This window comes from Watersipora subatra, chromosome 7 (assembly GCF_963576615.1).
Source record: "Watersipora subatra chromosome 7, tzWatSuba1.1, whole genome shotgun sequence".
In the NCBI taxonomy this organism is placed as follows: domain Eukaryota; kingdom Metazoa; phylum Bryozoa; class Gymnolaemata; order Cheilostomatida; family Watersiporidae; genus Watersipora; species Watersipora subatra.
This window is the reverse complement of record NC_088714.1, coordinates 28820303-28892391: the sequence shown is the minus strand read 5'-3', so window position 1 is coordinate 28892391 and position 72089 is coordinate 28820303. Positions and strand designations below refer to the sequence as shown.

The 72089-nt window shown below is 38.6% G+C and overlaps 1 protein-coding gene across 1 annotated transcript; it reads left to right on the top strand.

Moving 5' to 3' along the window:
- The first annotated feature begins 14759 nt into the window (after positions 1–14759).
- LOC137400634 (guanylate-binding protein 4-like) lies at positions 14760–70424 on the top strand. Its single transcript, XM_068086965.1, has 12 exons — positions 14760–14865; positions 15140–15387; positions 23794–23985; positions 24329–24454; positions 26093–26251; positions 28240–28350; positions 45530–45671; positions 45959–46068; positions 46382–46498; positions 46676–46827; positions 48873–49031; positions 70084–70424. Exons 1-12 carry the CDS (start codon positions 14760–14762, stop codon positions 70379–70381), a joined length of 1920 nt encoding a protein of 639 aa, XP_067943066.1. The 3' UTR covers positions 70382–70424.
- The last annotated feature ends 1665 nt before the right edge of the window (positions 70425–72089 follow it).

Below are 72089 nucleotides of genomic sequence, written 5' to 3'. Positions count from 1 at the left end.
ACACGGGTAATATATACTAAGGTGTATCAATAGATCAGTATATCAATAATAAATATGTATTTTATTGAAGCTCACACAGGTATTATATACTAAGGTGTAAAAATAGATCAGTAGATCAATAATAAATATGTATTTTATTAAAGCTTACACAGGTATGATATACTAAGGTGTATCAATAGATCAGTATATCAATAATAAATATGTATTTCATTAAAGCTTACACTTGTATTATATACTAAGGTGTATCAATAGATCAATAATAAATATGTATTTTATTAATGCTTACACAGGTAATATATACTAAGGTGTATCAATAGATCAGTATATCAATAATAAATATGTATTTTATTAAAGCTTACACAGGTAATATATACTAAGGTGTATCAATAGATCAGTAGATCAATAATAAATATGTACTTTATTAAAGCTTACACGAGTATTATATACTAAGGTGTATTAATAGATCAGTAGATCAATAATAAATATGTATTTTATTAAAGCTTACACAGGTATGATATACTAAGGTGTATTAATAGATCAATAATAACTATGTATTTCATTAAAGCTTACACAGGTATTATATACTAAGGTGTATCAATAGATCAGTAGATCAATAATAAATATGTATTTTATTAAAGCTCACACAGGTATTATATCCTAAGGTATATCAATAGATCAATAATAAAAATGTATTTTATCAAAGCTCACACAGGTATTATATACTAATAGGTATCAATAGAGTAGTAGATCTGTTGTGTTCTCACTGTGATGCTCTTTATTTCAATATTGAATTTACGATGAATTGGTAAAAGACATCTAGATATATATATATGTATATATATATATATATATATATATATATATGTATATATATATATATTTATATATATATATATATATACATGTATATATAAATAAATATATATATATATATATTCATGCTGCAGACAGTACTCTTTCGGCTATTGAAGCCTCATCAGTGCCGCTCGGAGCTTAGGCAAGGGACACAAATCCCATTACCAATGAGACTTGACTTCCTGCCATGAAACAACTAAGTTGTCTCACAGACTTTAAGAAAGTCAATATGCTGGCACCACAGTGCTCAAATCACAAAAGTGATGAGCTTTGCACAAAGGCCAATAGTGCCACACCTCTCACAGAGTGCTCAACCAAACTGAAATGAGGGAGCATAATACTCATGCTATACAGACAGTACAGTTTCAGCTATTTTCCAACAAGATCAATAGCAAATGTAAACAGACTTCAACTAAGTTTAAGTCCAGCTCTGAATTATCAAGTGGGTTATGAACAGTTTTCTCATATATATATATATATATATATATATATATATATATATATATATATATATATATATATATATATATATATATATATATATAACACCCGAGTAGCCAAACATCAGTTACTGGTGGATCGGACGGTCTGTCAAGACAGCAGGAGAAGGCAAACCAATCTTGCCATGATTTGGATTGACTACAAAAAGGCCTATGACTCAATTCCACATAGTTGGATACTTGAGTGCCTCAGTATGTACAATGTTCACCTTGCTCATGTGGCATTTATCAAGATTTCAATGACCAAATGGAAGACGGAACTGGAGGCTAATGGCAACAAGCTGGCGAGTGTAAAAATTAAGCGAGGCATCTATCAAAGTGACTCCTTATCACCGCTGCTCTTCTGCATATGCCTAAACCCTCTAAGCAATATGCTGGAGGAGATTCAATATGGGTGCAAGTTTAAGAGTGGTACCAAGATAAACCACCTCTTCTACATGGATGACATCAAGCTGTACGCTAACAAAGAAAGGGACATTGATTCGCTAATACACCTCGCGCAGGTGTACAGCAAGGACATTAAAATGACCTTCGGTATTGAGAAATGTGGAAGGCTGAATCTTAAGAATGACCATTCTATGCTCACAGATGGCCTAAGAATGCCAAATGGTACCATCAAAGATATAGAATAAGGGTACAAGTACTTTTGAATTATGCAAAGCAACATCAACCACGGAGCAGAGGTACGTCACAAAGCCATTGCCGAAAACAAGAAACGCCTTCAGCAGGTCCTACGGAGCCAGCTAAATGCCAAGAACCAAGTCATGGCAATAAATACCTATGCAATGCCAGTAATATGATATCCAGCAGGCATAATGAAGTAGACTGAGGAAGCCATCAAGGAAACAGATATAGCAACTCGTAAACTGCTGACCATGCATGGAGCACTCTGCTCAAAATCTGATAATACTAGATTGTATCTTGATAGGAAAAATGGCGGTAGGGGACTCAAAAGTGTACAGCAGACCGTGAAAGCGGAGGAGCAAAGACTCAAAGCATATGAAGCCTCCATGGCTACTTCAAATAAATTGATAGCTGCATTTCAATCGGCTGCTCTTACAATTGGCCTACGCCCTGATGATGAAGAAATTGACTGGCACACGAAACCTCTTCATGGTGCTTACCACCAACAAAAATCTAAGGCTGGCAATCTTTACCAGACATATGTGGCTGAACAAAGGAAACCTAATGGCTAATACTGAGTTGCTAATCATGGCAGCCTAGGAGCAAGTGCTCCCAACAAGGCAACTCCAAACAAAAATCTATCACACTAGAGACGATCCTATATGCAGACTGTGCAAATATGCACCTGAGACCATCCAACACATCATCTGTGGATGCAAGCAACTAGCAAGTAACACATACACTGAGCGGCATAATCATGTCGCAGGTATTGTGTATAGAAGTCTATGTGATGAGTATGGCCTTAATAAACCACAACACTGGTGGGAAGCTCCTGGTAATGTCAATGAAAATGACCACGCTAAGATCCTCTGGGACTTCTACAACCGGACTGACAAGCATGTCCTAGCAAACCAACCAGATATAGTGTTGGTCAAGGAGAACAAGAGGGCTGCTGTAATAGATATAACAGCACCCAATGACTACAATATAGCCAGCAAAGAAAAAGAAAAGGTAGAGAAATATCTCCCTTTTGGTGAAGAGATTGAAAAATGCTAGAATGTAAGAACAACTGTAATTCCAGTAGTCATTGGGCCACTGAGCGCAATAACACCAGCGCATAAAATGTGGCTTGCCCAAATACCAGCAGCAATCAACTCAGATAAGCTGGAGAAAAGTGCGCTATCAGGAACAGCTAAGATCTTGAGGCAAGTGCTCAAACTTTCAGGTCTCTGGTAGGAGACACGAGTTAGAACAGAAATTACCATTCGGGGTATCTGGGTAAGGAAACAATTTTATATATATTTGTATATATATGTTTAGAGAGCTGTTATAGCAAAAGTATTATCGTGGAATTATATACTAAGCAAGTAAAAGTAATATGTAATTATTCCATATATAACCGGCTATGTATAATACTATAATAACGGTCAATTTCATTTACAAGGTAATGCATTGATTGTTCATTGTAATGTCCCAACAAGATCAATAGCAGATGTAAACAGACTTCAACTAAGTTTAAGTCCAGCTCTGAATTATCACTCCATGGCAAGTGGGTAATGAACAGTTTTCTCATTATTTAATAGGTCATGCCAATGAGGTCCTTGTTATTGTCACAGGTAAATATTATCTGTGATATCATCTGTAGTTTCTCATTGGATATGGATTAGATTTACATATACATATCACTAGCATGTCTAGCCTTATCATTGGCATGCCTAGCATTAACTTGAAGTGTTTATCCGCATCTGTTTATTTTAAAGAGTTAATACCAACACTTTCCTACTTCCATGCATAAAGCCATCTGTGCGTGTCATTATTTAGGCTTGAAAGTTTGGGTTGGCTTGATGTTCCTGGTGAGAGTTCTTTAAGGTGAGAGAAGATTTTAAAAAAGCCAAGTGTATTATTTAGCAATCAGTGTAGTAGACTCTAATAATTTGTATTTGAAGGTAGAAGCAGATTCCTAGTAAATGTGCCATGAGATAACCTTATAATAGAAACTGCTCTTTTGTTTCTAGTTGCTGAAAGATTGTCCTACTTTAATTCTTGTATTACTTACAAGGTCAAACTGGGATCAAGTCAAGTCAAGCTTTGGCTGTCATTACAGAGTAACCAAAACAAGAGAAACTAAGGTGAGCTTATTACTCGCTATCCAACCTTGCTGACTAAATTTATGTGCAGTCTAGATATATGAAGTACCTTTGCTAAAGATTGTTTTATTCACCAACACGAAGATGTCAACAGACTTGTTATGCCTATTTATTTATACAAAGATTTCTCATGCTCATTGCTAAGCATTGCTGCTGGTAATTATACTCATAGTAACTTGTCACCTGAAGGTGGTGTAGGATCGCTTGTTAATATAGAAGTATTGAACAGGAAACTATCAGTTCCTTTTACCTTTCACAATACTGTCAGATAACAATGTCCCATGGTAAGTCACAATGATACTTATATAGAAAAAATAAAACTGTATAGATGCATGAAAAACAAGGAGCATACATGAAGGTATTGCTCACGGTATTACAACGACGATTGACCAACTTTGAGAAATATATATATATATATATATATATACCCATAACTTGCCTTTAGTGGGGATTTTGCCAAAATACCTTTTATTGGGACTTTGTTAAGGGCTATTAAATTACAATTGATATACATGTATGGGATACTATCCAATAGTCAAAGTTCTTTAAACATACTTACATTGTATATATACATAGGTAAACAATATATATATTGGTAATTAACATTGACTATTTGGTATTTAATATACTTATACATGTATGTATCCATTGTAATTTACTTAACTTTCAAAAAGTCCCAAAAAAATCACTTTTAAAATCCTTAAAATAGGCAGATTTTTAGTGTATATTTATATATGATCCTTTTATCATATATTACTATATTATGATTTTGATACTTTTTACTGCAGTTCAGTCCGATAGCTTTTTCTTACTTTTTACTCATGTACCTAGTCTGTGGATGTTTGTGCTTGTTCCAACACCATCACAACACACACTAAACATTATACTTACATGTTCATTGTCACATGTTCCTTTTTCTAAAATAATTCTATGCATAGTTCAAGGGCTGGCAAAAGTAATGTCACACATGCAGTTTCTTGTCAAATCACAAGCAATGTCATTTTTACAAATGGGTTCTAAGAATAGAGTTCAGAAATTGTTGAAGTTCTCAATCTGTGGAAGAGCTCTAGATAAGTCACTACTGACCTTCTTAATTACTGCCAAGTCAACGAGTCTGGGTCACAATGACGTTCCAGTATCGCGGCTACTGCTTGTAATTTTGGGGATTTGCGGAAAAGTTATTTGAAGGTGGTTGAATGGGCATTTTTCAATAAAATTACAGATGAGTTGCACCATCACAATGCTGAATATGGTTTAATGCAATAGAAAACCTTAAGAGCTACAATGCAAAGCAAGAAACCTATATTGATAATTAATTAAGGCATGCCAGTATAACAGAGCTTTAATGTAATTTCTAATTAGATGGTCAGTTTGAGACTGTTATATGTAGAACAGAAAGGGTCCTGCTAATTATTATGCAACATCAAAGAGTTACAAGTTTAACAAAATAAATTATGCAAAGCAGAGGTTTGTCTGCAATAATCGGATTATATTATCTGAAGAAAATAAAATAGCAAACTAAACCTGGTATCATAAAATTTTTTAATTGCATCACAATCAATTTGATACATACAATGCATGCATGGAATGCATGCATTGTATGTATCAAGTTTTGCCATGCAGCATATAATGGCAAAACTTGATATATACAATGCAGGTGTGGAATGCACGCATTGTATATATCAGGTTTTGCCATGCAGCGTATGGTGGCAAAACTTGATATATACAATGCATGCATTGTATATATCAAGTTTACCATTGTAACTTCAATAGCTTGATATATACAATGCATGCATTGTATATATCAAGTTTTGCCATGCAGCGTATAGGGACAAAATTTGATATATACAATGCATGCATGCATGCATATACCAAATTGATTGCGATGCAATTGAAAAAATTTATGATACCAGCTACATGTATTTTTTGCTATTTTATTTTGACTCAAGAAACGATGATGAACGTATGTTTGCCTAAATTGACCAATTGCCAAATCGACAATTAACATACATGTACATTGGCATTGACAGCCAGGGTTCAAAGGTTTAAGAACAAGATATCAGTGTGCCTATGAACCTTTAATTTATACAGCCAGCACTAATCTCTGCAAGCGTCTAGTCTTCCTTATTTGAAATTACTTTCCTACAACTTCATAGGTAACTGATTAATTAAGTTCAAGTTTTTTCAGCCAATGGCAGTTATTCAATCACCTAATTCAGCCAATTAAAAAAAATCAGTTCAGAGAAACCTCCCAACAAATGTGATTCCTTATAGATGGCCCCACTCCTTAGTCATAAAAACCCACATATTTGGAAGGAAAACGCCAAAATATTTCAAAATTTTCTTTTGTAGTCCCACTGATAACAACCATGGCTAAAAGTATGTATTCCAGATACCATTTTCAATGATTTTATAGTAAAATTGCTTGGTGGGATTATATACGTTCTACTAATTTCTTCAGTCCCACTAAATGTGGATGCATAGTTATATACGCCCAACAAAAGAACATTATGGATATATATATAAATATATATATATACAAATATATATATATACATATATATAATATATATACATATATATATTTATGGTCAATGTATATATATATATATATATATATATATATATATAGATATATATATATATATATATATATATATATATGTATATAAAGTCGATGGGCTGACACTCTGGTGTCAGCCCATCGACTTTATATACATGTATATATATATATATATATATATATATATGTATATATATATATATAGATATATATATATATATATATACATGTATATAAAGTCGATGGGCTGACACTCTGGTGTCAGCCCATTGACTTTCTTAAAGTCTGTGAGGCAACTTAGTTGTTTCATAGCAGGAAGTCAACTCTCATTGGTAATGTACTTCAATAGCTGAAACAGTACTGAATGTAGCAGGAGTATATACAGTGTATATATAAAATTGTTTCCTCACGCCGGTTAACAAGAATGGGTGGTAATTTCTGCTCTAACTCGGGTCTCCTACCAGAGACCTGGAAGTTTGAGCACTCGCCACAAGATCTTAGCTGTTCCTAATAGCGCACTTTTCTGCAACTCACCTGAGTTGTTGATTGCTGTCAGTATTTAGGCAAGCCATATTTTATGCACCGGTGTTATTGAGCTCAGTGCCCCAATGACTATTGGGATTACAGTTGTTCTTACATCCCAGCATTTTTCAATCTTTTCTCCAAGAAGGAGATATTTCCCTACTTTTTCTTTTACTTTGCTGGCTATATTGTAGTCATTGGGGACTGCTATATCTATTATAGTAGCCCTTTTGTTCTCCTTATCCACCACTATATCTGGTTAGTTTGCTAAGACATGCTTGTCAGTCCGGATGTAGAAGTCCCAGAGGATCTTAGTGAGGTCATTTTCATTGACCTTACCAGAAGCTTCTCACCAGTGTTGTGGTTCATTAGGGCCATACTCATCACATAGGCTTCTATACACAAGACCTGCGACATGATTATGCTGCTCAGTGTATGCGTTTCTTGATAGCTGCTTGCATCCACTGATGATGTGATGGATGGTCTCATGTGCATTATTGCACAGTCTGCATTTAGGATCGTCTTTAGTGTGATATATTTTTGTTTGGAGTTGCCTTGTTGGGAGCACTTGCTCCTGTGCTGCCATGATTAACGACTTTGTATTAGCTGTTAGGTTTCCTCTGTTCAGCCACATGTATGTCTGGTGAAGATCACCAACTTTCGATATTTGTTGGTGGTAATCACTATGAAGAGGTTTTATGTGCCAGTCAATTTCCTCATCATCAGGGCAAAGCTCCATTGTCAGAGCAGCCGATTGAATCTGAGCTAGCAACTTATTTGAAGTTGCCATTGAGGCTGCATAGGCTTTGATGTTTTGGTCTTCTTGTTTCACTGTCTGCTGTACACTTTTGAGTCTCCAACCGCCATTTTTTCTATCGAGATACAATCGATAGATTGTATCTCGATAGATTGTAAATCGAGATTCTATCGATCAATGTCCCTTTCTTTGTTAGCGTACAGCTTGATGTCATCCATGTAGAAGAAGTGGTTTATCTTGGTGCCGCTCTTAAACTTTTACCCATATTGAGTTTTTTTCCAGCATACTGCTTAGAAGATTTAGGCATGTGTAGGAGAGCAGCGGTGATAAGGAATCACCTTGATAGATGCCTCACTTAGTTTTTACACTCGCCAGCTTTTTGCCATTAGCCTCCAGTTCCGTCTTCCATTTGGTCACTGACATCTTGATGAATGCCACAAGAGCAGGGTAAAAATTGTACATACTGAGGCACTCAAGTATCCAACTATGGGGAATTGAGTCATAGGCCTTTTTGTAGTCAACCCAAGCCATGGCAAGGTTTGTATACCTTCTCATGCTGTCTTGACAGACCGTCCAATCCACCAGTAACTGATGTTTGGCTCCTCGGGGTTAGCGCCCAATTCCTTTCTGAGCACTGGCTATATAGTGACTCATATGCTTTTTGAGTTTGTCTGCAGCTATCCCTGACAGCAATTTCCAGGTGGTTGGCAAGCACGTTGTTGGTCGATAGTTTTTGGGAATCGGCCCCTGCTTTGGATCTTTTATCAGAAGTACAGTTCATCCTTTTGTCAGCCATTCCGGATGGTCACCTTGCTCTATTAAGCATTCTATCTGCTTAGCCATTCTAGTGTGAAGTGATGTCAATTTTTTCAACCAGAAGGCTTAAATCATGTCATGGCCAGGTGCTACCCAGTTCTTCATACGCTGCACTCTGCACTTGATGTCCACTTCGCTCATGGTGAGTCCTTCCTGAGCCACAGTGTGTTGGTGGATTTCTTCAAGCCTCCTAAGCCAATTTGCAGGAGTGTTATGGGTAATCTTTTTCTCCCAGAGTTCCTTCCAGAACCTTGAAGTGCTTGATCGGGGAGGATCTGACATTGGCCTCTGCAGTTCACCTTTGAACTGGGAATACATTCTAAATAGATTATTGATGAACAGTTTGTTAATTTTCTTGTTATCCCGCTCTTTGGTGTACCGCCACGATGGAATGGCTTGAAGCCTTGTTGGCAGTGTCTTAACACCCATCTCCTCTCAGATGATGGTTGCTGTACTGTAGATTAGGGCATTAGTCTCACTGATCGTTCCAGTTGAGATCGACCCCAGTGCCAAGTTAATGTCTTCTAACAGCTTCTTTGGTATGTCCTTGCAAACTCTCTGTAGTGGTACCCTGCTCCCATAATCATTAGCAGCTGGCATCTTGTTGATGATATTTTCCGCAAGCTCCTTCACCCTTAAGTCAAAGTCAAAGTGCGTGTCTTCTTAATCCCGTGAATCAACACAAGATTGTGTATGTGTGACAGTGTGTGTTGATGCGTACTCTTCGTTGGTCAAGGTTACTTGGGTGAACTGTTCCTTAATTTCATATACCTCAAGTTCCGATATGAGGTGCCACTTGATTATGTTACTCATCTGAGCTACAATTTGCTTAGCGGTTAGTGGCAATTCAGGGCCCTTTTCTATCTACAGTTGACGCATCCTTCCCATGTAGCTCCACTTTTGAGGTTCACTTATAAAGTAGCACTGCATGAGGTCCTTGTTATAAGTTCGAGGGCATTTTATCCGTTTTGAACCAGTAGCCCATTTTTCACTGCCTTGTTCTGGTTCAGCTACAGGCAGCACAAACCTTGTTTGGCCGGACGACGTCCGAGCCGGCATGGCTTTGGTTATTGCACTCATCGTAGTTGTAGATGTTATAAAAGCAAGGGTCTGGTCTAAGGATTACCAGAAGGGTGCAGTTATTGGGGGTTGAACCTAGGATCAAATGATCACTTTCCCGATAACTTACCAACTTCGCTATATGTCCTGTATATATACATACATATATATATATATAAAAAAAAAAAAAAAAATTGTTTCCTCACCCCGGATACCCCGTATGGGTGGTAAATTCTGCTCTAACTCGGGTCTCCTACCAGAGACCTGGGAGTTTGAGCACTCGTCTCAAGATCTTAGCTGTTCCCAATAGCGCACTTTTCTGCAACTCACCTGAGTTGATTGTTGTTGGTATTTGGGCAAGCCACATTTTATGCGCCGGTGTTATTGCGCCCAGTGCCCCAATCACTACTGGGATTACGGTTGTTCTTACATTCCAGCATTTTTCAATTTCTTCTCCAAGAGGGAGATATTTTTCTACCTTTTCTTTTTCTTTGCTGGCTATATTGTAGACATTGGGTACTGCTATATCTATTATAGTAGCCCTCTTGTTCTCCTTGTCTACCACCACTATATCTGGTTGGTTTGCTAGGACATGCTTGTCAGTTTGGATGTAGAAGTCCCAGAGGATCTTAGCGCGGTCATTTTCATTCACCTTACCAGGAGCTTCCCACCAGTGTTGTGGTTTATTAAGGCCATACTCATCACATAGACTTCTATACACAATACCTGCGACATGATTATGCCGCTCAGTGTATGCGTTCCCTGCTAGCTGTCTGCATCCACTGATGATGTGTTGGATGGTCTCAGGTGCATCTTTGCACAGTCTGCATCTAAGATCGTCTCTAGTGTGATAGATTTTCGTTTGGAGTTGCCTTGTTGGAAGCACTTGCTCCTGGGCTGCCATGATTAGCGACTCTGTATTGGCCGTTAGGTTTCCTTTGTTCAGCCACATATATGTCTGGTGAAGATCGCCAACCTTAGATATTTGTTGGTGGTAAGCACCATGAAGAGGTTTCGTATGCCAGTCAATTTCCTCATCATCAGGGCATAGGTCCGTTGTGAGAGCAGCCGATTGAAATTCAGCTAGCAAATTATCTGAGATGGCCATGGAGGCTGCATATGCTTTGATGCTTCGCTCCTCCTCCTTCACTGTCTGCTGTACACTTTTGAGTCCCCTACCGCCATCTTTCCTATCAAGATACAATCTAATAGTATCAGATTTTGGGTGGAGTGCTCCATGCATGGTCAGCAGTTTACGAGTTGCTATATCTGTTTCTTTGATGGCTTCCTCAGTCCACTTTATTATGCCTGCTGGATATCTTATTACTGGCAGTGCGTAGGTATTTATTGCCATGATTTGGTTCTTGGCATTGGCATATATATATATATATATATATATATATATATATATACATATATATATATATAAATTGTTTCCTCATCCCGGATACCCCGTATAAGTGGTAAATTCTGCTCTAACTCGGGTCTCCTACCAGAGACCTGGGAGTTTGAGCACTCGCTTCAAGATCTTAGCTGTTCCCAATAGCGCACTTTTCTGCAACTTACGTGAGTTGATTGTTGTTGGTATTTGGGCAAGCCACAATTTATGCGCTGGTGTTATTGCGCCCAGTGCCCCAATGACTACTGGGATTACAGTTATTCTTACATTTCAGCATTTTTCAATCTCTTTTCCAAGAGGGAGATATTTCTCTACCTTTTCTTTTTCTTTGCTGGCTATATTGTAGTCAATGGGTACTGCTATATCTATTATAGTAGCTCTCTTGTTCTCCTTGTCTACCACCACTATATCTGGTTGGTTTGCTAGGACATGCTTGTCAGTTCGGATGTAGAAGTCCCAGATGATCTTAGCGCAGTCATTTTCATTGACCTTACCAGGAGCTTCCCACCAGTGTTGTGGTTTATTAAGACCATACTCATCACATATACTTCTATACACAACACCTGCGACATGATTATGCTGCTCAGTGTATGCGTTTCCAGCTAGCTGTTTGCATCCACTGATGATGTGTTGTATGGTCTCAGGTGCATCTTTGCACAGTCTGCATCTAGGATCGTCTTTAGTGTGATAGATTTTCGTTTGGAGTTGCCTTGTTGAGAGCACTTGCTCCTGGGCTGCCATGATTAGCGACTTTGTATTGGCCGTTAGGTTTCCTTTGTTCAGCAACATATATGTCTGGTGAAGATTGCCAACCTTAAATATTTGTTGGTGGTAAGCACCATGAACAGGTTTCATGTGCGAGTCAATTTCATCATCAAGGCGTAAGTCCGTTGTAAGAGCAGCTGATTGAAATTCAGCTAGCAACTTATCTGAAGTGGCCATTGAGGCCGCATATGCTTTGATGCTTTGCTCCTCCTCTTTCACTGTCTGCTGTACACCTTTGAGCTCCCTACCGCCATTTTTCCTATCAAGTTACAATCTAGTAGTATCAGATTTTGGGCGAAGTGCTCCATGCAAGGTCAGCAGTTTACGAGTTGCTATATCTGTTTCCTTGATGGCTTCCTCAGACCACTTTATTATGCCTGCTGGATATCTTATTACTGGCAGTGCATAGGTATCTATTGCCATGACTTGGTTCTTGGCATTGAGCTGGCTCCGTAAGACCTGCCGAAGGCGTTTCTTGTATTCGGTAATGGCTTTGTGTTGTACCTCGGCTTCGTGGTTGATGTTGCTTCGCATAATATCCAAGTACTTGTACCCTTCTTCTATACCTTTGATGGTACCATTTGGCATTCTTAGGCCATCTGTGAGCATAGAGTGGCCTTTCTTGAAAGTTAGCCTTCCACATTTCTCAATACCGAAGGTCATTCCGATGTCCTTGCTGTATACCTGAGTGAGGTGTATTAGCAAATCAATGTCCCTTTCTTTGTTAGCATACAGCTTGATGTCATCCATGTAGAAGAGGTGGTTAATCTTGGTGCCACTCTTAAACTGGTACCTATATTGAGTCTCCTCCAGCATATTGTTTAGAGGGTTTAGGCATATGCAGAAGAGCAGCGGTGATAAGGAGTGACCTTGATAGATGCCTCGCTTAATTTTTAAGCGAGGCATCTATCAAGGTGGTCTATCAGGTGGTATATATATATATATATATATATATATATATATATATATATATATATATATATATATATATACATTGAAACATGGATAACTCGCCCTCGGATTTAGCGAACACATGGTTAACTCGACTGGATTTGCTTGGTCCGTTCCCACGCAATGATAAATGGCTCTATATAACTCCAACTCAACACTGTTAATTCGAACTGTTTTTTGACCAACGGCTACCGAAACGGTTGCTATCGCTTTAGAAAATCACTTTATTTCAAGCCATAGAGGTAAACCTCAACTTTTCGTAATTCATAAGTGTCGTTACTACCTCCATCGGCAAAATATTTTTGTCATCGACTGTTCTAAAGGTTTTGTGAAATTTGATTTATACGTACTGCTATACGATTACTAGCTCGGGCTAGCCTGGTCACGGGCACAAGGATTTTTGCCACGCACATACAAAACAAAAACAGCATGTTGTTTTTGTTTTGTATTTGCGTGGCGAAAATCCTTGAGTGCGTGACCTGGCTAGGCTGTGATGAATAGTTTTCCGACGTGGATTCCGAGTTTATTCAACGTCGGAATGTTGAATGTTTAAAACGTCCTAAAGATTGTTGTAATTAAACGTATACATTGTCTTAGCTAAAAAAACTATTCATCGTTTGACTTAAACACAGAATACGTGTGTACATTCAATAAGTATCCATTCAAAAAACGTTAGTGATATACAATGTACCGTTAAACCTCGTAAAACTTTTAATTGAACTGCCTCAGAGTGTTGCTCTTAACGAATGCCAGGTAAAGTAAGGTAATATTTGGATTTACTTCAAGAAAAATCGGCAAAATTGATCTTGGGTAAAACGCTAAAAAGAAAAAGATGTCTTTTCTTTTGAGCATTTCAGCAACGATCAAGTTTTGCCAATGTCAATCTAAAAAACGTCCTGGCAATAGCATCACCTCAAACAACAAACCAATCTCAAGTGATAGAAAAATCTTTATACTTTTTGATAAAACCTTTTAAACTTTACATTAAAAGCATTTAATTTGAAACAAGCCATTTGTTCTTTTGATTTATATTATAGTTTGTATATGTTCATGTATTTACTAATAAATAAGTAAATACATGAACTTGTGACAGTGCTCTGATAACTTGAACACTCTGATAATTCGAACACTTTCGCTCGGTCCCTTGAAGTTTGAGTTAACCGAGTTTCACTGTATATATATATATATATATATATATATATATATATATATAGACCACCTCTTCTACATGGATGACATCAAGCTGTACGCTAACAAAGAAAGAGACATTGATTCGCTAATACACCTCACTCAGGTATACAGCAAGGACATCGGAATGACCTTCGGTATTGAGAAATGTGGAAGGCTAATTCTTAAGAAAGGCCATTCTATGCTCACAGATGGCCTAAGAATGCCAAATGATACCATCAAAGATATAGAAGAAGGGTACAAGTACTTGGGGATTATGCAAAGCAACATCAACCATGAAGCTGAGGTACGTCACAAAGCCATTACCGAATACAAGAAACGCCTTCGGCAGGTCTTAAGGAGCCAGCTCAATGCCAAGAACCAAATCATGGCAATAAATACCTACGCACTGCCAGTAATAAGATATCCAGCAGGCATAATAAAGTGGACTGAGGAAGCCATCAAAGAAACAGATATAGCAACTCGTAAACTGCTGACCATGCATGGAGCACTCCACCCAATATCTGATACTACTAGATTGTATCTTGATAGGAAATATGGCGGTAGGGGACTCAAAAGTGTACAGCAGACAGTGAAAGAGGAGGAGCAAAACATCAAAGCATATGCAGCCTCCATGGCCATCTCAGATAAGTTGCTAGCTGAATTTCAATTATCTGCTCTTACAACGAACCTACGCCCTGATGATGAGGAAATTGACTGCCACACGAAACCTCTTCATGGTGCTTACCACCAACAAATATCTAAGGTTGGCGATCTTCACCAGACATATATGTGGCTGAACAAAGGAAACCTAACGGCCAATACAGAGTCGCTAATCATGGCAGCCCAGGAGCAAGTGCTCTCAACAAGGCAACTCCAAATGAAAATCTATCACACTGGAAACGATCCTAGATGCAGACTGCAAAGATGCACCTGAGTCCATTCAACACATCATTAGCGGATGCAAGCAGCTAGCAGGAAACGCATACACTGAGTGGCATAATCATGTTGCAGGTGTTGTGTATGGAAGTCCATGTGATGAGTATGGCCTTAATAAACCACAACACTGGTGGGAAGCTCCTGGTAAGGTCAATGAAAATGACCGCGCTAAGATCCTCTGGGACTTCTACATCCAAACTGACAAGCATGTCCTAGCCAACCAACCAGACATCGTGGTGGTAGACAAGGAGAACAAGAGGGCTACTGTAATAGATATAGCAGTACCAAATGACTACAATATAGCCAGCAAAGAAAAAGAAAAGGTAGAGAAATATCTTCCTATTGGAAAAGAGATTGAAAAATGCTGGAATGTAAGAACAACTGTAATCCCAGTAGTCATTGGGGCACTGGGCGCAATAACACCGGCGCGTAAAATGTGTCTTGCCCAAATACCAACAGTAATCAACCCAGGTGAGTTGCAGAAAAGTGCGCTATTGGGAGCAGCTAAGATCTTGAGGCGAGTGCTCAAACTCCCATGTCTCTGGTAGGAGACCCGAGTTAGAGCAGAATTTACCACCCATACGGGGTATCCGGGGTGAGGAAACAATTTTTTATATGTAATTATATTATATATACATGCATATATATATATATATACCTGTAGATAAATAGTATTAAAACTATTTTTTTTCTAGTATGATTGTATTATGCTCTCATTAAATGTGTTTTAGCAAATAATGTGTCAGAGGGTGTTTTGGAGTGTGTCAGTTTATATTGTAACTAGCACAGTTATTACATAATACCTATTTATTTCGGACACAGAAAGTGCTGAAATTTTTAGTTTTTATTAGCAAATTACACTAATCATGGATATATACACGTATACCCCATAGACTGTGTTGAATAATTGACTCTGTGTTAATTTACACCTTAAATACTTAACACTAGAGCTGTGAGTCACTATTCTGATTTTCAGTTCACTGCAAATATAGAAGGCTTCACTCAGTATTCACTCAGTAAAACAGTTACTAGTCTCCAATCAATCTTGTTTTTTGTAAAATATTAATGAGCTATAGTCATTGGTGCTACTCCATCTAATTGCTGCATTAGATCTATTGCTCATTTAGTTGCTAAAAAATGTTTGCTAAGACATGCCTTGGGGTGGTTCAAAGCTAGTTTATTGCTAACTTTGTGTCTAACTCAGACAGTGTAGTGAGCTCCTCTGTCAAATAAATTATTCTGGAAAATAATCTTCAATCAATACTTATAAATATGGCTAAACATCAGTATGGTAGTAGCACAAGTATACGGTTTTAAAAGTGCCTGAGTCTTACACTCATCACAGATATAGGGTAATTCTTCATCTACGTATATAGTGAAAGATACTGCTACCAGTGGTTGACACTCAACTGTGTCAGAGTTCATCAAATTGTGGTGGACCTTGGTCATGGCTTTCTTATTCTTATAAATATTCCTATATGTATATATCTTGCATGTTGTGTTTGCTCTTTTTAATGTATCGTTAATAATTTGTTCGTTATATTATATCGCTACTATGTTTTGCCTTTATTTATTTTTTAATGTTATTGTAATGTTAGTGTATTATAACCATGCCAACGCATTAGTGATTTAATTTATTTCCATTGTTAGTCGGTTTTCTTTACTTGGTTCCACTATTCAGAACGAGTAAATAATTTTACGTAAAGGAGCGCTTGATAAGAGAGACGAGCAGAAGTCGTAAGCTCTTTGACTAATGGATTTTCCTCCATAAATAGAACGAATGAAAAGTACATACTTATTTTCTCCTGTTTATCCACCACTCTTGATCGTGCCAAAGTGAAGGTCGGCAAATTCCTTTACAATATGATAAACATTTATTTTCCTAATTAACCTATGTTGGCTTTTAAACTGTAGTTCTTGTTTTTAAAATGGTTGAATGAGATGAAAACAGATTTTCAAAACTGGCAAGCTCGATTGCTAGCAATGCTGCCTGTCTCTATCTTATTTTTTACTCTCTTGCAGAAATTATCTCTTCTCTGTTGCTATATATCTTCAATGGTATTTACTCTCTCCTAGCATCAGAGAAAAATATTTTATATTTATAATGTTCTAACTTTTTGCATTTGCAAGTTCCCGAGTGTTCACACTTTTTCTATTTTCTAATTTTAAACATTGATTGGACATAGTCTAAGTCTTAAAGATATGATGTTACATTTTCCTACTCCCAATAATTATCTACGGAAAATTCAGCACTTCTTTAGTTATTTTACTGTAGCTCTCCACTACCAGGAAGTTGTTAGCTGCAATTAAATAAACATTACTTCTAGCGATATTTGCCTAAATTTATTTAGACAACTTTTATTTAAAAACTTATTTTTATATCTTTAAGTAAATAACATAAAATTACTAAAACATGCGGTTTTTTCAAAAGGTGGTCTATGGAAACAAAAGTTATTTTATAATTGGTCCAGAGTCATTGAGAACCATGAAAAAAACTGCTGGTAGCAGCTTGTATGCAATCATATAAGCATTATTGTTCTAGATTTTAAACTTTTCTGTTATTTTAGCTAATCTTCTACCTCTGATGTGGTGAATCTTATAGTTCTACTACAAGCATTATGGGGAGTGAAGAATCGGTGAGCTGATAACTCCCAGTTTTTATTACTAGCAAAAACAATACTAGCATTATACCTGTTATAGTATATAGACAGTGATAACTTTGGCTGTACTAGAAATAAAAGGAGAAGAGAAAGCATGTTTTTAGCAATAGTAATAACCAGCATTGTTTTACATGTAAACTTCAACATACCAATATAGCAGCTACATGAGTTCAAACTATTGCACGATTTTGAGATTGAACTTCTTTAACTAAAATAAGTTCAATTGTCAATTGCAGTCATTTATCTAAACCTCATTTAATTACAAAAAATTATCACAAGGAAATAGTGTGAAAACAGCGCCTTTGAAAAGTTTTCCTAAATAAGATATATTTTTGGTTTGAAACTGCTTGGAAGAAATAACCTTCATGGCTTAGAGATATTTGCTGTTTCAATAATATGATGGAATAACTTGGCTTGTTTTATAAAAAAACCTAGAATCTACATGTATTTTGTTGATTGCAGATTTATGAGAAAATAGCTATATATATATCTGAACAATTATTTGAAGAGAGGGTTAATACTGGAGGAACTTACACCTAATTACACAGAAACAATACAGCATATTTTCAAATACTCATAAAGCAAATCATTATGATATAAGTTACCTTGCTCGGGCAGTTACACTTCATATGTCTCAGGTTGATCTAAGCTTTAGTGCTTAGCAATTTCTTTCACCATATCTGTTAGATTTTTGTGTGGAAATGTTGATAACTAAAATTATTTTTCATCTTTTGCTTATCATGTAATGAACACTAGCATCTTCAATAAGAACTTCATGATTGCCACAGGTATTTGGTCTGACCCTCGTAGTACCTTATTATTCTATAATCCCCCCTACTACACACAGATTGCCACAGGTATTTGGTCTGACCCTCGTAGTACCTTATTATTCTATAATCTCCCCTACTACACACAGATTGCCACAGGTATTTGGTCTGACCCTCGTAGTACCTTATTATTCTATAATCTCCCCTACTACACACAGATTGCCACAGGTATTTGGTCTGACCCTCGTAGTACCTTATTATTCTATAATCCCCCCTACTACACACAGATTGCCACAGGTATTTGGTCTGACCCTCGTAGTACCTTATTATTCTATAATCCCCCCTACTACACACAGATTGCCACAGGTATTTGGTCTGACCCTCGTAGTACCTTATTATTCTATAATCCCCCCTACTACACACAGATTGCCACAGGTATTTGGTCTGACCCTCGTAGTACCTTATTATTCTATAATCTCCCCTACTACACACAGATTGCCACAGGTATTTGGTCTGACCCTCGTAGTACCTTATTATTCTATAATCTCCCCTACTACACACAGATTGCCACAGGTATTTGGTCTGACCCTCGTAGTACCTTATTATTCTATAATCCCCCCTACTACACACAGATTGCCACAGGTATTTGGTCTGACCCTCGTAGTACCTTATTATTCTATAATCCCCCCTACTACACACAGATTGCCACAGGTATTTGGTCTGACCCTCGTAGTACCTTATTATTCTATAATCCCCCCTACTACACACAGATTGCCACAGGTATTTGGTCTGACCCTCGTAGTACCTTATTATTCTATAATCTCCCCTACTACACACAGATTGCCACAGGTATTTGGTCTGACCCTCGTAGTACCTTATTATTCTATAATCCCCCCTACTACACACAGATTGCCACAGGTATTTGGTCTGACCCTCGTAGTACCTTATTATTCTACAATCTCCCCTACTACACACAGTCAACAAATCATTCGTGTAAGAATTATCTTCATAGATAAATTTCATTCTTTCTATTGATCATTCGTAGGTTTAAAAAATTCATGATATGGCTGCTTTGACATAATACTGTTTCAAGTATAGTAAAAGAGCTCATCTGTAATTTTATATACTTTTTGTAAAAGTACTATAAATACTTCACATTTGAAATTAACCTTTCTGAAGCACCTTTGCTACTTACCTACATTAGACCAGGGGTGTCAAACTCAATTGTACAAGGAACCAAAATTCAAAACACAATCTAGGTCATGGGCCAAACAAGATAAACATTGTTGAGTACTAAAACCAAATGTTTTTGAACCAGAATATGAGTAAAAACAGACAGGAATATCACTCTGAAATAAACTTCAACAATAACTGCCACAATCCTGTAAGTAGAAATTTCAAATAGCAAATCAACTACGCTGATCACTATTGTTACATTATTTTTTTATATTTATTGCCTCAATAAAATATTGCAAACAGTTTTGAGATTAATTAGCATTTTTTCTCCAAAATGATGTCATTTTGAAGGCGTTGGTTATGTAGTGCATAACGTTAATTCTGTGGCGTAACTTAGCTTACAATTGACCCCAATAACAACGCTAGCATGTGATAAAACCCTGTGCTTTTTTTAGCTAATTTTTCTTGGTGTTCAGTCTGTTAAACATCCTGTAACAAGCTACAAGCAATTTTAAGTAGCTTGTCTACCTTTCAGAAAACACAGATTATTTTCATGGCTGAATTTGGAGAATAATGGGTTTTAAGACACTCATCACTATAATTATAGATCGTACTAAACATCCCCAACTTCCATCCCTAAAAAGTTAGGATACGTCACGTGTTTATGGGCGGGGCTTGTTGCGTCGACTACGATACTGATATTGAATCGTTGGTGAACCAATCTTTAATTTGAGTACAAAATCGGAATCGGTGTGTCTGATTTACCGATGAAATAAGCAATGAAAGTTGTTCGTGGCAGTTATTCTTTCAGCTTAAATTGACCTAAGAAGTACACAGCAAGGCAGCTGAAGCGTTGCATTATTGGATCTGCAGTTCTGTGCAGTGTTATGTCATCAGTGTTCCATATCAAAGGGCCACAAATAACAATAATGTAAAATGATCTTGCTGGTCAGGTCTGATTACAAGCAAGGCCGTATTTTCTATACTGCAGCTACCGCCATGACAGTACCATTTTTTGAGGCTCAAAATTCCGGAATTCACATCATTTTTGCTTGATTTTAATAAATCTTTTAAAAGCTGAAGAAACACAAAATTTTCATTTATTGGCGCCGCCATATTGAATCAGTATCTGTGGTAACAACACTAAGTTACGCGCTTTGCGAGAGGTATCATTGATGCCTAAATTATCCTACTCATCACCAAGTGCATTTTTTGCAAATTCAACTGCAACCCTAAGAGATCATTGATGGAGCACACTGTTGGACCACAGTGTTTAAGCTGCATATGGGTATTACTACTACTTGCTCAGTATTATAGACTATGGGTATAAGTGCATAATTTTTAACATGGTGCTCTATTAATTTTACTTTTCAACTCCCCAATATTATTTAATTGAATTATTTCATAAAAGACAACTCGTCCCCCACACCATTCAGCATTGTACCTGTTGATAATTCTACCTCATGCTAGCTGTGGCCAACCCCTTTAGCAGCTTTCATTCACACTATATTTTTAATAAGCGTTGTTAAAGACAATCTCAATAGACAATTTTGTGTTTAGAAAACAGTGGTTTATAATGACAAATTTGCTGTCAGAACATGTGCCCCATCAGGAGCCCAGTTTGCTGATTTGCGCCATTTGAGTAGTTATACTAAAAAATTTCCGGGAGGGGGGGGGAACCCCTGGACCCCCTACCGAGCGGGTGCTCGGCACTCCTCTCAGACTCTCTCCGCAGTACCATTTTCAAACAGATAGACAGCCCTGATTACAAGGTGGGCCAGATGTGGCCCGCGGGCATGAGTTTGACACACATGCATTAGACAATTAGTAATATGGGTAAATTTGTATTTCCTTGCTAACTTTCTGAGTGCTCTTTAGTAACACCTGGTTGTTTGTTTTTTACTAAACAATCCAGCATGCTACGCTTAGAAACCATACTCATTTTTTGATGTGGTATTGTTAAAGTGTCAAGCTACTAAGACATAACTTAAACAATAATTTCACACTATGAAATAATAATTTTCCTATTGCTGAAAGAAGCGGTGCATAACATTGGCCAGATGCAGCAGAAGGCCTGGAAGACTTAAAGACTACTTTTGTGTTGTATTATGCACTATGCGGTTAACTACTTTTTTAATAGCCTTTGTTATAGAAACTCTATGAACTATTCCTAGTTGTTGAATAGCACTTTTTATTGCTTAGAAACCTTTTGCTTATATCTATGAAAACCTGATTAATGCTTAGAAACCTCTTGCTTATATCTATGAAAACCTGATTTTGCTGAAAAAAATGGCTAATAGTATTACAAGCATCAGGAGTCTATTTCAGCAGTTCTTGTTAACATGCGGTTTAAGGAATGAGACAGCTCATCCAATTTTGGCACAATGAGCAGTCTGTGTCCAGCTGTGGTCTTAGTGTTTTTCCTTAAACTATAACTGTCACGTACAACTTTTATCGTATTCACTAGGTAAATCAGACAGGCTGATTCCAATTTTGTACTCAAAATAAAGATTAGTCTACTAACTTTCAAAGTAATGAAGGCTTTTTACAGCGTTTTATTATTGGTCTCAAAAACAACACGACCGGCATAACAAGCTCCGCCCATAAATGCATGACATAACCTAACTTTTAGACTAGGGATGTTTAGACCTATTTAGAATAATAGAGATGGGTGTTTTAAAATTCATTAATATCTAACTTCAGCCTTAAAAATAATCTCAGTCTTTTCTGAAAGGTAGATAAGCTATTTAACATTGTATATTTAAAAAAGCGCGATAACAACGCTAGCTTGTGATAAAACCACGCTTTTTGAGCTCATTTTTCTCGGCGTTCAGCCTATTTTACATGTAACAAGCTGCGAGCAAGTTTAAATAGTTTATATACCCTTTTTAAAAGACTGAGATTATTTTACAGGCAGGATTTAGATAATAATGGGTTTTAAGACACCCATCTCTATTATTCTAAATCAAACTAAACATTCCAAACTTCCGTTCCTGAAAAATCTAGGTTTCGTCACATATTTACGGGCGGAGCTTGTAATGCCGATTGTGTTGTTTTCGAAACGAATATTGAAACGCTTTAAAAAGGCTTAAATGACTTTTAAGGTTAGTGGACCAATCTTTATTTTGAGTACAAAATCGGAATCAGCGTGGCTGATTTACCTAGAAAGTACGATAAAAGTTGTGCGTGACATTTATGGTTTAAATCTATCCAACTTATCTGAGCTGTAATTCAGGGGCTTGCTGTTTTGTGAATAGCACTTGATGGCTTTTACTCATATAATTTTGTTCTCTTTTAACTTAGTAAAATGCATATTTTTTGGCAGAGATCTTAGCGAAAGTGACAGGGTTGATTCATTTCGGCAGCCACATCTATGATACCTACCACATACTGAAAAAGTTTATTCACAGTTTAACAAGGGCCTTCTTTCTTATAGACGCATATTTCTATTCAGTCAAACTAAACATCTAAAATAGCAGCGACTAGTTTGATCATCACTTGAAAATTGCCTGAAAGCACTACTTATTTCATGATTCATTAATTCTATGATGATTAATGTAGGTTTCTACGAGTTTCAAAGCAAGCAGAATTTCAGTAATGAACTTGCTTTTTATATTTTCAATACATCTTTGGCTTATGGCCCTAATCACAATAAAACATTTATTTAATCAGGTAATTTAACCGAGTTTATTGATGCACTTTTGCTTCACAGCTAATAACTGGACTGTTTATTGTGAGTTTTATTTTATCTGCCTACATAAGCTCTCTTTATTTTGTAATAGTTTAGAAGACCAAGTTGTCTTTTTGCTTTTCACTACCGGCATTTTACTATCTATGAATCTAGCTTTTATTGCTGTTGGCTACCAAAACCAACTTATAATTTGCCAGCCATACCTATACCAAACTTATTTTTATTGACATGCTTTAAGTAAACTTTTAATTAGACACTTTCACCTGGTTACTAAATAATTCTACACAATCTGACCCAAAAGATTAATCTATCTCTAATACATAGTTCTCTCAGCCACACATGGCTATAAAGTTTCACCGAATTTTTACATCACTTCATTGGGTTGTCGTTACTTACAAGCAATATGCATTTTATGTACGTTTCTGCACTTCACAGAAGCCTGAAGCAATCATCAAGCTGGCTGAGAAAGTTCCTCATTATGATCTAAGAATGTTAGAACAACTACTGAATCAAGTGCCTGGCAATAAAGACACGAAGGTGTATGTTATAAGTATTTCAGGCAAATACCGATCTGGTAAATCCTTTTTATTCAATCTATTCAAGATTTACCTGGACTACTATAGTCAGGTAAGTAAAAGTATTTTAATCATGAAATATCATTGACATGATTCCTATATAATTTATTAATTTATAAGGCTTCTTTTTAAAGTATTCATGAAAGTTGCCTAGTAGACTTGAGATTAATTTCTCAAACAATAAATTATGAGGTTATGTAAATTGTTGCAATGCTCTATAGTGCATTTTCTATAACAGAAACAGTGAGAACCCTATATTTCCATTATTTATTTCATCTATTTTTGCATCTTTTGAAAGCTTTTCGCTTGTTCCAATCACATTTACAAACATACTTGAACAGAAAACAATCATGGTGTCTATGACTGCGTGTGTTGCATTTATAAACATGTTTTAGTTTCAAACTGATAAAGGATGGAAGGTTGCGAGAGACATGCCAATCAGGGGTTGGGAATGGAGGTGTGGCCAGAAAAGTGTTACTCATGGAATTTGGATGTATGTGTACCCGAAGCTGATTAATAATGTATGTATTCCTTAAGTGAACCAGTAACATGCAGTGTATATACTCAGAGTTTATCGCTGTCAAATATGCCATTGTAAATATTGTGTAGTAAAGACCATTATTGCCGTATGTCTTGTCTTTAAACCTGCATGAGTTATATCATGATAAGCTGGTCACATTTATAAAACGCATAATAGCAAATGACCAATTCATCATGTGATTCCTAATTTTTGCCCACAGATTTATCCACATATTTGTTTTATGCACAAGATTCTTTTAGTGCCTGCACTATTTTTGCACAATAAGTGTGCTCTCATCGCCGAATAATACTGCTCTCCAGTTTTCTGGTGACCAATTCACATGATCTTTGGCCCATTGTAAACGAGCCATTTTTTGTCGAGATGATAACAAAGGTTTTCTATGAGCTTTACAGCCTTGTAAGCCATTATCTCTCAATGATTGGCGAACAGTTGATGGTGCTAACTCTGTACATGTTGATTCTTTTAACTTTTTGGCTAGCAGAGGACTGGCTAAATGTCTATCAACCAAAGAAAGTCTCGCTAGGCGTCTGGTCACTTGATCTGTTGCTAGCTTTTTCCTTCCCCTACCAGCCCTTTCTTCAACTTGACCAGTTTCCTTCCATCTGCAGATTGTTGTAAATACACCTTTCTTAGAGCAATCTACCTCCCTTGCAATTTCCCTCTGCGATTTCCCTTGTTGCTGAAGGTAGATTATTACAGCACGCTTTTCTTTCGTGAGATGTTGAGGTATGATGATGAAGTTATTAGAATGACCTTTACTGAGAGCAGAAGAACTTTTCAGTACTATTTGGGTTATGTTGCATAATGCACAACGTCTCACTCAATGCAATTGGTGTCTTAGATGATTGTTAAACTGGGCAGATCCAAGAATTTGGAAATTCTAGACATCATTCACCAAACTACTGTTTTTTAAAAAAATGACTTGTTATGAGACACCCTGACTAGTTGCACTTTTAACTGCACAAGCGATGGAATTATGTTTGGATGCAGAAAAAAATTAAACAATGTGACAGCTGATAAAATTCCTTTCTAATGATATATAACCTTTCATATCTGGACTGAATATAACTAATATGAGAGCCATTATAGCGCATTATATACTAAAACTCAAAGGCGGTTCCATAATTTGTATCACCACTGTATATACTCACCTCTGCATAACCTAACCTCAATGCCCATAGACTGCACTAGTTTGCGGCAAAATATTTTATGTTTTAATCTCCAAACAATTTTAAATGATCCTATTTTCTAGTTACTGTTATTGAAGTTCAAGGACACTCATACTAGTTGATGCATATATATGTATATGTCATTATAAGCTTAAGCTGATGGCTCAGGAGCATGAAAGGGCAATTCCAAACTATTTGGAATTAAATACAATCACAAAGATGCCACTATGGCATTCCATGATAAGTAACATCAAGTTGTGGTTAAACAGTAGGAATTTATTCTAGTTTGCCTTTAACTGATGTACATGACTACTCTACCAACTTGACAAAATATGCGTCAATAATAGAAGTACTGAGGAAATTTTGATGAATGCACCCTTACCTTCATTTGTTGACTAAATGGAATTCTGGGTGAGTTACAGATTTTGACCAAGAATGTTTTTTTATAGAAAGCAATCATTCTATTGGACTGTCAAGGAACTGCAGATCCTATGAAGAGTGACCCAACCTTGGACAACTTGATTTTGTTCCTCGCATTACAGTTGGGAGATGTGCACATTCTAAATGTGAATCAAAGTTTTGGGTGTGGAGATCTTTCTCACCTCAGTGTAAGTAAAGCTTTATATAAGTTATACAGTAGGAAAATTTACCAATTCGCAAGAATCAAGCAAAGAAAAACTTTTTGAGATTTGCTTTGGAAAGAAGAGTCAAGATTGGACAAGAGAGCAAAGAAAAAAAAGACAAAGAGGGAGAGAGAGAAAGAGAAAAAAAACAGGAAAAAAAGAGAGAGAAAGGGAAGAGGAGAGAGAGAGAGAAAGGGGGAGAGGAAGAGCAGAAGAATGCAAAAAAGAGAGGGAGAGAGAGAGAGCAGGAGAGAGAGGGGAGGAGAAAGAAAGAGAGAGAGAAAGAGTGAAAAAGCACACAAGAGAAAGGACGAGAAGAAGAGAGGGAGGAAGAGAAGGAAAGAAGGGAAAAAGGAAGAGAAAGAGAGTTGCAAGCGAAAATATATTAGAACGGAAAATATGGAAAATTGAAAAAAATGGGAAAGAAAGGAGATCAATAGAAAAAATGAGTGTGGAATGGGAAGGAATAGGGATGAGTAAAAAAGAATAGTTAAGTAAGGAGACAAAAAGAGAAAGGAGAAAATAGAAGGTTAGCGAAACGGGCAAACAAAGAGATAGGAGGAAATAAACAAGGGAGACAAAAAGGTGTGAGAGAGAGAAATGTAAAAGTAGAAAAGAAAAAGATGCAAAAGAGAAACAGAGCAGTATGAAGTGTGAGTAGTAGGAAAAAGAAAAAAAAGAATAATATGGCTGTGGGCAAACAAACACAAAAAAGAATTAATGCTAATTGCTAATTATTTCACGGCTTAACATCTTGACAGTTGTTTAGTTTCTTCTCTCAATTTCTTTAAACTGTACAAAACTTTTATCTTATGATATGAAGTTTAAAAGTTAGAATGGTAACTGTTGTTATATGTTGAATGAAATTAAGTTGTCTTTGCGAAGACTTTTTTATTGTCTGGGCATTCAGCTTGTAGATATATATATATATATATATATATATATATATATATATATATAGACCATTATTAAGTACAAGTACTTGGGGATTATGCAAAGCAACATCAACCACAAAGCCGAGGTACGTCACAAAGCCATTACCGAATACAAGAAACACCTTCGGCAGGTCCTACGGAGCCAACTCAATTCCAAGAAACAAGTCATGGCAATAAATACCTACGCACTTCGAGTAATAAGATATCCAGCAGGCATAACAAAATGGACTGAGGAAGCCATCAAGGAAACAGATATAGCAACTCGTAAACTTCTGACCATGCATGAAGCACCCCACCCAAAATCTGATACTACTGGATTGTATCTCGATAGGAAAGATGCCAGTAGGGGACTTAAAAGTGTACAGCAGACAGTGAAAGAAGAAGAACAAAGCATCAAAGCCTATGCAGCCTCCATGGCTACTTCAGATAAGTTGCTAGCTGAATTTCATTCGGCTGCTCTGACAATAGAGCTTCGTCCTGATGATGAGCAAATTGACTGGCACCTGAAACCTCTTCATGGTGCACACCACCAACAAATATCTAAGGTTGCCAATCTTCACCAGACATATATGTGGCTGAACAAATTAAACCTAACAGCTAATACAGAGTTGTTAATCATGGCAGCACAGGAGCAAGTGCTCCCAACAAGGCATCTCTAAACAAAAATCTATCACACTAGAGACGATCCTAAATGCAGACTGTGAAAAGATGCACTTGAGACCATTCAACACATCATCAGTGGATGCAAGCAGCTACATGTAGCAGGAAATGCATACAATAAGCGGCATAATCATGTCACAGGTGTTGTGTATAGAAGCCCATGTGATGAGTATGGTTTTAATAAACCACAACACTGGTGGAAAGCTCCTGGTAAAGTCAATGAAAATGACCGCGCTAAGATCCTCTGGGACTTCTACATCCAGACTGACAAGCATGTCCTAGCAAACCAACAAGATATAGTGGTGGTAGACAAGGGGAACAAGAGGGCTACTATAATAGATATAGCAGTACCCAAGTACCAATTGTTCTATATTTTAGGTGTGCGCTCTTCACGCTGATGACAATGCAACAGGACATATTTTTCAAGCAAACATTGTTGTGGTGAGAAATTGGAATGCGGATGAGTTGCCGATGCAGCTTGATGATATGGTAAGGGAAAAATGATATGTTGCTGTCCTTAAGTTTTTCTCAATTTTAGGCCTTATCTAGCATGTACAAAAAAAATTGGCAAACATTCAAAGGATGACAGTAAAGTTAAAGCTAAGACTTTCCAAGACGGATCAAGATGTTTCTTATAAAAGATTCTGTCAAGCACAATAAAATCGACAATCGAAATTGGAGCTACCAAAAAACTATTGAAAAGTGTTACTACCAAGTATGTATATATATATATATATATATATATATATATATATATATATACATATATATATACATATTGTTATATAATTGAAAATAGCAAAAAAGCAACTATTCGTTTCAGTCAAAGGCATTACTTCAAAATCCAGAAAATTGTTCTATATAGCTTTTGCTACCAGAAAAGCCAGGTGGCTCCTAATGCCAAATCTTTGGTCCCACCAGGCTACCATAGATTCATCAACATTAAAATATTATAAAATGATCAATTTTATACAAAATATTCCGTACAACTCTGGTATACTTTCAGCAAACTGGCTAATTTAATTCAAAGCAATTATTCAAAGAATCGCACGCACATATACAAAAATAATTTCATGGCCTGCTATGGTCATGAATTGCAAAAACTCTGCTCAATTTACATGCCATTGGCCGTTGGTTTTATGCGCTGAAACCTTATAAAAAGGTCAACAAAATGCATTACTACTGTAATTTAAAAATTATTAATAAGATCATATTATAATATTGTAAAGGTTTTGTGTGTCCTTCACTTTCCTCCACTAGTACAAGACTCGGTGCATGAGTTCATACATATATTTTCTGCTTAGTTCATGAGCTGTATATAAATGCTCAAGTAACAGGCAATGAACAGGCCCAGAATAGCTCTGCTCTTCTACACAAATGTTCGAGCTTATATAACTAGTAAGCTCCGCCTCCGTTCAACTTGGCTGGGCATGGCTCGGCCCGGCTTGGCTTGGTCTTGACTCGGCACGGCTCTGGTTTGGCTTGGCTAAACGTAAGGGGATGCCATCTGCCACACACTTTCCCCTATTGGCGACTAAGGTCTCTAATTTATGTCCTGAGACAGCACCAGTTGGGCCAGAGCCTCATGCTGGCGGGCTCCGTAGCGTATGCGCTCCACCTTCTCCAGCAGTAGCTGGCGCTCTCGGCCCTCCAAGTGTCCCTTGCCATAAGACTGTCGGCAATGTCTCCGCAGCCCTCGTTCACTCCTGAGCGTTTTGTGCTAACAACTGGGTCCGGCTGTGCTGGGTCTGCAGGAGAGTCTTGCTAGCTGGAGTCCGTTCCACTATCTCGGCCAGTGTGCGTGACCCGGCGGGATCCAAGGCCGTTCGGCTCCTCCTGGTCGAGGCCGACGGACCCGGGCTGGGGGGCACAGCTGAGTCCTGGCCTGCTGGACTCCTTTTCGCGGGCTACGGCGCCTCCTTCCTCTAGTAATGGAAGTGCAGCAAGCACTTCCATTGCTCCATCAGAAATCTCCGCCTGCTCTCCTGATGGAACTGCTCCCAAGAGGCCTGGTCGTTCTCCCTGTTGGTGAGTAGCATGGTGTAATAGCATTTAGTCTCTCAACACGTGCTGCCAGTCACAGGGACACACAAACAGGGCATAGTGTTGTAGGACATGGAAATGGATCCGCCAGGTGCTGGTTTTAAACTGGCAGATCTGACAATTCTCATCCTTCATCTGTTCCTCTGCTCATGAGACCGTATGAGAAGACAAGTATTTGATAGTCCTTCCTAAAAGGGAAACTTTGGTTGCGTCCATGAGAACCGTTTTTCAACTTTCCCACGCGACATGCGGACCGTTTTCTGGCAATTCTATAGAATAACATACACCATCTCCGTACCATTCTGGCTTCCTAGTTGTTAGGGCTGGCCTCGGATTGTGCCAGACCGAAGTTGATTATATTGTGAGGTTGATAGGATCTGGTGTTGTGATCCCTTCGGTCTCCACCGGGTTTGCTTCAGGTTCTCCCAGAATTTTTTCCCATGTGGCCAGATTGATTTCCTGGGAGCTCGGAGATCGTCTTTGGCTTTTTCCTTCCTCCGGTTCGGTCGGATTTTCTCTTGGACATCTTCTGCCTTCATTTTTTTGCAGCTTTTAGTAGCAGCTTTTCCCAGCTGGGGGGGTCGCATTATGGGTACAGGGTCTATTCTGACCTCCTCCTGCCTCCTCTCCTGCCTGCTGGGTTGAGCTCCTTTCATGTTAGGATTCTTCTGTGGCTCCAAGGTGGCCGGGGCTTGCCCCAATCTTTCTGGGCAAGCATGATAAGGTTTCAGCCTCTTTCGCTCTGAATGGAATACTGGCCCTTTCGTTCCACCAGATATGTGTGGTTTTTGCAGGCCTTCAGGACCTGGTATAGTCCCACAAACTTTGCTTGCAGCTTTGGATTTTCTCCCCGTCTCCGGCGTTTCTTCGTGAGCCATACCCAGTCACCTGGGGCGTACAGCAGTGGCTCCTCTCGGTCCTCCTATCTTACCTCCATCTGACTCTGTTGTAGCGTTTTGTGCACCAACTGCAGCCTCCACTGCACCTTAAGGGCGTGCTCGTGGGCAGGAAAGAACTCAGTTGGTGGTGGGTGGCTTTCTAGCTAATCCGGCAACCTCAGCTCCCATCCCAACATCAACATGTTGGCTGTCTTTCCGGTTGCGGAGAGGGGGTGCTTCGGTATGCCCTCATCAGCTGGGGAAGCAGCAGGTCCCTGTCGTCCAGTCCCTTGGTCAAAAGTAGTGCCCTCAAGGAGTCCCCGATTGTTGCGTTCAAGGATTCCGTTTGCCTGTAGATGATAAGGAGTCGTATGGGTTTTCTCCACGTTCCAGAATCGGCATAGTTCGGCCATTAGTTGGCTTTTAAATTGCGCCTTCTGGTCCGTGTGGATCTGCTCGGGAAACCCCATGTAGCAGAAGACCCGCTCATCCAATACGTTTGTGACTACCAGGGCTGTGGCGTCAGGTAGTGCCAGTGCACCCTGCCATTAGGTGAAGTGGTCGGTGAGGACCAGGACCCACTTGTTCCCCCTAGGTGTGACTGGAAATTGCCCCACCAGGTTCACAGCCACTTTCTGCCAGGGTCGTCCAGCGTAGAGCCTGCTTTTCCCTTTGGCCGCCTTTGTCCCTCCATGCTTTGCGGCCTGGCACACCTCAAAACTCTTGTTGAGCCATCTGCTGTGGCCGTCAGTCAGAGCCAGTACCAAGTCAGCTGGAGGTGACTTATCACTCTTCCCACCCCAGAGTGAGCCAGGGCATAAGTTTGCCACACCGGTGTTTCCTGCATGGTCAGGGGACAGATGACAAACTATCTGGCGTGGCCCTGCAGGGCCACGCGTGCTTCCAGCACGCTGTCCTTTGTCTGTGCAGAGAGGCTCGCATGTGATGCAGGATATCCAGCTCTCTGCTCCCGACTTCCAGGTGTTCCACTGGCACCTTTTTGCCTGTGGCGATGTCACGATACATGATGGCCACGGGTCATTTTCCAGTGGCCTGTGTGATTGCCAGCTCACCCTTTGGTCTTGTTATCCCAGGTGCGGCTGGTAGTCCCTCGGAGAAACCTCCAGCACCCAGGTTCAATCCTGTCGGGAGACCTGCGCGAGTTGCCGGCCAGCCCTCCGGGGTATGCGACGTTGCCCAGGTTTGATCCACCCCTGTCGAGAGTGGGAGTCTCATCTAGGCAACTGGTTGGTACCCACGTGGCTAACGACTCTTGTTCCCTTGCCAACTTCTTCTGTGACGGGCCTCCGTCTCTCTGTTCAATGCTTGCGCATTGTCGGCAGTCCTCGCAGGTTTGCTTACTCAACCCATCTGCGTTGTCGTGGCGAGTCCCTGACCAATGCTTCAGGACGAAGCAAAATTCAGCCATGAACTCTAGCCACCAGGCTACCTGGTTCGAGGGTTCCCTCTTCCTGCATAGCCACTGGAGTGACGCGTGGCCCGTCCATAGGAGAAACTCCTGGCCATACAAATATCGCCGAAAGGGCTTCAATGCCTTTACCACCGCAAGCAGCTCCCGTTGACTGATGCAGTAATTGCATTCTAAGTTGGTGAGGGTCTTGCTGTATTAGGCAATGACTCTCTCTCAGCCTTCCTGTACTTGCAACAGCACGGTCCCCTCCACATCTGCTGGCATCTGTGTCCAGGATGTACTTCCTCCTGGAATCCGAATAGCTAAAGATCAGGGCAGTGCTGATACTATCATTCAGTGTGTTGAATGAGATCTGTTCCCCTTCTGTCCATCTATAGGGCTCTCCTTTTGCAGTCAGTCGGTGCAAGGAATGTGCTATAGTGGCGAACTCCGAGATATAATGTCCATAATAGCCAACCGTTTGGAAGAATCCTTAGAGTTCTTTCACTCCGCGCGAGCTCGGCCATTCCATGACTGCTTTCACCTTGTCGGGGTCTGTAGAAACTCTGTTCTGGCTTAATATGTAGCCCAGGTAGCGGATCTGGGGTTGCAATGGTTTGCACTTGAACGACTTTAACTTCAGTCCAGCCTTGTGGAGTCTCTGAAAGACCTCCTCCAGCCGACGCAGATGCGTATGAAAGTCCGGGGCGATGACTATAATATCATTCAGATATACAAGCAGCGTTCTCTAGTGGAGTTGGTGTAGCACATGTTCCATGAGTCTTTGGAAGGTGGCGAGGACGGACGTCAGTCCGAAAGGCAACACCTTCCATTTCCATAATCCGGACAGTGGTGAGAAGGCCGATTTCTCCTGCGTCTCTGCATCCAGGGGTACCTGCCAGTACCCGCTCACCTGGTCGAGCGTGCTGAAATAGCGGCTGCTTAAAAGGGCGTCCAGGCTGTTGTCGATCCTGGGTAGAGGGTAGGCGTCCTGCTCGGTGACGGCGCTTAGACACCAGTAGTCGATGCAGAAGCGCCACTTCCGGCTCTTCTTCCGGACCAACACTACAGGGGAGCTCCAAGCTCCTCCGGCTGACTCGATCAGCCCCTGCTTGAGCAGATTCTGAACCTGCCTTTTGGCCTCAACCTCCTTCTCTGGTCCGAGTCTGTGGAGGGGTTGCCGGACTGGCCAGGTGCTCTCCTTAAGTGGAATGGAATGTTTCACCTTGGTGGTCTTTCCTACGTCGTCGTCACTTGTACTGAACACGGTGGCATATCGACTCAGCAAGGAAGCCAACCTCGCCGTTTGACCCATCTTCTAGCAGTTCTGTTGGGCCGTCTGGAACAGTTTCTCAAGGTCAGCCGGCACTCCATTGATTGAAGTCGAACCGACATCACACAGTAAGGGATCGTCCTTTTCGACCTGTGAGTTCTCCACTCCCGTGTAAGTGCCGATAGTGGCTCCGGACCGGAAAGTCAATGGCCGCTCCGTAGCATTCATGCAGCGGGTGATGACCTGTCTCCTGGGTCCCAGCTGATTCAAGCTACTTTTTATTGGAGGTCCATTGGGAAATCCTTTGATCAGTCCCATGGGGCAGTAATTTCACGTGGTGATGCGACAGTGTATTGCCATCTCTGTCCGAGCAGGAACCACTACCCTCCTTATCACCTGTACCTTGCTCTGTAGCAGCCACCTATGTCAATCCTTGCAGACTAGCTGTCTGCCATCCACTCGGACCACCGACTGGTCAAATTCGAGAGAGACAGGATGGGCCATGAAGAATGGCATTCCGAGTATTGCATCTTCGCTCAGACGGCTAATCACAAAGATTTCCTATGTCTTTACATTCCACGGGTAGATGGCCAGACGGATTATCCCGTAGAAGGGGAGCCGTGTTCCGTCACCCAATAGTTCATGACTGGCACTCTCCTCGAGTTGGTCCCGTACGGCCCCTGACAATCGGTCAAAAACCTGCTTATTGATGAGGTTTGTGGTGCATCCTGTGTCTAAAAGATACTGGATGGGCTGCCCCTCTACTCTTCCCCGGAGGAAATAGCTGGTGAAGTAAAGTCGACTGAGGGCTTGCGCCCTAGAGGTGTCCTCCAAGACATATTCTGGGAGGCTTGGGAGCCTTCCTTTCTACGGTGATGCGAGGTCGGTCTCTCAGGCCATTCTACGTTCGGGGTAGACCCGCGGCTTTTGTGATTGCCGTCTCTAAGGCGGGGAAAGGGTTGGCCTTGCAGCCTTTAAGGCAGGCTTCTGACCATCCGGTCCAGTGGGGGTGGTTCTCGCTGTCTGGGGTGGAGGGGATTTGGGGGTCACCATCCTTTGTTTTGGGCTACGTCCTTGCCATTTGCACGAAGGGGTGTAAGCGGTATCCGAGACTGGGAATGTCCAGATTGGCCTCACTCAAAGAGTGGTAGTAATTTCGTGTCTTCACAGGCCTTTCCTGTGCACGAATTTTCTTTGGCCTGGTCCTTGCTGGTTGAGACCAACCACCGGCTGTCACTGAATCTCATGTAGTCCTATTTTTTTTTCAGAGTTACTGCTGTGGCCGTTTGGTGTAGCAAGGGCAATTCTTCCGTACATGTCCCTGTTGCCCACATCTCTAACAAAGGGTAGCTGGCTGGCTCCTCCTCTTGGTTGGAGTGCGAACCTGTTTCTGGAGCCGTTCTACTTTGTCCGTGAGAGTTTGAACTCGCCGGGCTAGTCGTCCTATAACTTCGGTTTTGGTCGCCTGTTCACCTGTTTGCCCAGTTCACCTGGTCGGAGGTTTTTCCTTCCAGGGTTCGTACCGAAGATCCGGTGAATTTACGCTTGCCTCCTTGGATCTGGAAGTATTCGTTTCCGGCCCGTGCAGCGTGGGCATATGTGCGGCCAACAGATGTCGATGCAAGGCAGGGTCCCTTAATGAGCTGCAGAAGGTCTCCATAGCCATACTATTTGATGTCGATTCGGCAGGTCCGGTACGCAATGCGTACCAACCTCTTGACCTCCATAGCATGCTCCTGAAGTGTCATTTTTTTCTCTCACCTAATAGCCTTGAGCTGGCTTAGCGCCTGCCTGGCGGATAGCCTGAATTTTTCCTGAAAGGCATTTAAAATGGCCTCCTGTTCCTTGGCTCGCCCACAGTTTTCAGCCTGTTTGCCCAGTGCTTCTCGGAGGCGCAATAGGTTTGCTCCTTCCATCCACTGGCTGGCGTCAACTACCTCCGTGAAACGAGCAATGAAGTACTCCACATTTTCTTTTCCAGTGTACTAAAGTTCTAAAACGTGGTGCCGGTTCCTGAGCCCTTGGCATCAGTAGTACCCGTTCTAGTTCTTCGACTAGTCGGTCGGGTCCCGGGTCAGCACTTCTTGCTCTCCTATTGGCCATGTCTAGTTTTCAGTAGGTTTCTGCTTTCTTCCCAGAGTGGTGCCTCTATTGTTTTTGGGGCTGTCGACTCCTTTCCGGGTTTCTTTCTGTGGGAAGTTCCTCCGGTAGGCGCTCCCTGCCTCTTCAGACAAGTCCTGTCAGAGCCTTTAGTAGATTTCTGCTCTCGGAGCAGTACATCCACTGGGTCCAATACTGCAGGGCTTTCCGCAGCTCTCTCCGGGTTTGTTCCCATAGGAAATTTTTCCAGTAAGAGCACGCTGCCTCTTCAGGTAAGTCCTGACGAAACCTTTAGTAGGTTTCTACTCTCGGAGCAGTGCATCTACTGAGTCCGATACGACAGGGCTTTCCACAGCTCTCTTTTGGTTTCTTCCTGTTGTTAGGAAGTTCTTCCAGTAGGAGCAGTGTCAACGTTTTTCAGGCAGCCCAGTTCATCTAGAGTCCAGTAATCCTCCAGTAATCCTGATGCAAGTTCTGTGGCCGAGTTCTTGGGATCGTCAGCGATCCCACTGCTGCCACCACTGTAAAGGTTTTGTGCGACCTTCATTTTCCTCCACTAGTACAAGACTCGGTGCATGAGTTTAAACATATATTTTCTGCTTAGTTTATGAGTTGTACAAGAATGCTCAAGTAACGAGCAATAACAGGCCCAGAGCAGCTTTGCTTTTCTACACAAATGTTCGAGCTTATATAGCTAGTAAGCTCCGCCTCCGTTCTACTTGGCTGGACCCGGCACGGCTCGGCCTGGCCCGGTCTTGACTCAGCACGGCTCTGGCTTGGCTTGGCTTTGGCTTGGCTTGGCTTGGCTAAACGTAAGAGGACGCCGTCCGCCACAATATTTACAGTGGTTGGAATCATTATTTTAGCAATCTAGTATCTATTAAGCTAACATAATTATTATTTATTTATTGACTCATTCATAGGGATTGAATGTTTTAGTAATGAATTGATAATATACATAGGTTTGTTGACAATTCTCTTTTTGAGCATTGATTACTACCACAGATCATAGTATTAGTAGTTGTTAGCATTCAGTATAATAGACATTATTTTATAACTATAAAGTCTAATGAAATTGGTGGACCTATAGTTGTAGGGATGACTGGATATAGTCTAAAAGTTATATACAGAGAGCCAACAGGGTTCACTTACCAATTTTATGATGCTTGTTGCGGTGTGCATAATCACTCTCTGTGCATAAGTCGGTCTACAAATGTGCACCCTATATTTCATTTTTGCTAGAACAGATTCACCATATCCTAAGCAGTGAAACTCAGACCTGCTTTACATTGTGATTTTCCTTAAGCTGTTGTATCCTGGTCAAGAATACGCTATGGTACAAGAACTGACCAAGTTCCTCTACTTGCCGCACAAGGAAACAATTCATTGGAGAGCAAGACAAGGAATGTATACATATACATAATGTATATATATATATATATATATATATACAATGTATATTTATACATATATATATGTGTATAAATATATATGTGTGTATGTATATATGTATACATATATACATTATATATATACTGTATATATACATATATATGTACAGTATCTACCTGACCACTTATCTATTATATATATATATACATATATATATATATATATATATATATATAATAGATAAGTGGTCAGGTCTACTGCTAACAGCACTCTACGCTCTAAAAAGTGTGGAGTGTTATAACTAACTAGAGTGTGGATGAGGTAAATTTCACTTATCTTTAATCCAGATTGATGTTTTGTTCTGGGGTCATGACAGGTCTGTTTCGTGCTGGTGCACTCTTCAGGTGACTTGTGTTGGATCCAACACAAGTCACCTCAAGAGCCTGCCAGCCTGATACCTAGCCAGTATCAGGCTGGCAGTACTAAGGGCTAGTTACTACCATCGGCGCCTGCTTTTCAGTAGTTGGCGAGTTCGTTTTTGTTTTCGATGGTGCAGTTGCTCATCGGCTGCTGGACAGCCAACACACAAGCCAGTTGCACCAAGTGCAATTTGATTCAGATTGAGGGCTCCTTACCACATCTCCCCGGTTTGGCAGGTGAGTGTTGCGGCTGTCAACTGGACTTGCTGTAAGAAAACGACCTTGAATTGTTTAGTCAGCTTCTGCTATATTGACTCAATCGGCTTCTTGGGTAGACTCATTACCTTAGGCGTGCGCCTGTCTACGCTGAATAAGTTAGTTAACTTTCGGCTCCCTGAGGAGGCCAGCATATTGCGGTCAGCTTGGTGTTACATGTGTAGGACTTCGGCGAGCCATCCTCTGTTTTTCAGAAAAGCTCCGACTTGGCCCCATCAACAAGGTACACAACACTCCCGCATATGCTTCCTTCATGTGTCCCTCAGTGTGACATTAGCCTTTCATGTGAAATGTGTTGCTATTGGCAGCGACACCTAAAAATGATAAAGTGCTGTCATACATGTCTGCTTCTGCAGTCTGCTGATGACTGCCACTGCTGCTGCCCCGCTTTCTGCAGGTGACTGGCTTGTCCTGCATAACCTTGGTTACCTTTGTCCAGATGTAGTCAATAACAAATCGCTTTGTCCAGATGATATATTTCTTGGTTGGCTCGGCAGGCAGCATATCAAACTTTACTGGTGACTTTTAGACTTTGGAGCCTAATCGAGTATTGAATCGTGATCGATTCTGCAGCCAACTCGGCCAGGCAAAAGACCTAAGCCAGCTCGGCGAACTTAGCTGCTTATTCAACTTTTTCTATCCAGTTGAGTCTAGAATAAATGTCAAAAGGTTCATTTTCATTTGGCTGGCTGATAGTCATATCCTTGAAAGGTACAAGTCTGGCTGCCTTCAGCTGATTGCTGGAAGGCACAGTGTCACTCAGGTGTGACGCAACATAAGTCTTTCTGTTTGAAACAGAGCCACTCATGGGTGCGGCCTGGTCTAGACACTCCTTCCTCAGTGCTGGTAAGCCTCACTGCCCTGTACTAGTCTGGTGTGACCATGTTCTTACATAAGCATAAAAACTCCTTGTCTGGCTCTAGGAGACATGCCAAAAATTCTTCTTTTCCTTCCTCCGTTGGCTCTAACTGGTTCAACATTTCTGCAAAAGAATCAATGGTCTTACCTCTTTGAGCTATGTCAGCAAGTTCTTAAGAATATTGAATAGTGTTTGTGTTAGAACGTTACAATGTACTACACAAACAACTAAGCATATAAAGTTGCTATATTTTGCTACAGAGCATTTTAAGATGATTTTATGAAACTAATGCTTTTTTGCTATTAAAACTAAAATGCTATCAAACTTCCGTTTATATAAGTGAAATACATTTTTTATTATTTTAATATGCACTCAGTTCAGGATACTAATAAATACAAGTATCTGAGAGAATACAACAATTTGGTTGAAAAGTGTCAGTGGATGTTCTGTATAGTACTTGCTTCTTGTGGTGTCTTTTTAGCTCTCAGGAGTCGGGCTTTTTCTTGGCCTCTATATCTCTACCCAAGGGTCGCTCAGGATTGGCTGTCACAGAAGATATCCATGCCTACTTTCCATATTGGTTTGGCTGCCAAGTGATCCATGCTGGCTGCGGGTTGTGCCGAATGGTACCTGGTGCTGCTGGCTCTAAGCTCTATGGCCTGGCTAGCTGTTCAGGAATATTGATTTATTTCTCCTCTAGTTTCATCTGGAGTTCTTTCAGCCAAACTTTTAATTCTTTACTGAACTTTGGGTTGTCTATAGTTTCGGCATTTGGCTTGGCCAACTCCCGCTCAGCTTTGACTTCTATCCTTCTGACTCTGGTCCTTTTCATATTTGCAAGGCGTGATGGAAGCTGGTGCTCGTCCTAGCTTTTCCCGACTATTAGGGTCCGGTTTTAGCCGACTCTTATTATTACCGGAAGATTTTCTTTGGCATTCTATCAAGCACGTGTGGTTGAGCCAGACTTTTATGAACTTTTACAACTCTGCAAACTTAGCCTCTAAGGTAAGGTTATCTCCTGTTTTTCTTTTGTTTTTTAACCAAACCCAGCTATCTGAGGCTTGGAGTGAAGGCTCAACTTTTTCTTTTTGCCAGATGACCAATTGCTCATATCTGAGAGTTGTGTATATCTCTTACAGTGGCTTGAGTGGCTTTAACACATACTCATATGTTGGCTCAGCCTCCATGAATGGTGGATAGAACTCTAACTGATTCAGCCAGCATAATTCTATGCAGTGCATTAACAGGTTAGCCATTTTTTTCTGTTGCTATGTCGGGTGAACCTCTGTATCCTTCATTAATTGGGAAAGCAGCATATTTCGATCTTTCTGGCTTTGTGTCAGCAGCAGAGCTTGGAGTGAATTGTTTGGCTGCCGACTGTTCTGTTTTATGATTCCGCTGGCTTGAGGGAGGTGGAGAGTAGGTTGAGTCTTTTCCACACTCTAGAGCTGACTCTTGAACTGGCCCTTTGGTCTTTGTAAATCTGATCAGGCAAGCCCCTATAGCAGAGTATCTGCTCGTCCAGCGTACTAGCTACTAGTGGAGCTGTGGCTTCCGGAAGGGCAAGAGCGTTTTGCTATCTGGTAAAATAGTAGTCAGCACCAGTAGCCCCTTGTTTTTTATTTGCGTCGTCAGCAGCAGCGGTTTCACCAAGTCCACGGCCACCTTGTTTCAGAGGTGTCCTGCATACACCCTGTGTTGACCGCCAGCTGCTTGCCTCCCTCCGTGCTTTGCTTCTGGCCTACCTCACAGTCTCCTTACTGTAGCTAGCATTCTTGGCCAGTACCAATTCAGGAGTCGGTGGATCGTCCTTCCCATTGCAGAAATAGTAAAAGTGTGTGTTTTCCACGTGGCTGTTTCCTTGATAACCAGTAGGCAGACTGCACACCACCGAGGCTGGTGTGCAATACCCCGTCTAGTTGTTGTCAGAAGAGTGACCAGATACTGTGCGGCTGTTGGGGTTCCTGATATTCTAGCTCTAGCTGATCCTTGATCAGTTGCTTCACTCGAGCAATGACTTTGGATATTATGGGTACTAGTTCGTGGCCTATTGCTTGCATCCTGGCCAGCTACTTGTTTGCATCACCTCGAGTCATGTGGCAGTCAAGTTATGTCGCAGAGCCCCAGGGTGGCCTTGGTCAATATTGGGTCAACCCCCAACTTGCCATGATTGCAGTGAGCTGGCCCATGCATTCGGCCACCTCACGCATGGTCCCAGTGGTCCCTGACACTGCTATAGGGCTTTACTCAAGTTTACCCTACAAGGCCTGACTTTCCATGGTGAGCTCTTTTCTAGTTGGTACCTTATCCCTGAACTCAATGAGTTCACATTGCTGGCAGTCTTTGCAGGTCTGTTCACTGAGTTCATCAGAATTCTTGTGGTGGTGTAGTCCTGTTCAGTGCTCTAGTGTCTATTTGAACGTGACTAAAATTTCTAATTCTCTGGCCACCTGGTTCAAAGGTTCCTTCTTTTTGCACAGTCCTTAAAAAAAGTCATGGTCAGTGCGAAGTACAAACTGTCGTCTGTAAAGGTAAGGAGAAAAGTGTTTCGCAGGGTTAACCATGCCCAACAACTCTTTTTTAGGTGACATAATAAGTTTTTTTCTGCTTGTGCCAAAGTCTCACCTGAAAATGCAATAGCTCATTAAGCATCGTCCTGCGCTTAAGATTGCACTGCGCTCACTACATACATGCTATCATTCGTGTCCACAATGAATGGCTGACTCGAATTGGAATAGACCAGAACAGGTTCATAGGAAATGTGTCTCCTCAGCTCTTTGAAATCTGTCTTCTTCTCTTTCTACACCCACTCCTCTCTTTTCCATGTTAGCTGGTGCAAAAGCCATGCTAAAGAAGCTTGAAATGTACTGATGGTAATATCCTACCATGCCCAGAAAGTCTCGCAGCTCTCTTAGCCCCATGGGAGTCAGCCATTCTTGGACTGCCATTGTTTTTGGAGGTCAGTAGTCACCCCTTTAACCCTAACCACATAACCCAGATAGGACACCTGTGATTGAAATAGATTGCACTTGGTTGGTTTAAATTTCAGTCCAGCTCTCTTAAGTTGTTGAAACACCTCCTCCAGTCAGTGTGTCAAACTCAGCAGCAATGACAATTATGTCATTCACGTAGAGCAGCAGCGCCTTCCAATGCAAGCTGTGCAACACATGCTTCATCAGCCTCTGGAAAGTGGCAGGTGCAGATTTGAGGCCGAATAATAAAAACTTTCTAGTTTCAAAGGTTGGAATGGGTAGCAAACGCTGACTTATTTTGTGCATCAGAATCTAGAGAGACTTGCCAGTGGTCACTGACCAGGTTCAGTGTACTGAAGAATCTATTGCCTGAGAGATTGTCAAGGTTTTCGTCAATGCGGGAAGAAGATAGGTGTCTTACTCAGTGACTGCATTCAGCAGATGACAGTCCACGCAGAAGCGTAGAACTACAGGTAGCGCCAATTTCTATTCTTTTCTTGGACCAACACCCCCAGAGAGCATCAAACACCTTTAGTAGGCTTGATGAGTATCTTGCCGAGGTGGTCCCGAACTTGCCACTTTGCCTCAGCTTCCTTCTATGGTTCAAGCCAATGTGGAGGCTTTCGGGTAAGATGGTCTCCTTTTTCAGTAAAATATAGTGCTTCACCTCAGAGGTCTGTCCCACATCTCCAGCGACTGGTGCTCAACGCACCCTGGTAACGCATAATCAACTTCAGCAGCCATTCGGCTGTTAAGGTTGCTGTTGTGTTACCAGGGTGCATTGAGAAGAACAGATTCTCCAAGTAGACTGGCACCCTTGCCTTTGACATTTTCACACTTTCTGTTGTAAGACGCGTACTAGAGAGGGATGGTTCGTCATTTACCTGGTGGTCCTTCCTTCTGTGTACGTGCCAACCGTGTAATCAGCTATGCAATGTAGAGGTTGATTTGTGAGGCTCAGGTACAGTGTGATAACACTTTTCTTTGGCCTAGGCCGGTTCAAGCTCATAGCAGGTGGGGGACCCTCAGACAACCCTTTAATAGCCCCAATGCGCAGTAGTTTTTGTTGATGACCTGACATAGAATGGCCATCTCTGTCTGGGCTGTTGCTGAAACTTTATAGCACACTGTTGTGCCACCTAAAAGAAAATCTTTAAAATGGTGTTTTTTTCTGATGTGGCTCACCCCAAAGACCTCTTTGGTTTTCATGTATTTGAACTTTATGAGGAGACGTACAGCTCCGCAGAATGGCAGTTGACTGTCACTTTTCTTAAGCAAGACCCTCATGTTCAGTGTAAGAAGCTCGAAGAGTGAGGTTGGCCAAGAGCTTGCAACTTGATTGGTTCGGTAATACTCTTGCCTCAGAGGGTCACTGTTGAATCTTTTCTGGGTCAATCAGGACACTCCTGAATATGCCGGGGCATCATTCTGATGTGTTTGTTGAGCTCAAAAGAGGGGAGAGGGAAGAGCAAGTCAGCCTGGCCGCTTTAAAGCAGGCTTCCGACTACGCACCAGCTGGAATCATTTAGACTCGGTTCTAAGTGTGACTTTGGAGAAAACACTTTTGCAACAGTCTCTTGGCATGTTATTTCAACTCAGAAGGGGTCATAACGCAAGTTGGCTGTGCTGCTTTTTAGGCCGGTTTTTGACTGCACCGGCCAAAGTCCTCTGAGCTGAATTCTGAATGCTTTCTTGGCAGCACAGTCTCGTGTGACTTGCTCTGGCTTAGGTCATGCTTTATTGACCATGCTATCTTCCAGGTATTTGGCTCAAGCTTCTTTAAGGCTTTGTAGCAACTTTGGAGAGTCAACACTGAAGTTAAGCAGTTGCTAATGAAGTTTTTGCTGATGGCTTGACCAATGCAATTGGGGTAGCTTAGCTATACTATAATTTTTAGACAAACTACCATTAAACATTTGTGGTTTACTAAAAGTAGTGAGCTACATTTTAAGCAACTTTAAGTGTTGTGCATGGAATCCTCTTTTGCTTGTTTGTTTGTTTGTTTTATTTCATCAAAAAATATGAAAACAGAAAAAAAAAGAAAAAGAAAAGAAATAATGATGAGGCTCACACTGCGCAGTAGCATTGCTAGTCAAGGTGCTGGGCCACAAGTTAACAGCAAGCGGCCAGAAACTATTTAGTCACCGCTCAACAGGTACAGCTTGAGGGCACGTCTAAAAGTGGGCCCACTTACAACCCTACGCAGTTCATCAGGCAGAGCGTTCCATTGTGCTGACTGCTGGTATGACATTCTGCGATGACCCGAAGCAGATTTAGAGGGAGGTAGCTTTAGATTTGAAAAAGAGCAGTGAGTGGGATATTGATGAATGCGATGTGATTTAAGGCTGTAGAATAATTGATGAGACGCAATGAGAGTTTGAAATTTATAGAGTTTATTCACAGTCAGAATTTAAGATTTTTTAAAAAGTGGGCGGGTGTGTTCTAATTTAGGTTTTTTATGTAAAATCTTGAGAACTCGTTTTTGTAGAAGTTGAAGTTTGTTTCAGTATTTACCTGGGGCGTTCCCCAAGCCTCAATACAGTAACTGAATTTAGAATGAATAAATGCGTTGTAAATTAAAACCAAAATTTTGTGGGGTAAATACCTTGAGCATTTATATAAGAGTCCGAACAAAGGTCTAACACTATTAAAAAGTTTTTCTATGTGAACCTTCCATGATAAATTTGTATCAATGTGAACACCCAGAAATTTTACACTTTCGACTTGGTTTAAAATTTTACCATGCAAAGTCAAAGCGGTCCTCGGGAATTCATATTTATTTTGATTGTTTTTTAATATCATAAAGTTTGTTTTGTCTACATTTAATGTTAGTTTGTTTATAGTACACCATTTTTGGATTTCATTCAGTTCATTATTTACTGCAGAAATTTGCTCATCTAAGTCTTTGAATTTTAAAAATAAGTTTGTATCATCGGCATACAAAATGGGAGTAAAAACTGTTAAAATGTTTGATAAATCGTTAATATAAATTAAAAAAGGTGTAGGGCCAAGTATAGATCCCTGGGGAACACCACATGTAATGCTTAGTTCATCAGAGACAGATTGTCCAATAATGGTGACTTGCTTTCGTTGAGAAAGAAAGTTTTCCACCCATTTAATAGAATTTGAACTAAACTTTAGCTGTTTCAGCTTATATAAAAGAGTTTGGTGATCAAGGGTATCAAAGGCTTTACTAAAATCAAGATAGACTCCAAGTACGGATTTCCCATCATTAAATGCTTTTAAAATTTGATTTGTGAATTGAGTAAAAGCTAGTGTAGCGTTTTTATTTTTCCGAAATCCAAACTGGTTTTCATGAATCAAATTATTACTTTCTAAATATTGCATTATTTGTGTGTTCACAATCTTTTCCAGTATTTTGCTTATTACAGGCAGTATTGAAATAGGCCGATAATTTGAACAAAGCTTTACTGAGCCTTTTTTAAATAAAGGTTTTACTTTAGCTATTTTAAGAGCTTTTGGGATTTGGCCACTTTCTAAAGATTCATTAATTAATTTCGTCAAAGGATTGCAAATGGAGGAACAAGCAAGCTTTAATAACTTTGCTGGAATATTATCTAAGCCGGTAGCTTTTTTTATATTTAAATCTTGCAAATATGCTTTCACCTCGGTGCTATCAACTTTTTTAATTTGAAACTCTGGACTTGACAGATTACTGTGCAATAGTATTTTTTCTTCTTGAAAAGTATTACCAAACGCTTTAGCTAAGTTGGGTTCAACATTTACAAAATAACTGTTGAAATGGTCGGCTTTTAATTAAACGTTACACGATCTATCCACTATGCACCACATAGAAAGACCAATTTATGTTTTTGGTTAATTATTTTGCAGGAATACTAATTTTAGCAGTTTGTTTTACTAGCGCCTTGAAGAACCAAAGAGATGCACATGTACATGTACATATGTTTTAAGAACTGAGACACAGATAATGAAAACTTACATCTGAATTATCAGTGTTTAGATGTTTTAAAGCAACTTGCAGTTAGAGTAAACTTCTTGCTGTCATTCATTCTGTTATTTACAGCTAGAAGAAACAGATTCACCTTCTGCTAAAGACGATTTGAGGGGAATAAAGAAGGCTTTTCGTGTTTTTAATGTTGAAACTCTTCCTTTTCCTGGAAAAAAAGTAAATCGCTCATCTGAGACGGCAGGTCTCCAGCTTGGTCGTAAGTTTGAGAGTTGCAAGTACAAAATGTGAAAAGTTCTTACAAGAAAAATCCTTGCATAAACAGAAGTTTTTGAAAACAGGAATCATTACCTTGATTTGAAGGTTTTAACCTCTGGATATTATAATGTGAGTGCCAGAACAAAAAACTTTGAATTGGTGCTTGCAACCTAAATGCTAGAAACATGCTTATCCTGTTATTGTCATGGGTAGATATTGCTCAGAGTAATTTAGCATACAATATGCATTGTGTATGCTGTATTTATATCATGGGAATTCTTTTAACAGATGTGACAGAAGAGTTTTTGGAAGAGGCTTCGAAGTTTTTCAATAAGTTGCTTTTTGTTATGTCATCTGATGCAAACCTTACTAGCAGTGACCTGCGTCAGAAGTTTATGGTAAGAAAAAGTAATTTTCATCTATTTAATCAGATAAAATTTATTTGCTATCATTATGACTAAACTAATCTTCAAGGAGTTTAGATTGAACTTTATTTGAAGGTTTTTATGGTGAGGAGTTGCAGTAATGGCTGTTTTACTGCTGTATTCTGGGTAAATATTTTCAAGTCTTTGAAGTGCCGGGTTGCTTTAAACAATATCTAATGGTCACTTTGGTAAAATCAAGCAGATTATTTATTATGATTTTAGCTATGTTAAAACCTTGCATATTCTTCTGAACACATTTTGTCTACAAAAATATTTTTACTTGCAGTTTCTCTCTCAGAGGTCTGTGGGGAAGATCACAACAGCAAGGCAAGCATATGAAGAATCCTTAATCAAAACCATTTGTGAGCAATTGCTCAAAGAGTTCAATGAAAGTTCTGTCGAGGTAAATAAATTTTATTGGTTTTTTTCTATATATTTTTTGAATCGAACATGAAAAATTAACTGTTTATAAATGGGTTTTTTCTCTTGGGAAGTTTTTCCATAAGCGAGAATTTATTGTTTGATTCAAGATACATTATCTGATGTTAGCAATAAACAACTTTTACAATATTTCTTAAAGCAAAAGAAAATACTAGAAGAAGAAGCAAAGGCAGGTTTCTTTCATACCTGGCCACAAATAAAGAAAAATTTTGACTTACTTCTCGAAACGGTGATAGCGAAATATGATCATCACCCAAGAGTCGCAAATTGTGAAAACCAGTATATAGTGGCGTAAGTACTTACACCTGCATTTTTTAGCAAAACCAGAATATTGTGGTGCGGATACTTACCTTGCTCTTTTTTGGATTATCTAAGATCCAGCCGTATTCTCATTTATATTAACTACAGTGCAATTCTGCATAGAAGCCATGGTTCCTTTACTTTTTTTCCTTAAAGCTGTAATGTGGCCCCAGAAATGGTTGTACTTTATAACATGTCAGAAGAGGGTTAACCTTAAAAGGAGAGGTAACCATCAATACTAACCTCCGGCGAATATTTGGGCCTTTCTTTCAGATATAAGCCTTATTCTTGCATAAGAATAAACAAAGTCAGTATAGTCACCCTAAGGATACGATTTTATTCCATTCTTGGGTTGGGATCACATGGCAAAAAAATTGCATGAATGAATATAGAAACTAAAGTAATTATATAATGCAAACATCTCATGATTAATCTCACCACAATTTTACACAAGTAGTGTACATATTATAAATTAGTAACAATATATATCTAAACCCTAGTAACTATAGTCACTTACAGTGACTTTATTTTGTGTGTATATTTATTGGTTATGATCTGCATTACAGTGTAATGAAGCAATGTGCTATGTGCAGCACATACCGTACATAATTCTTACCTTCAAGACAGACATACGTAAAACATAAACTTTGAATTCACTTTAAATAAATTTAGCTAACTAAACACACACTTAAAGCTAAGTTTTAGTATGTATTTTTAACTAATTTACTGATTTTTAAGTTTTCATCTCTAAAATTTTATTCCTATAAGTTTCTGGATTAGTTTTCAATATCATTTTAGAAAATCTCATTAAAACGTTTTCCAACCTAATTTGGCAAAAAAACCCAAATCAATTTTTTGACTGTTTTCATAATAAAGTGAATTTTGTTGGCAGGTTAAAAAAAGTTGTCTGATCACTGCTACTCTGTTTAATTAGATCGTAACTCCAACTTTGCTACTGGTTTTAAAAGACAAATATTGCCATTTTACACCAGAGAAGTGCTGAACTGAGAGAAATTGGTCGTCATTTCTCTTTCAGGTGTTGTAAAAATATTTCCAGTGCACAGCGTTTTAGCGTCTTTGTTATTTGCACATATGTAATAAGCATACCGACTGCCAAATGTGAACTGCAGCGAAAATTTTATTGAATTTGTATTGCGAAATAAGATTTGTATGGTGAGGTGAAAAAATCATGTTCCACTTTGCAAGGTGGAAAAATTGTATAACAGGGTAATCATATTCTCACGATGCACTGTATTTATTTATTAAATCTTTCAACAACAAATAGTTTAGTTTATAGCCTTCATTTTCCCTGTTAAAAATTTTATCACTCATCTGTTTTCGAATTTGTTTTTACTATAACTTATATGGAATAACATTGAACTGAGATAGCTAAGCCTAAACACATAGTTAGAGCTAAGTTTCAGTATGTCTTTTACTAAACTTCAACCTTGTTTTGGGGTAACATTTAATCTCTATTTGTTTTCTAATTCCTTTTTACTATAACTTATAACGAATAACGCTGAGCTGAGATAACGAGCATCTTATATCTCTATCACGCATGGTGGAAGCAATTTTGGCGCATAGTATATCAAAATTTTGCCGACTGCCGAAACCGACTGCCAAATTTTAATTTCAAGAAAAACTTTTGTTGGTGACATATGACGAAAAACAAATTTACCATAGTATGTGGCATGAGGACAAAAAAGCATTGTGTTTTATAAAATAGGCCAAAAAAGATTTAATTGAGGCATCACAGCTTGTGAGCTCAATGTATTAAGTATTAATTTGATGTGTCTACTCGCCAAAGGGTGTACAATGTATGGTAAGAGCAATGATAATGATATGAACAGATTAGCTTTGTGTTAAAGTGTACATATATGTTAACTTGCGATTACAATCTCCGTATGTTCAAATCCATTAGAACACAAACTTTTAATTACAAAATTTTAATAGCTATAGCTATATACATACATAAACACAAATGTTGGGAATTATATACCTAGGTTGCATGATACAATCTTTCATTGCTCTTTTAGAGATTACCGCAACCATATCAAGGAAATGTACAAAGTGATTGTGACAAACATGCAGTTTGAATATGCGCTGCGACAAGCGGAGGAAAAGATGAAAGAAAAGGAGCTTCTGGTTGAAAAGTCTGAGCGTAAATGGAAAGAGACTAAAGACATGGCAGAAAGGTTTGCTATAGTGTGTTAGAATGTTTAAGAACCTATCTTAAGCAGAAATACAAAAAGTCTAGCAACAGAAGGCTTCTCATCCTCATGGTATGATGAATTTCAGTTTGAGAGTTCTCTGCTCTGACAGAGTGGTAAATCTTTTATAAGCATAATGAGAATCATTATATATGAGTACTATATACCAATAATCTATCTATATATTGTATATTTATATATCTATCTATATGTATCTAATTCTTATATATGTAGTTTTTATATTATTATATGTAATGTTTATAAACAAATATGTATATATTATTATATGTAATGCTTATATACAAATACGTATTTATAGATTTGTATATACATGTTTAATTATTTGTACAAATATAATTGTATGTATATATAAATATATTTGTACTAGGTGTACAAGCCGGCGTTGCCCGGGTAATAAAAAAGTCGGTAGACAGAAAATTCAGTTGTATTTAACATATATAAAAACGTTTGTCATTCTAACTTTCGAGGTACATAGCTTGACCAAAGTGTTAGTTGAAATAATTTATTACAAATTAAAAAACAACTGTAAAGGTTTTCAAACTTTGTCAAACAACTGTAACTTTCAATCGTCATAGAAAATCGTTTTGCGCAGGTCAAATAAATTAAAAAAGATAAAACAACCATAAAGATGTTTACATGTAAATGTGAAATTACTAGCAAGCACGTAATAGCTAAATAAGGTTCGTTAATACAATTAATTTCAACTGAGAAAACCAAAAAGAAATTGTGTATTTGTTGAATTAATAACAATTCTTGCATAGAAGTGTGAATAAAAAGGGTTATATACACTATCTAAGCTATCCATCAAAAAGGTTTGATGGATAGCTTCTGTTCTACCAGAAGCTATCTATCAAAACTTTGAATACGACGATACTGGTACAAATGAAAAAATTAGATATCATACCGTCTTTGTCTGACCAAACGGAGAAAGAATGTCAGGGCTCTTCCTATAATTGGCCGCGCGAAAAAAATTGGTCTTGACCCCAAATATAGTACTTGAACCTAACAGAAAAATTTTTTTAACGGAGCTTTGTAACATGTGGGCACAGTGGTAAAAATATTCAGCGTGCGTTATAGCTATAGCTGGAGAAACCCATTTACATATACACATGTACACACTGAGAAATATAAATACACTAGCTGTGCTTCAAGACGTTGCCCAGGTATTAAAAATCAGCTTATACATGTAAATAATGAGCGAAAGTAAGAGTTGCCCACCACTTGCTATAAACCTGGATTTGTATCGCAAAAGCTTTCTTCTCAAACCATCCGATTTGCCAGTTCGATGTATTCCTACATGTACATGTAATTATTTCAGCCACACGAGTTTCTTGGATTCATTAAGCGATATATGTTGCTATATCGGAGCAAATACGCTGCCGCTTTCGAGCCTGACGCTACATGATGGCATTGTGTCATAAAAAGTGGCAGCTCTTAATAGTAAGCTTACTCAAAGTATATGTTAGCAATGTGCCAGGCTAATAGCAAGTGGCAGGCAACACTCATCACTTCTCATCATTTTTAAGCAGATTTTTAATACACGGGCAACACAGCTAGTATAAGTATATATACGGTATATATATATATATACTGTGATATATACTGATATATATATATACATGTATATATATATATATATATATAGATTTATATATATATATATATATATATATACGTATATATATAAATATATAAAAAAAAATTGTTTCCTCTATATATATATATATATACATATATATATATATATATATATATATATACAGTGAAACATGGATAACTCGCACTCAGATATAGCGAACACATAGTTAACTCGACTGGATTTGCTTGGTCCGTTCCCACGCAATGATAAATGGCTCTATATAATTCGAACTCAACACTGTTATAATGAACTGTTTTTTGCCCAACGGCTACCGAAACGGTTGCTATCGCTTTAGAAAATCACTTTATTCCAAGCCATAGAGGTAAACCTCAACTTTTCGTAATTCATAAGCGTCGTTATTACCTCCATCGGCAAAACATTTTTGTCAACGACTTTTCTAAAGGTTTGGTGAAATTTGATTTATCCTGCTTTACGATGAATAGCACGGACTAGCCGGGTCACGCGCGCAAGGATTTTCACCACGCACATACAAAACAAAAACAGCATGTTGCTTTTGTTTTGTATTTGCGTGGCAAAAATCCTTGAGTGCGTGACCCGGCTAGCCCGTGATGAATAGTTTTCCGACGTTGATTCCGAGTTGATTCAACGTCGGAATGTTGAATGTTTAAAACGCCTTAAAGATTGTTGTAATTAAACGTATACGTTGTCTTAGCTAAAAAAAACTATTCATCGTTTGACCTAAACACAGAATACGTGTGTACATTCAATAAGTATTCATTCAAAAAGCGTGAGTGATATACAATGTACCGTAAACCTCGTAAAACTTTTAATTGAACTGCCTCGGAGTGTTGCTCTTAACGAATGCCATGTAAAGTAAGGTAATCTTTGCATAAACTTCAAGAAAAATCGGCAAAATTGATCGTGTGTAAAACGCTCAAAAAAAGAAGATGTCTTTTCTTTTGAGCATTTCAGCAACGATCAAGTTTTGCCAATGTCAATCTAAAAAACGTCCTAGCAATAACATCACCTCAAACAACAAACCAATTTCAAGTGATAGAAAAATCTCTATACTTTTTGATAAAAACGTTTTAAGCTTTACATTAGAAGCATTTAATTTGAAACAAGCCATTTGTGCTTTTGATTTATATTATAGTTTGTATATGTACATGTATCAACTAACAAATAAGTAAATACATGGACTTGTGATAGTGCTCTGATAACTTGAACATTCTGATTATTCGAACACTTTTGCTCGGTCCTTTGAAGTTTGAGTTAACCGAGTTTCACTGTATATATATATATATATATATATATATATATATATATATATATAAGCCGAGGTACGTCACAAAGCCATTACCGAATACAAGAAACGCCTTCGGCAGGTCTTACGGAGCCAGCTCAATGCCAAGAACCAAATCATGGCAATAAATACCTATGCATTGCCAGTAATAAGATATCCAGCAGGCATAATAAAGTAGACTGAGGAAGCCTTCAAAGAGACAGATATAGCAACTCGTAAACTGCTGACCATGCATGGAGCACTCCACCCAAAATCTGATACTACTAGATTGTATCTTGATAGGAAATATGGCGGTAGGGGACTCAAAAGTGTACAACAGACAGTGAAAGAGGAGGAGCAAAGCATCAAAGCATATGCAGCCTCCATGGCCATCTCAGATAAGTTGCTAGCTGAATTTCAATCGGCTGCTCTTACAACGGACCTACGCCCTGATGATGAGGAAATTGACTGCCACACGAAACCTCTTCATGGTGCTTACCACCAACAAATATCTAAGGTTGGCGATCTTCACCAGACATATATGTAGCTGAACAAAGGAAACCTAACGGCCAATACAGAGTCGCTAATCATGGCAGCCCAGGAGCAACTGCTCCCAACAAGGCAACTCCAAACGAAAATCTATCACACTAGAGACGATCCTAGATGCAGACTGTGCAAAGATGCACTTGAGACCATCCAACACATCATCAGTGGATGCAGGCAGCTAGCAGGGAACGCATACACTGAGCGGCATAATCATGTCGCAGGTATTGTGTATAGAAGTCCATGTGATGAGTATGGCCTTAATAAACCACAACACTGGTGGGAAGCTCCTGGTAAGGTCAATGAAAATGACCGCGCTAAGATCCTCTGGGACTTCTACATCCAAACTGACAAGCATGTCCTAGCAAACCAACCAGATATAGTGGTGGTAGACAAGGAGAACAAGAGGGCTACTATAATAGATATAGCAGTACCCAATGACTACAATATAGCCAGCAAAGAAAAAGAAAAGGTAGAGAATTATCTCCCTCTTGGAGAAGAAATTGAAAAATGCTGGAATGTAAGAACAACTGTAATCCCCGTAGTTATTGGGGCACTGGGCGCAATAACACCGGCGCATAAAATGTGGCTTGCCCAAATACCAACAACAATCAACTCAGGTGAGTTGCAGAAAAGTGCGCTATTGGGAACAGCTAAGATCTTGAGGCGAGTGCTCAAACTCCCAGGTGTCTGGTAGGAGACCCGAGTTAGAGCAGTATTTACCACCCATACGGGGTATTCGGGGTGAGGAAACAATTTTTTTTTATATATATATATAGGGAAAGTGTTCGAGTTATCAGAGCATTCAAGTTATCAGAGCACTGTCACAAGTTCATGTATTTATTAGTAGATACATGTACATATACAAACTATATATAAACCAAAAGCATGGACGGCTTGTTGCAAATTGAGAGGCTTCCAATGTAAAGCTTAAACATTAGTATATATAACAGTAATAACAATATATATATGTAATATAAATAACAAAAAAAAATATATATATATACACAATATATGTACAGTCAAACTTGGATAACTCACCGTCGGATAGCTTGAACACATGGTTAATTCAAATGAATTTGTTTGGTCCTAAAAATACTACGACTAAGACTAGCCTTTTATGTGCAACAGCAGTGGAATATGGGCGTTTTTTATTGTAAGCCGTGTTAAAATAACAAATAGATGCTATTAAATAACATGCAATAAATTTGCATATTTATAAGTTACGTAATAATAATCTATCAGACGATACAAATATATATTTATGAACAAGTGAAATGAACAAACCATACATTACATGCAGAAACAAAAAATTACATTTCTAAAGCAAAAATATTTCCATTGTCTGCTCGGGTAGCAGCATTCTGATTCTTGCTTTAATTGAACGCCATTTCCATTTGATCGCTACTACAATAGAAGGGTTGAAAAATTAAATGTCACTCTATTTTAAGGCCACTTTGACTATCTTTGATCTTGATAAATCTATAATATCAAGTGATCCAAAGAAAAGTTTCCAAAAAATGGTATTAATAATGAATAATTTACATTATAACAATCAACTCTTTTGTTGTCAAACTCCAAAGATTTTCGCTTTCTTTGGTTAGAACTTTGAAAGCAACATCATAAAAATAATCAACAAATGGTCTCAGGCTAATAGGAGTTCCTTGTTTAACGCGACCCTGATACTTCAAAGTACATGTTCATCACACACACACGCGCACACGCGCACAGGCGCACACGCGCACACGCGCACACCACGCACCACACATACACACAGACATACACACACAGTTTAGGTTATCCGAGTTATACTCGAACAACTTAAACTTCACAGCACCAAGCAAAAGTTTTCGAGTTATCAGAGCGTTTGAGTTATCAGAGCCCTGTCACAAGTGCATGTAGTTATCAACAGATACGTGTACACATACAAACTATATATAAATCGAATGCATAAATTTCTTGTAGCAAGTTAAAGGGCCTCTCATGTAAAGTTTTAAAATTTTTTATCAGAAAGCATAGACACTTTTTATCACTTGAGATTTTTTTGTTGTTTTAGGTGATGTGACTGCCAAAACATTTTCAGATTAAAATTGAAAAAACTTGATCGCTATTAAAACACTCAGAAAATGTTATCTTCTTCTCCGGAGCGTTTTAGTCAAGATAAATTTTGCTTCAAGTTTGTTTGAGTTTACCTCTCTTTCCCTTTTTTTGAAGGGCTATCACAAAGCGGATGTTAGGTGAAATTGGATTTTTTGCAAACCTTTAAAAAAGTCGTGAACGAAAATATTTTGTCAATTATAGTAATAAGGACGCCTGAAAACTACTAAAATTTATAATTATCTCTATGGCCGTGAATGAAGACATTGAAAAGTGATAACAACCGTCTCGGCAGCCGTTGGGCAAAAAACTGTTCAAGTTAACTAAGTTAAGGTCAAGTTATCTAAAGCAATTTATCATTGCGTAGGAACGGACCAAAGAAATCTGTTTGGGTAAACCAAGTGTTCGAGCTATCCGAGGGTAAATTATCTGAGTCGGACTGTATATATATATACATGTATATATATAATATATATATATATATAAATTGGGAAACTAAATAATTTACTTATCTTTCAGCTACTGTCAGTTTCCTGCTGGCGCATTCTTCAGGCTGTAAGCTTCAACTGGGGCAAGATGGTGACTTTTCGGACATTCCTTTATTTTACGTGATTAGTGGGTTTTGTCGCGCTCTGGTTAACTTATTACTAAAATTGCAAAGAAGATAACTCTTTTCTTATTTTGATTGGCGGGTTTGAAAGGAGCCTGTTGCTATGGTGTTCTATTTTGTTTTTGATGTTAGGAATAGTTGAGTAGCTTAATTTCAAGGTATTTTTGTTAAATATTTTATGTAGAGGGTTTATCTTTCGGAAGCACTTGTTGATCAAAGTCAGGAATCTTTTTCCTATGTTAGTTTTTACACTTGAATTAAATGGTGGGTTATACCAGGTTATGGTTCGTTGTCTAGTTTGTCTTTTTCTTTTGTTAGTGGAGTTTGTACTTTTATAAGTAAGTATATGGTTGTATCCACTGTTTGTCAGAGCTGTCTGGTATGGTTGTACGGCCTTGTCAAAAATATGTTTGCTAGAAGAAAGTCTGTTCAGTCTTTTATTAATGTTTAGGGGTAAGTTTTTAATTATGCAAGGGGGGTGGTTGCTCAATCTATGTACATATAAAATGGTGTTGTTAGGTTTGGTGTATGGGCCGTATGAGCCTTTGGTTAAGTCAAGGTTCGCGTCTAAAAAGTTGACGGTTTTCATGTTAGCTTCGATTGTTATTTTCAAATTGTTTGTTTTAAATATATTGCATATCTTCTTTTTCATGATTTCGACATGTTTAGGTGTGTCATTGCATATTGCCAACGACACACCTAAATTCGTTGAAATCATGAAAAAGACGATTTGCAATATATTTAAAGCAAACAATTTGAAAATAACAATCAAAGCTAACACGAAAACCGTCAACTTTTTAGACGCGACCCTTGACTTAACCAAAGGCTCATATGGCCCATACACCAAACCTAACAGCACTATTTTATATGTGCATAGACTGAGCAACCACCCCCATTGCATAGTTAAAAACTTACCCCTAAACATTAATAAAAGACTGAACAGACTTTCTTCTAGCAAAAATATTTTTGACAAGGCCGTACAATCATACCAGACAGCTCTGACAAACAGTGGATACAACCATATACTTACTTATAAAAATACAAACTCCACTAACAAAAGAAAAAGACAAACTAGACAACAAACCATAACCTGGTATAACCCACCATTCAATTCAAGTGTAAAAACTAACATAGGAAAAATATTCCTGACTTTGATCAACAAGTGCTTCCGAAAGATAAACCCTCTACATAAAATATTTAACAAAAATACCTTGAAATCGAGCTACTCAACTATGCCTAACATCAACAACAAAATAGAACACCATAACAACAGGCTCCTTTCAAATCCGCCAACTACCGAAACCAAAAAATGCAACTGTAGAACAAAATCAGACTGTCGGCTTAATCAAAACTGCCTTCAGAAGTAAATAGTCTACCAAGCACAAGTGACAAGACTAAACAGCAACACTGCTGAGACCTACGTCGGGCTTTGTGAAACGGACTTTAAGACTAGATACCACAACCATAAAAGCAGTATAAATAATAGCGCAAAAAGAAATGCTACAGAACTGAGCAAACACATATGGGCACTAAAAGACCGAGACATTAATTTCAAACTTGAGTGGACTATACTAAAACACACCAAATCCTACAGCAACTTAAGGAAAAGGTGCAATTTATGTATTTCTGAAAAACATTACATTATTAAAAAACCTGACATGTCAACACTTAATAAAAGAACAGAAATTGCCTCATCCTGTCCTCATTCTAAGAATTATCTTCTCTACAATTTTAGTAATAAGTTAACCAGAGCGCGACAAAACCCACCAACCACGTAAAATAAAGGGATGTTTGAAAAGTCACCATCTTGCCCCAGTTTAAGCTTACAGCCTGAAGAATGAGCCAGCAGGAAACTGACAATAGCTGAAAGATAAGTAAACTATTTAATTTTCCAAATTATACTGCTCCATCCTATGTTGAGCACTCTGATTTTAGTTCCAAGTAGGATACATTTCAAGGGGGTCCTCCCATGTTTTGTGACGATTCTGATGACCCGACGACAGGGATATTTAAAAAGTGACAGACAAGACGACCATTTATCAATGTAGGTGACGATGATTGCGTAAGTCGGATTACTAAAGGTACGACTACACGTAACAATTTTTTTGTTGGTTCTGAGTTCTGGCCAAAATCACGAAAAGCGCAGAATTAATCGGTCGAAATTCACAGAATTATTTGAGCTGTGCATGCCCGCCGAGTTCGTCGGCGAAACGCTTTTACAGATTGAACAAATTATTAGCAAGCACGACTTTAGTAGTTTTAGCAATTAGTATAGTTCAAGACGTGTATCAGCGACACACAATAAAAGTACGAAAGCAATTTAACACAGAACACACAATGTAACTGTTTAAAATTATGCTATTGTTGGTTAACAAGTATGACTCTAGCAAATTTAAAGACATATGTAGTCCGAGAACGTAATGCCACATGCAAGAAAAATATTACGGAAATTCACCATAGTAAATACGATGCACATGTCTTGATTGCGCTAAAGATGGCAACATTTTCTACCACAAACCTTGCTGCTAAAAAGGAAATATAAATAAAACATAAACAATTTGTAGCTATAGCGTCCAAACAATAAATACATACAATAACACAATTTAAGCAGTTGCGTGGGGTGTACTATGTTGAATTGCACTTATACTTTTATTGTGTGTCATTATAAGTCTCTTGGACTATACTAATTGCAAAAGCTGCTGGAATAGTGCTCGCTAGCACGATTCTAGCTGCGCAGAATAATTCTGTGTGTTTCAATTATTTCGTGATTTTTGTTAGAACCAACGAACAATTTTTTATGTGTAGCCGTACCTTTACTAACTTATTATTTGTCTATAAATCAACACGTTCAACCGAAGCTTTACTAGTTTGTGTTTGAAGCATCTGGCCCAGCATTTATAGACTGCCATATAATTAAAGTAAACAGCAATGAAATGCCACGACATTGACAGCTAATCCGTTTCCAAGTCTGTGACTGACAGTGATTGTGAAAGACAATCTCGGTCTTTTTTCAGTACAAGAAATGTAGCCCTAAAAACCCAAGACGGCTGTCACTATTCGCGGAGTAATCAGCAACACTCCCAAACATCACTAATAAGTTTGTGAAGATCGCTGGTTGAGCCATGCTTTTGGTTAGCAGAAGTTCAAACTGAGCAAGTTTCAGGTTTTTTAACACAACCCAGTGCCACCAGAATGGATATTTGTTATAAATTAACGAATGTGAAAAAAGAGGTTATTTTGGTTACCAACTTATAAAGGTGACAGTGATTTTAAAAGTGACGACAGTGATTTTAAAAGTGACTATTCTGACGACAACTTTGTGTGGTAGGACCCCCTTTCAATATATATATCTACTATATAAACGACAATCGTTGTCTGTGTGTGTGATTGAGTGTCCGCGTCATAGAGTTCCGTACTTTTTGGACTATTACCCGCTACTAGGTATCTTGGGCGCATTAATGGGAATCTCCAGTTTGTACACGCCTCTATTATACATAACCTAACCATCATCGTTTCTACACAAAACGTCATATCCGATTAGCGCGTAGTACTTTACATGCAATTAATATTTACTGCCAACGTGTACCGAGAAGGTCGCGTAAACATTTGTTTCTTGCGGCCACTGGAAAAACGCAATTCTCACCTACCAAATTTTCATATTGAAAAGGTAAGTGCGTTTTATTCAATGTTGTATTGTCAATGAATTGCCACACTTTCAATACATAACCCTTTCACTTGCGTCCATGTACAAATTTAGCTATCGGCCTACTGCCAGCCATTTTGCCGATATTGCTTTGTGATATCTTTTCAATTTCAAACTCCATCTAGAACATTGGTTTTGGTTATATATCTCATTTTGCCAACACGTTAACAAGCACTGCTATTCAATAAATTAATTGTGTCTATATTTGTGCATTGATAAAGCGATGTGAAGCTACAAAGCAAAACGATCCTTTACAATGTTCTTCATTCTTACAAAACCATTACTTTCATCGCCATCAGAGTCAGTGCTGTTATTTAACCACTTCAGGTACAATTGCATAATCCAAATTCGCGTTCAGGTACAATTGAATCATGATGCTCTACAGATCATGACATGGGTCAACAGAATGTCATTTGAACCGTTGAAGCACTCACATTTTTACATAGAACATCTATACTTTTTGGAAAGCAGAGAAAATTCTGTATCTGATCGTATTATCTTTATTTCAAAAATTAAAAATAATAGATATTGAAAGTTGCATGAAATAGCGGGTTTATTAAAATTTGTGTTCTACAAACATATTTGACTAATAAGGGTAGCATGAAAGTGTATAAAAGTATATATAATAACAAACAATTAAAACATTATACTGTGTATACAGTGCAATCTACGGTCTCTTCCATAGCTGTTAACTTATCTTCGTCACCACTCTACTGAAAGTCTGCCATTTCTATTGCTGAATTGAAGCCTATACGCATCAACTACTGCGCATTGTTACTAACTGATCGCGATGTTGAACTTTGAACGCAAATTACTCGAAATTATTTCATTTGACCATAGCTGTTTGACCAGACATGTTTGCAGGCATTGGACTGGTTAAACAGCTATGGTCATGTCTGAAGGTCATGCTTAGCTTTGTAGATATAGCGTAACTGTAAGAAGCCTCTAAATATAGAAGGATGAGAAATGCAACTACGCAAAGCCTAAAAACTGGCTGATGAACTCGAGAAGAATATACTCAAGCCGCTATAGCGGCGCATGTATCCGAAGGGGTTTAGTTGGAAATTCTCAAACAATGATTTAAAATTAAATTTTAGGCTAATTTTATAGAGTAATCTTTGGAAAACACTGGCACTTTATACAAGTCTTAAAGATCGTTGGTTATGTTATCAACGAATAATAAAATTCAGTTACTAGCAATTGCTGGGGAAGTCACGAAAATTTGTCTATGGCGGTCGACCATAGAAAATGCATCAGTGAGTCTACTTCAGTGAAAGGGTTGAAAACGTTGGATTTGCCCCTGTTTGTGATAATAAACATGTTCATTTCCTTCCGCATCTGAGTTACTTTTACTTTTTTTTCAGCTACGAGTACTACAGAACTACAGTTACTACAGAACATGCACCGGCACTCCGAGCCTGGCGATAGGCGACGGTGAGAAGAAAGCGAGCAGCGTATATTACAAAAAAGCACACCATCTCATTTAATTTTAGAAATGCTTGAAGCAGTACAATGCCTTCTAAAAAGCCTACTGCCCAAACACAAAAACAGATTGATTCCTGTAGAGAAAGAGACTGAATTCGCAAAGCAGCAGCTAGACGAGCAGAAACTGCAGAGCAAAGACAGCTACATCCACAACAAAACAGAACTGCTACTGCAGCTGATAGAAGTGCAGAAACTGCAGAGCAAACACAGCTACGCCTACAATGAAACAGAATAGCTATTGCATCTGCGAGATGTGCAGAAACTGATCTGACTGCATACACATATGCAGTTTGATGTGCAGAAACTGCACATCAAACACAGGTACGCCTACAACAAAACAAAATAGCAGTTGCTAGAAGAGCAGAAACCGCTGAACAAACACAGGTACATCGAGAGCAGGCCAGAATAGATGCTGCAGCCGCTAGAAGTGCAGAAACTACTGAACCGACCCCAGCAGTTACTCAAACTACTCAGAGCAGCCGCTACATCGGTCAGATGTGCAGAAACCTCCGAGCAGATGCAGGGGCCACAAGAACATGATGCACTAGCTACAACAGCTGCTCGGCGAGCTGAATTTTCACAGCAGTTGAAACGGCGACAACAGCGAGATGCACTAACTACAGCAGCTGCTACCAGGCGCCGTGTAAGGACAGAAAACTTCGCACTTGACTAAAGTCCTGCAACACAGTATAGGGCCGAATTTTTTTATGGGATGAATATCCAAAAATGCTCCAGATGTAATGCCGTACGTTGGAAAGGCAAGAGGCCACATATGTAGTTTATATAGTAGATTTTATTGATAATAAATTTTATCAACAACCGCATTACTGTTGCACAGTTTGTATATACCATGTCAAAACACAGGCTATAGATGAAGAACTGGTGAGTCATGATTAGTGTTTCAAGCATGTAGAAGTCTCAATTCAACAAATGCTGGCGATAGCTTAGCAGTGCAATAGCAAAATATTTTCTAGAATTTCTTAAAATATGTAAAACTTTTCAATACTGCCAGTTAGAAGAATTTCATTTTGCCTAGCAATGTCAAATTCATTATGAGTTCTGTGTACAAAATTAGGACAATTCCGATTTGAGTGGTTGGAGAAAAACACATTGCATATTTCCATTGGTCTCTCCAACATTATTGACATGAGCAACTGCGTATGTGTATGCAGTCAGATCAGCACAAAAGTTTCAGTTGGTTGCATATTTGGAGGTGTTTTATAGTATGAAAAACAACTCTCAATAAAACTATTGCTTTACGTAAATCTGTCCCCGAACACGGGTGATGCAGCTAGTATATATATATAAACATATATATTTTTATATATATATATATATATATATATACAGTGAAACTCGGATAACTCGCCCTCGGCGAGTTATGTGATTTTCAAATAACTCACATAATCACATAATCACATGTGTTATATGTGATTCGCCAATACACCTCACTCAGGTATACAGCAAGGACATCGGAATGACCTTCGGTATTGAGAAACGTGGAAGGCTAATTCTTATGAAAGACCAGTCTATGTTCACAGATGGCCTAAGAATGCCAAATGGTACCATCGAAGATAAAAAAAGAAAGGTACAAGTACTTGGGGATTATGCAAAGCAACATCAACCACGAAGCCGATGTATGTCGCAAAGCCATTACCGAATACAAGAAACGTCTTCTGCAGGACCTATGGAGCCAGCTCAATGCCAAGAACCAAATCATAGCAATAAATACCTATGCACTGCCAGTAATAAGATATCCAGCAGGCATAATGAAGTGGATTGAGGAAGCCATCAAGGAAACAGATATAGCAACTCGTAAACTGCTGACCATGCATGGAGCACTCCACCCAAAATCTGATACTACTAGATTGTATCTTGATAGGAAAGATGGCGGTAGGGGACTCAAAAGTGTACAGCAGACAGTGAAAGAGGAGGAGCAAAACATCAAAGCATTTGCAGCCTCCATGGCCATCTCAGATAAGTTGCTAGCTGAATTTCACTCGGCTGCTCTTACAACGGACCTACGCCCTGATGATGAGGAAGTTGACTGGCACACGAAACCTCTTCATGGTGCTTACCACCAACAAATATCTAAGGTTAGCGATCTTCACCAGACATATATGTGGCTGAACAAAGGAAACCTAACGGCCGATACAGAGTTGCTAATCATGGCAGCCCAGGAGCAACTGCTCCCAACAAGGCAACTCCAAACGAAAATCTATCACACTAGAGACGATCCTAGATGCAGACTGTGCAAAGATGCACCTGAGACCATCCAACACATCATCAGTGGATGCAAGCAGCTAGCAGGGAACGCATACACTGAGCGGCATAGTCATGTCGCAGGTATTGTGTATAGAAGTCCATGTGATGAGTATGGCCTTAATAAACCACAATACTGGTGAGAAGCTCCTGGTAAGGTAAATGAAAATGACCGCGCTAAGATCCTCTGGGACTTCTACATCCAAACTGACAAGCATGTCCTAGCAAACCAACCAGATATAGTGGTGGTAGACAAGGAGAACAAGAGGGCTACTATAATAAATATAGCAGTACCCAATGACTACAATATAGCCAGCAAAGAAAAAGAAAAGGTAGAGAAATATCTCCCTCTTGGAGAAGAAATTGAAAAATGCTGGAATGTAAGAACAACAGTAATCCCAGTAGTCATTGGGGCACTGGGCGCAATAACACCGGCGTATAAAATGTGGCTTGCCCAAATACCAGCAACAATCTACTCAGGTGAGTTGCAAAAAAGTGCGCTATTGGGAACAGCTAAGATCTTGAGGCGACTGCTCAAACTCCCAGGTCTCTGGTAGGAGACCCGAGTTAGAGCAGAATTTACCACCCATACGGGGTATCCGGGGTGAGGAAACAATTATATATATATATATATATATGTATATATATATATATATATATATATATATATATATTAGAGCTGCACAACGATTATAAAAATTAATCGCGATTAATAACTGGTATAGACCAGTTAATCTTTGAGTAATCTTAGAATTAATCTAGTAAAAACCTGCATATTCAAGAACAAATAATACGGGTACATATAAATTAATTATATTTTAGACAATTGTTAGCAGGAGTACATGTTATGTACAACGTACATATAATAAGTTACGATGTAATAATTATTATAAGTATGAAAATAGTCTATGAAAGTCTATAATTAAGTCAGCCAAGAGTTGAGGCAGCACAGTTTATTGACATTATCCGAATAAAGAGATACCCTCTTCCTACGTACAATATTGCCAGCTTTAGAGAATAGCCACTCGCAGGGGACAGTAGTAGTAAATATTGTCTGCGACAGCTGGTGATGATTTCTGCACGATAGGATGAGAATTAGTTACATTATCATTTAATGATGATGTGCTGTGGTAGTAGGAAAATTCTTTCTGGCATGTAGTGCACTTCGCTTTCTTGTTTACACTTCCAACAACGTACGGAAAGGCGCTAGCTAGTATGGAAGACATTTTTTCTGCTTTCATGTTCCAATAAAGTGTCAATCTTATGTCACTTATATTCTAAAGCTGTAATATGATTGTGATCTTTTGAAATATGAAAATACATGTGGAATTTACTTTAAAAAAATCTTTCTAAAATAAACAAAAAATAGACTGTGAGATACATGTATTAAATAATACTGACATCGCTTTTCTTTCTATTACCTAGAAACATGTTGAACGGTTAAACTACTTGGCTGCTTACGGCTGGATCGGCGCGGTGCCTGTGCATTGTATAAACAAGTTTAATGTTAGCACTCACTTTGTGGTTTCATAGTTGAGTGCAAAATAATTGCGGTTGTACATAATTGATAAAAAATTGCTGCTTGTCATAATACTTAATTGTTAGTAAATTAAATGATGGTAACCTGCTATGTTAGTGCTATATATTGAACAATACAAAGGCACCACATCATGATCACCACCTCGGTTGTATTTCAATTGAAGAATAATTGGCTCAACTCAGTTAATCGTGTATTTGTAATGACCGCGTTAATCGTTTAATTAACGCGATCATTGTGCAGCTCTAATATATATATATATATATATATATATATATATATATATATATATATATATATATATAGATATGTATATATATATATATATATATACATGACATACATGCAGTATAGGACAGATGCGCAGTTGGTTTAAGGTATCTGGATGGTGGCCATTAGGTCCTAGGTTGAAATCTCATAAACCGCACCCTTCTGGCGATCCTTGAACAAGACCATTGCTTATATAACATTTAAAACCTCTATGATAATTGCAATAGCCAGAGCCATGCCGGCCCGGACATCGCCCGATCAAACAAGGTCTGCGCTGCCTGCAGATGAACCAGGTTAAGGTAGTGAAAATTTGCTACTGTTTCAAAACGTATGAAATGGACTCGGACTGATAACACGAACCTCATGCAGTGCTAGTTTATAAATGAACTTCAAAAGTCGGGCTATATGAAAAGGATGGTCAACTGCAGATAAACATGCACCCTAATTGCTTCTTACCTCTAAACAACTTGCAGCTCAGATAAGTGACATAATCAAGCGGCTGCTCAAATTGAAACGAGGTAGATGAAATTGAGCAACAGTTCACCCAAGTAACCTTGATCAATGATGACTGCATATTAACACACACACCCACACCTTGAGCTAGCACATACACCATCTTGGTTTGACTCCTGGATTAAAAGAAATACATGCATTTTGACCTTGACCAAGGGTGTAAAAACTTGCGGATGATATCATCAACAAGATACCATTTGCTAATGATTATGGGAGCAGGGTATCGCTACGGAAAGTTATCAAGCCATACCTAAAAACCCGTTGGAAGACATTAACTTGGCGCTGGATTCGATCTCAATGGGATTGACCAGCAAAACTAATGCCCTAATCTACAGTGTAACAACCGTCGTATTAGACGATTTGGGTATTAAGCCACTGTCAACAAGGCTTCAAGCTATTCCGTCTTGGCAGAGGAGGTTGCAAAATAAGATCAATGACTTGCGCAAAAAAGCTAGTAGGCTCAATGAGAGATCTAACCACAGTTTGGAGCATCCAAAAAGGGAAGCCACAATGGAAGATCTAGAATTTGCCAAACAGCAGCTAGTAACATTTTTGGCATGACTGAAGCGGTACAGTACACCAAACAGCAGAATAATACAAGAATGAACAAAATGTTCACCAATAATTCATCAAAAGAGTGTATTTCCAGTACAAAGGTGATATAAGGAGGCCGATGCGAGATCCTCCCAAATCCAGCACCTCAAAGTTCTGGAAAGACATCTGGGAAAAAAGAGGCTTTTCATAACACCACTGCAAAGTGGTCAAAGAAGCTCCAAAAGAGCTCTTAACACACTGTGGCTCAGCAGGGACTCACCATCAGCAAAGTTGACATCAAGTGCAGAGTGCAGCATATGAAGAACTAGGCAGCACTTGGACCTGACATGATTCAAGACTTCTGGTTGAAGTAATTGACATCACTTCACACTACAATGGCAAAGCAAATGAAATGCCTAATAGAATAAGGTGACCATCCAGAATGGCTGACCATAGGACGAACTGTACTTCTTAGGAAAGACCCACCTCAATGACCGATTCTCAAGAACTATTGACCATTAACATGCTTGCCTACCATCTGAAAACTAATCTCGGGAATAGTTGCACACAAACTGGAAGAGCACATGAGTTACTATTTGACCAGTTCTCAGAAAGTGATTGGATGAAACACTTGAGAAGCCAAACATCAGTTACTGGCAGAACAGACGGTCTGTCAAGACAGCAGGAGAAGGCATACCAATCTCGCCATGGCTTGGATTGACTACAAAAAAGGCCTATGACTCAATTCCCTATAGTTGGATACTTGAGTGCCTAAGGTTGTACAATGTTTACCTGACCCGACCCTTGTGATGTTGATCAAGATGTCAATGACCAAATGGAAGACGGAACTGGAGGCTAATGGCAAAAAGCTGGCGAGTGTAAAAATTAAGCGAGCCATTTATCAAGGTGACTCCTTATCACTGCTTCTTTTCTGCATATGCCTAAACCCTCTAAATAATATTTTGGAGAAGACTCAATATGGGTACCAGCTTGAGAGGGGCACCAAAATAAACCACCACTTCTACATGGATGACATCAAGCTCTATGGTAAGAAGGACAGAAGCACTGATTCGCCAATACACCTTACTCTGGTATACAGCAAGGATATCGGAATGACCTTCGGTATTAAGAAATGTGGAAGGCTAATTCTCAAGAAAGGCCATTCTATGCTCACAAATGGCCTAAGAATGCCAAATGGTACTATCAAAGATATAGAAAAAGGGTACAAGTATTTAGGGACTATGCACAGCAACATCAACCACGAAGTCGAAGTACGTCACAAAGCCATTACCAAATGCAAGAAACGCATTCGGCAGGTCCTACGAAGCAAGCTCAATGCCAGAAATCATGTCATGGCAATTAATAAAATAAAATAAAATATCCATCATACTAAAAACGGTCTTAGATGCAGACAGAGCAAAGATACACTTGATACCATCCAACACATCATCAGTGGATGCAAGCATTTTGCCAGAAACGCATACCCTGATGGCATAATCATGTTGCAGGTGGTGTGTGAAAATGTAAGTGATGAGTATGGCCTTAATAAACCCCAGCACTGGTGAGAGTCTCCTGGTAAGGTGAATGAGATTGACCACGCTAAGATCCTCTGGGACTTCAACATTCGGACTGACAAGCTTGTCCTAGCAAACCAACCATATATAGTGGTGGTGGACAAGGAGAACAAGAGGGCTACTATATTAGATATAGCAGTACCCAATGACTACAATATAGCAAGCAAAGAAAAAGAAAAGGTAGAGAATTATCTGCCTCCTGGAGAAAAGATGAAAAGATGCTGGGATGTCAAAACAACTGTAATTCCAGTAGTCAACTGGGTACTGGACACAATAAAACCTGCATATGAAATGTGGCTTGCCCAGATACCGGCAGCAATCAAAGAAAAAAGAAAAAGTGTGCTATTGGGAACAGCTAAAACTTTGAGGCCAGTGCTCAAACTCCCAGGTCTCTGGTAGGCGACCCAAGTTAGGGCAGAAATTACCACCCATATGGGTTAACCGGAGGAAGGAAACAATTTTTTACATGCTACTTGTAGATGAATGCCCGGCATTGCCCGGTAACACATAAAAGTCTTTGGGCCAAAAATTGATTTCTATTTAACATATAAAAAACTTACCATTTTAAATTTAAGCTTCATATCATGGGTAAAGTGTTTTTGTGCAGTTCAAATTAATTAGGAGAAATAATAAAACAACTGTAAAGGTTTTCTAGCTTTTTTTACACAACTGTAACTTGTGAACTTTATATCATGAAAAAAGTGTTTTGTTGAAATAAATTAGGAAGTAAAATAAAACTGTAAAAGCGTTTAAATGTAAATGTGAAATCATTAGCAAGTAATGGTCAAATATACTCTATCAAAAAATTATTTGTCTATGGTTGTATGATTGAAGGTGAAAATTGTAAGGTGAAAATATTGTATAGACAATAGACGTAAAGAGTGGTATAGAAACCCATAGTAATTATCTACTGCAATCACTGCCTGGTAAAAATTATCAAAATCATTATCATTTCAAATAGTAACAAAACAATATTTTAAGTTTAGTAACTATAATTAGCTACAATAACTTTAGTGCATTTCGTTGTTATGATCTGCAAGAAAATGTAACATTACAATGTACTATGTGACGAGTTTTTATTTTCAAAACAGATGTGTAACATAAAAATCTGTCTCTAATGAATTCAGTTTACTAAAAACATCCTTGAATGATGTTTTAGTATGCATTTTAGCAAACCTATTTATAAACAAAAAATTTTTTGTTTATAAGTTTGCCATTTTATGAACAAATTTTTGCCATAACTGATGAAGCTCAACTGAGATACAATTGTTAAATGGTAATTGTGAGAGGAATAATTGTTGATATTGTTTTGGGGATATCAGATTAGTAATAGTATGGCGATGACAAAAATACATCCTGTTTCATAGAGATATTATTACAGTTCATTGAGTTTTTATTTATATGTCATTTGAAGTGTTAAGTTGGGAAAAGGGTGTATACAGTATATAGTAAAATATATCGATTCGTAAGAACCTTCGTAGATTGTGGTAAGATAATAATTAGTTTGCAAATTTGCCAGTGCAATTTTCATGATTTCAAATCCAAGGCGATGCGAGCTTTTCTTTCCAAGATTTTAATAGTTATAGCTGCACACCGAAGTATCAAGTCATAGAAGAACAAAAGGAAAGACATAAAAATTTTAAAATTTATATAGATATATATATATAAATTTTTAATAGATGCATATATATAAATATATATATATTTACACCTATATACATTTAAACAAACATATATATATATACATGTATATACTCATGGTACAGACAGCACTGTTTCGGCTATTGAAGCCTCATCAGTGCAGCTCAGAGCTTAGGCCAGGGACACAAATCCCATTACCAATGAGAGTTGACTTCCTGCCATGAAACAACCAGGTTGTCTCACAGACTTTAAGAAAGTCAATGTACTAGCACCAGAGTGCTCAAATCACAAAAGTGATGAGCTTTGCACTAAGGCTAATAGTGCCGCACCTCTCACAGAGTGCTCAATCAAACCGAAGTGAGGGAGCCTATACTCATGCTACAGACAGTACTGTTTCGGCTATTGAAGCCTCATCAGTGCAGCTCAGAGCTTAGGCCAGGGTCACAAATCCCATTACCAATGAGAGTTGACTTCCTGCCATGAAACAACTAGGTTGCCTCACAGACTTTAAGAAAGTCAATGTGCTGGCACCAGAGTGCTCAAATCACAAAAGCGATGAGCTTTGCACATCGCTTTTGTGATTTGAGTACATGTATATATATATAAATATATGTGCATGCAAATATATATATATGTATACGAAGAGTGTGTGTTGTGTCATGAATATTTATATTTGTAAAACTATGTAAACAATATGTTGTATAATAATATATGTAAATATCTTTTGACTACTACTGTAAAGTTAATCTGAGATACATGGTGTGGTGCTGTAAAGGAATTTTCAGGCTTCCTTTACGTACAGCTGCCCATACAATAGTTAAAATGTAATTTTTGCTGATTATAGCAAGCGGAACTTTGAAAGGTCTTCACTGATGTATTTCATTTTACTTCATCATAAGCATGGTTCCTCAAAACTAAAGTTGCATTATTTAACACTTTCCAAGTGTGCTCTTTAAGGAACAGAATGCAAAAACAAATAAATGACCAAACAAAAATAAAAAAATAAAACTTGCCTACTAGTTTCCTCAAATCAGATTACTATTCAAAAGCAAAACATGAATATTCTCTATTAAGGCTCACTATAAACCGGGCAGCAAGTTGTCTGCCAACAGAAGTGTTGCCTCTCATGCAATGAGAATGACGATGTGGGCAAACTACATCTGTAGTTTAGCTAGCTTATACTTAACATACGATATTAAGACTATATTATCGTAATTTCACTACCCTGCTTATTTGGTTATTTTATAAACACTCCATTTTTAACGTAGCAGCTGCAATAGTGTCACTGTTTGCTACATAACATAAAAATAATCCAAAATTCTGTTTTCGGATGAATCCTTGAGTAGCTAAATTTTTTGCTTTTAGAGCAACAGCAGAGAAAAACAATCTGACAAGCCAGCTAAGTGCTTTACAAAAGACCCTTGAAGTGCAAAAAAAAGTTTCAGCAGACTTTGCGCAACACCAAAAACTTCAGGGAGAGCTGGACAGGGTAAAGCTACAACTTGAAGAGGCCGAAGTATCTGCTATTCTTGCAGATAAAGCCAAAAACGACGCACATGGCAAGTTGATTGAGGAAAGAGTTGCTAAAGAGAAAGCTGAACAGCGTACAGAAGAAATTAAAAAACAACTTGAAGAGGAAAGAGCGAAGTGTACTATACTGTAAAGACTGGCGTTATTACATATAGCGAGAACATATACTGCACACATACGTTATTACATATAGCACAAGAGCATATGCTGCACACATACGTTATTACATATAGCACAAGAACATATGCTGCACACATACGTTTACATAAGTTTCACAACGATTTCATGACGAAAAGTAATAAGCAAAATAACAGTTTTGTTTGAGTAAATTTTTCAAGGCTAATTTATGCTAGATATTGGTAAGCCTTCATGATTCAATCAAATGAACTATTGCCAAACTGTATTATGTCTTATCTTGTCAATTAAAAAAATCATGCTGTACCAAATAAACTATTATAAACCGTATCATCTCATTTAATTAGACTAAAATATGGATAGTTAATACAGGTGAATTAAAATCGGAAAGATTTTTTAAATGAGCTTGTTACACAAATCATAACTCGCGGTAATCCACTAATTCTGCCTCTTTAAATATTAAGAAGAATAAGCAATAATTTCTTGTTCACCCAACATAAGGAAACAATAGCAATACAAAGTTCAAGTGAGTGACATTGCAGTATCTTGTGTATGAGGGGATACCATAATGCACTCACGATAAATGTCAATAGCAATGCTAATTTCCTACATGTATCAGACTCGTATGTGATTATTGCCAAAATTGTATGTATTTTGTAAACATTTTGTTAATAAATGAATTTCTAATATTTTGGTAATTTTATATATATTTATGTGCATATACATGTATATATAATGCTTTGTGTGAAGCATGAATAATTTCATGCTTCGTTATGTCAAATGAAATATCTGCATATGTGTTACAGAGGAAATATTGTGGCTCATGAGCCGAACAATCGGTTGAGTGAGCATCTGGGACATATGATATCACTACCAACAACTACATCTTCTTACTGGACAGTATCTACAAATGTGTTTTTTTGTTGGCATATATGCGAAATCCATTACTTTGAAATAGATCATGCATGTTAGGCCAGCGTAACTGACACAAGATCTGTGTTATATTGATATTGTCTTAGACATCAAGATGAATGGCTTATTCACTACCTCACTCACAGAAAATGTTTAAGTACATGTAATTTAAAATATCAATAAATCCATAAACAAGTATTGGTATATCTCTCAACAAGATGAAAAATATTAAAAATACTAATATTAAAATATTATTGGCTTTTGATGCTAAACGGCCCTAATGGAAACAAAAAATCACCTCCCTATTCACACAAATGATGTTACAAAATATAAACAGAAACAATACCTGCTGACACAAGCAAATTTAAAACATCATCATGACTATATAAAACAAGGTTGAACATCTTTATGCATAATATGCCATAACGTGAATCTTGCACCATGTACATGTATGTAAATAAAACATCTAACCTAAAGGGTCACACCTTTTACATTGCCATTCATGATCCACAGCATGACAGGGCCAAAATCTGTTTCGTTTTTAATCATTTTATAATGATGCACCGACGGTGAAACCACTTGTTGCAACTGCCACACTGTTGATGCGTTCGATGCCATTGTTGGTGCGTACACTAAACAGGAATCTACCCCGCCTATAACACTCCACCCAATTCTACAATAATGCATAAATGAACTGATATGAACTTGAAATCAAAATAATTCATTAAACTTGTCTGTATGGAAGCTATTTCTCAACATTGTCTTAGACTCAAAGTATCTCATTGGATTATGTT

Excerpts from the sequence above, each read along its gene's own strand:
- LOC137400634 (XM_068086965.1), top strand. The coding sequence starts at position 14,760 with ATGGCCATCTCAGATAAGTTGCTAGCTGAATTTCAATTATCTGCTCTT. Across the intron at positions 26,252-28,239 it reads GAGATCTTTCTCACCTCAGT|GTGTGCGCTCTTCACGCTGA; the intron begins GTAAGTAAAGCT and ends TCTATATTTTAG. Across the intron at positions 28,351-45,529 it reads CGATGCAGCTTGATGATATG|CTAGAAGAAACAGATTCACC; the intron begins GTAAGGGAAAAA and ends TGTTATTTACAG.